Below are 72,089 nucleotides of genomic sequence, written 5' to 3' on the forward strand. Positions count from 1 at the left end.
AAATGACTGAAAAACAAGGGAAAAAATGAAAGTAGAAACTGACCCCAAAGTGATTCAGATAATAATACAGTTATCAGACAGCATTGTTAAAATAATTATGTCTATTTGGGAAAATTGGAGGAAATTGGAAAATTTAAACAGAGATTTGAAATCTCTAACGGAAAGAATCACACTGAATATTGGCATTAAAAAATCAGTGTCTGAAATTTAGAATTTGTTAGATTGTTTCCATGGATAGACAAAGCAAACCAGGATTCATGAGCAGGAAGACTGGACAATAGAAAATGACCATACTGATGCAAAGAAGAAAAATGGAAAATACGGAAAAAGTGTGAAGAGCCATATGAAACTGAATAAACTCTGAACAAGAATTTTCAAGACTATGCAAAGTCTTCAAAAAACAGTTTCAAGATCCTTCATGAATTCCAAACAGGAGGATTTATACTGAGGCCAAACTATCCTGAGGCACCTAATAATCAAATTAATAAAAGATTATAAGAATCTAAAAAGACAGAAAGGAAACAGTAGAGTAAAAAAGTTATTTTAAAAGGAGCAACCATAATACTGATGGATCCCTTTTCAACAGATATGATGGCAGTTAGATGATAGCAGGTAATACTTTAAATTGGTTAAAGAAATTATGTGCCAGTCGTGAATTTGGTACTTTGTAAAAATATTCTTCAAATAGGAGAGCAGACTGAAAACTCTTCCACTGAGATGAAAGTTGAGAATTTTTCACCATCACAAATGCATCATAAAAATTCTCTTTTTCTTTTATCAAGAAGGGTGTTGAAGATATCTTCCCCAGGAGGAAGGACAGAAATGCAGAAAGAAAAGTAAACTATCAAATAATGAAACAATAAATGATATAAGTAATAGAAATCCTTGGTTAATTCAAAAGAAACCAAGAAGTGCAAATAATGGAATAATAGACAAATATATATTTTTTATTATTTTTAGAGGTAGGGTAGGGGCAGAGGGAGAGAGACTCTGAAGCAGGCTCCACGCCCAGTGCCGAGCCCAACATGTGACTTAGTCTCACAACCCTGAGATCATGACCTGAGCTGATATCAAGAGTTGGACACTAAGCCACACAGGCACCCCAGTAATAGGCAAATATAAACAAATGACAAAAATGATAGATTTAAACCAAATGTATTAGCAATTAAAAGTAACTGGATTTAATTCTGCATTGATAAGACAAAATTTATCAGACTAGGATAAAACAATAAAACTTGATATATACATATATACATACATATATACCATGTACATGGAAAATTTAATCCTATTTTAGTCTTTTTTTTTTTAAGTCTTGAGGCTCTCTTAAATCATGTGCTCTATTTTCCAAAATGAAATCACTCAGAAAAAAGTCACTCATTGAGTAAGTATAAATATCTAATCATATTAAATAGATACAGTGCTTTTGTTATGCTTTTAACTCTAATGAAATTCCTATTACTGAAGCAAAATCAGGTCAAACCAGGGCTTTTTTGATTTTGTTAAAGCTAATTATGAAATACACATCATTATTTCATTTTATAGCTGTATTTTTATTTTCCCATAAATAGGCCAAATTATCAGTCAACATTGGTGCTATAAGAAAAAAGAAATTCCTTGACAGACACTAGTTCCGAGAGCTCTCATTCCATTCTTTTCTATACCCTCGGCTTCATCTCCTGGGATGTTCTTCCCTTTCTCCCACCTTCTTTGGCCATATCTGCAGGAAACGCTAGAGAATATGTCCTCTTGGGTATGGAGCAGATTCATCAGTGTAAGAGCTCATGGGAAATTCTGGGGCCACAAAAGTTGTTTTAATCTTTTTTCTTAATCCAATTTGGTGTTACCTCTGCCAGACAATCTGTCAAACTTTTACTGGCTTCCAAACAGCTTCCAGAATTTTTTTCTTTTTTGAGACATACTTTCTGTAGATTTTTGAGTTTATTGTCTTCTAGGTGACCCACACATATATTCTCTGTATTCTGAGCATTTTTGTCTTAACTAAAAGATTTTCTATGGGCTATCTTAAAACACCTCCCATGTTTAAGCAAGTTGGTGATGACCATACCCAAGACTGGAGAAATACAAGAGATATACCTTGAGATATACAAGGTACTGTTGCTCAAGTATTTGTCAGTATTTTCTTTTACTAGCTATAGATGAAAAAAATAATTTCATCTTTCAACTCTGTAAGAACTGGAGTTTCTGGATTCTCTATAGCCTCTATAGTTTCTTCCAACTTCTTTTGAGGTCCTTTTTCATGTTACTACCTTGTCAATGTCAACTAATAATAAAATCCAGGCACCCTAGCAAAAATCTTTGCTTTGCAATCTCTTTGCCTGAAGCCACGAGTTTAATGGATTGTTGAGCTGACTTCTATGCTATCACAGAAGATATTTTAAATCAATACCAAGCTACAAGTATTCCTCATACTTGAATAATATTTTTCTCACGATCTACCCACCTGGCTCCAAGACCAGTAACTCATACTTTATAGTTAAGTCATCACTGGACTTCTGGTACCAATTTGTCTGGTCCAGATTTTTATATTTTTTGTTTTTGCTTCAATAGCAATGACCCTATGATCTCATTAATTTAGAATAACAAACGTTCATTTCTTGGTCTCATTACATTTTGTCAGCTGGCAGATCCGTAGCCACCGGTCTGCTCTGCATGTCTTCACATTCTGACATGCATATGGAGGGAACAACCTGTATATTTTCTGTCTCCATTTCAGCTCTGTTATATACATTCTTTCTACACTTCTTATGATGGGGAGAAAGAACAACAGGGCTTTCAGAAGCAGCCAATGTGTCTTCCAGCTTTTGCTTATATGTAGCTATACATTTTGTCATCTCTTGTACCTTTGGCCAAAGCCAGTCACCTGGAGAAGTCTTATAATGGTACAGGGAAATGTAACCCATGTACAGGGCACTGCAGTTTTTATAGTAATGGATGGGGATGTAATGTTCTTTTATAATGAAGAATGGAGCAAATAATAAAGGGCAAAATATACCAAAGACACAAAGGCCAATTGTTTTTAAGAAGCTTGACCAATCTGGTGGAATAATTTTCTGAGATGTCCATATGCCTGTATTTCCTGCCAGACAGACTACCTAGAAGACTAGAATCCTTGTTAAAATAAGAAGAGGCATGCCACACACTTTGGAAAACAGTGTGGAGATTCCTCAAGAAATTAAAAATAGAGCTCCCCTATGACCCTGCAATTGCACTACTTGGTATTTACCCCAAAGATACAGATGTAGTGAAAAGAAGGGCCATCTGTACCCCAATGCTTATAGTAGCAATGGCCACAGTCACCAAACTGTGGAAAGAACCAAGATGCCCTTCAGCGGACGAACGGATAAGGAAGATGTGGTCCATATACACTATGGAGTATTATGCCTCCATCAGAAAGGATGAATACCCAACTTTTGTAGCAACATGGATGGGACTGGAAGAGATTATGCTGAGTGAAATAAGTCAAGCAGAGAGAGTCAGTTATCATATGGTTTCACTTATTTGTGGAGCATAACAAATAGCATGGAGGACAAGGGGAGATGGAGAGGAGAAGGGAGTTGAGGGAAATTGGAAGGGGAGGTGACCCATGAGAGACTATGGGCTCTGAAAAACAATCTGAGGGGTTTGAAGGGGTGTGGGGGGTGGGAGGTTGGGGGAGCCAGGTGGTGGGTATTAGAGAGGGCACGGATTGCATGGAGCACTGGATGCGGTGCAAAAACAATGAATACCGTTACACTGAAAAATAAAAAATAAAAAAAATTAGAACTATTAAAAAAAAAAGAGGCATGCCACAGAGCCTTCTTCCTTGGAAGGCAGTTAAATTATCATGATATGCATTGTTAGAGTCTTTACCATGGTGTTAGTTCTATTTACATTTTATATTTATTAAGCACCTACCATGTGCCAAGCACCTTGGTAACCCTTTTCCTGACTTTACTTATTTAAACCTCATAGAAGCCCTGAGATGTAACTATTTCTCTTCCAGTTTATAAATGGGAATATTAAAGGACGTAATAGTTCAATTTTCTAAGGTCACAGATGCTGGCTCTTACCCAGTATATTTTCTGTCTCATGTAATGCAGAAATTCTGTGTACATTATCATCCATCCTCTCCTTGAACATTGCAGGAAAGGCAACTGAACCACTTCCTGAAGCACTCCATTCTAATGTAGGAGAGCTCAAATTACTAGAAAAAAATATTAATGGATCTTTAATCGGTGTCTTCTAATATTTTTTTTATTCCGGTTGGTCCCACTTTCAACTCATTGGCCTCTACATACAGGAAATAATCCAGCGATTCTTCCTTTAAGGAGTAGAAACATCTTTTAAGTTGTATCTATTCTGTTCTAAAAGTAGTTTCTTGAGCAATTCCTTATATGACATGGAGTACAGATTTTTACCATCATGGTTAGCTTTCTCTTGGACTGTCAAAATCTTTTAAGGGTGGCGAAATAGGAACTGGTAAGAATATAACATATACGAACATTTATGTTAAATTTGCAAGCATTGGTGCCTTCTTATCAACTGACATATCTGAGAACATGAAAGAATACTTGATATCTCAGAAACTCTGGCTCCTGTCTCCTTCTCTGGCCTGAACTGCTGTAATAATGAATCACTATATTCTGCTGAAGGACCCATTCTGTTGCTTTTATGGGGGAATCAGTGTCCATTCCCAATACTCTTGCAGCATCCTGGCCTCTGTCATCACCAAACCTTAAAAAAGGATTGAAGGTGAGCGATGGGTCGCGTTGGGTTGCTTCGGCAAATTTCTGTGCTCACATAGAACATTAATTGTTTTGGTTTAACTTCACGGGCCAAGACAAATAACTGCCTATTTGCATCTGTATTTGTCAAATCCCACAGCCAGTGTAAACCCTCAAGAAACCAACTTCTTGCCATCTCCTCCTAATAACACACACAGCAAACCTGTTCACTCTGATTATACTCAGAAATGTCCGCTCACTTACTCTTGTACTCGGGCAGTTAGCCGAAGGGCCTCTCACTCAAAAACCCTGAGCCTGGAAATGAATGTTCAATACCTGTTGTACCATTTCGTCAGTCTCTTCCTAGTTGGTCTTGTGAGTTAAAGAATTTGCCGTCTGAAAAGCCCCTTGTCTGCCCTCTTCTATGTAACAGGTAGGTCAGTAGGCAGACCTATTACCATGACTTTGCTGATGTTACTCTTCATTTGGAATTGGGTAAATGTCGGGGTCCCTGGGTGGCTCACTGGGTTAAGCCTCTGCCTTCACTCAGGTCATGATCTCAGGGTCCTGGGATCAAGCCCCACGTCAGGCTCTCTGCTCAGCAGGGAGCCTGCTTCCTCCTCTCTCTGTGCCTGTCTCTCTGTCTATCTATGATCTCTGTCTGTCAAATAAATAAATAAATAAATATTTTTAAAAAATTGGGTAAATGTCAATGGGTTAATCACGTTAGGAAAATGGAAGTTTTCCTCTCTATTTCCTGAAATTCTTGAGATTCTGGTGCAGTTTTCAACTCAGTTTTGCAGACTTTTGAATAAGGGAAATAAAAACCAGAGAATCCAGAACTGCATTCTGCCATTTTGTCTTACTTAATTGTGTATTTTGTTGTTGGGTTTCAGGAGTCTGTCTTGAACTTCTTTGGAGAATCAAAGAGCTCTTAAATGCTAAAACCTACCTGGAAATCTTGTGAGAGCACAGCTTGCTGGGCCCCCACTCTCAGACTTTCTGATGCAGAAGATTTGGGTTGGGACCCATGAATTTGCATTTCTAGTAAGTTCTCAGGTGATCTGATTTTCCTATTCAGGGGACCCCACCTTTAGAACCACTGGTGTAGGAAAATTTTTTTAGAGCCGGTGGGGAGAGAGTGCATTGTAGGGAAGGAGGAGAGGGAGAGAGAAACTCAAGCAGACTCCACGTTGAGTGGAGAGCCCATTTGGGACTTCATCTCATAACCCTGAGATCATGACCTGATCTAAATGCAAGTGTCAGACGCTTAACCAACTGTACCACCCAGATGCCCTGAGAACATTTTATTTTATTTTTTAAAATATTTTACTTGTAAGTTTTCTCTACTCCCACCGTGGGGCTGACTCTTAACCCTAAGATCAAGAGTCAGATGCTCTACCGACTGAGCTAGCCAAGGACCCTGAGAATATTTTAAATGGATCTGTCTCCTTAAGGAATTAAGTCCTCCTCCAGGTACTTGACAGTGGAAATCTTGACCTACTGATTATTGGTCTCCTTGGAGTGTTGTCCCTCAAAGCCAGAACCCTGATTCAGTACAAAACCAACATAATAAATCCCATCAACAATGAGGTTAGTAGCGTGAGGGTGATACTAGAGTGAGAATTATTCAGTTGGTCATATGTGGGGCAAAGTAGAACAAGGGACTATTTAGGTAAATAAAGTCATTCTTTATTTAGCCTTTTAAAAATGTATTTTGGGGGTGCCTGGGTGGCTCAGTGGGTTAAGCCTCTGCTTTCGGCTCGGGTCATGATCACAGGATCCTGGGATTGAACCCCGCATCGGGCTCTCTGCTCTGCAGGGAACCTGCTTCCCTTCCTCTCTCTGCCTGCCTCTCTGCCTACTTGTGATCTCTGTCTGTCAAATAAATAAATAAAATTTTTTAAAAAAATGTATTTTGATATTTCAATGTCTCTAAGTATCCATCTTCTACAGGATGTATGGAAGAGTGCCATTTGGGCACAGGTTTATTCAGAATCTTCCCAGAAGAGTGAATCAGATTTTGAAAATGCCCACGGTGATTATTTTTCTGAGTAAAGGAGGCATTTTATGGCATTTCCTAATAACCAGGAAACAGATGCAAGGGCCTGAGTTAAGGTTAATACCTCATTAGCAGCATTAATAATTTGACACCTGTATTGGTAATTAAGAATCTTAAGGCAATACATAGTGCTATGACACCTTAATTCAGGGAACCTTTATTCATCTGAGTGCTGGATATTTTTTGATATATTTATTAAATTTTAAATGTCTGGTGTTAAATTATTCAAATTTTATTTGGTTAGGATTCCTAGTGTTCTTTTCTTTTTAATATGTATGCATGTATGATTGTGTAGCTTTTGAAATGGAATTGGTTCTTAAAAATCTGGTGTGAAAAATCCCTCTTTCAATAAGGAAATATACTTTATAGGTAGTACTACTACATTTGATCTTTCTTCTGCCATCTTATTTTGTGTTTTCTGTTTACCTCCTATTTTGTGGGTTTTTTCTTTTTTCGCTTTTTTTCTGACATTCATTTTTGCCTATTATTCAAAAATCGAGGTTTTTTTAAATTGCCCCCCCCCCCATTATGTCAGTTTAGAAGTTCTTCATTCTCTTTAACTTCTTATAGTGGGCATCTTAAATGTGCATTCCTAACAACATATACACTTAATATAAATTTTTATCTATAGAAGGATCTTCTTTCAAATTTTTATTTAAACTCTAGTTAATACACAGTGTGATATTGGTTTCAGGAGTAGATTTCGTCAGTCATCACCTCCGTGTAACACCCAATGGCTCTCCTTCGTGCCTATCACCCAGTGTTCCCTGCCCCACTCACCTCGTCCACTTAACCTCTAGCAACCCTCAGTTTGTTCCCTAGAGTTAAGAGTCTTTTATGGTTTGCCTCACTCTCTCTTTTTAATCTTATTTTTCCTTCCCTTTCCCTATGTTCCTCGGTTTGTTTTTTAAATTCCACAGATGAGTGAAATCATATGGTATTTGTCTTTCGCTAAGTGATCTTAAGGCACTTTAACTCATTACTACCCCTTTCTTTTTTTTGGTAAATCCAGTCTACTTTTTACTCTTCTTTGTGTTTACCTCTTAAAATTGATCCTTATTAGTAATATTCTTCCTTCTTTTAAGATTTTTTTTTTTAATTTATTTGAGAGAGAGAGAGCAGAAGCAGGCACAGAGGCAGAGGGAGAAAGAGAAGCAGACTCCCCACAGAGCTGGGATCTGGACATGGGGCTCGATCGCAGAACCTGGGAATCATGACCTGATCTGAAGGCAGATGCTAAACCATCTGAGCCACCCAGGTGCCCCACGATTTTTTTTTTTTTTTTTTTTTTTTTTTTTTTTGAGTAATCTCTACACCCATTGTGGGGCTTGAACTCATGACCCTGAGATCAAGAGTTGTGTGTTCCACCAACTGAGCCAGTGGGCACCCTAGTAATATTACTCTTGTTTATACTAAATGCTTGTTTAGATTTATCCTGGATTTTACTGTTATCTTTACTCTTTAAACTGCCAGACCTTGACAAGGCCTGAGATTCTGCCCTTCCTACCAGCTAACAAAATAACCTTGGGTTTTGCCTGTGTCTCCTGGGTCCAAGACACACAACTTTATGACTCATGGCCGTAGAATAGTAGCCACAGTCCTTCAGTATTTTTTCAGTATTTTTTCTGATGGTTCCCTTTCTTCTCCTACAGAGACAACTCCCGGATCCCTTGCTGTGTTTTAGGTGTGGGCTGTGGATGGTTTTATTTGTCCTTCTTACTGAACCATGTGATTATTTCATAGTATGTGAGAATAGTGAAATTTAAGAAGTTGCTATTACGTTAAGGGAACTGAAAATATTTTTTTTTCATATTTTAAGGGAATTTTTGGGTATCTACTTCATCAAAGCTCTCATCATTAGATTTTATCCTCCTTATTATTAATCAAGTGGTGGAAAGTGTGGTGGATATTACTTACGGAAAGCCCTGAAGCAAAATTTTGGAAAATGATCTTAAAAAATTGCTGAGCATGTCATTCCATGTACACTAGAAATGCCTAATAGGAACTTTTGTTTTGCACTTTCATATGTCATGATGGAGTTGAACAAACAGTAGATCAACATCTGAATACCAATTTTAAAATATAGTTTTATCTCCTTTTAGGTGACTGTGGATCCTTTGGTCTTGTTTATCTCACCATGAAATGATTTTCTTCTCCTTCTTGCCATCACTGCTGATTCAACATTTAAAGCATTGCCAAGCAGAATTGTGATCCCCTGAAGGTGTCTTATCCTAATCCCAGAACCTGTGAGTATGTGAACTAACCTGGGGAAAGGGTCTTTGCTGAGGAGACTTAAGCATTTGAAGGGAGGGAGAGTATCTTGGGAGAATATCCAGCTAGGGTCTGGGCAGTGTAATCACAAAGACCCTTATGACTTCAAGAGGGAGTCAGGAGATGTGATAACAGAAGTAGTTCAGAATTATGTAGTGGAGAAAGACTTGTTTGTATGTTGCTTCCTGGATTTGTAGATGGAAGAGATAGCCAAGGAACACAGGTAGTCTACGGAAGCCTGGAAAATAGGAGAGAAATAAATTGTCCTTAAAAGCCTCCACAAGGAATGAAGTCCTGCTAACAACTTTTTGTATGTGTCTGGATGTATTTTCAGTTGAAGTATCCTTGACATATAATATAGCCAAGTAAGACCTGTTTTGTACCACTGATCTCCATAAGTATAATAAACTTGTGTTCTAAGCCATTGCATTTATTATAATTTGTTACAGCAGCAATAGGAAACTCATACGCTACTTTAAGAGATTACTGGGATGATTTTAAAAAGGTAATTGATAATGAGAAAGTGCTTTGTAAACTGAAGTATTATAAACGTTAATTATTATTAATAAAATTAAAGTGTGTTCTAACAACTCTAATTAGAAGGATGAGGTCTGTTGCAAACAAACTCTAGATTAGAAATGGGCTAGTGGGTCTTTGCCATTTTCATCAACTTTAATAGGGTTTCTCTCAAAGTGAATTAACAGAACCATTAAAAGCAATCCCTCTGGGACCAATCTGAAATTAATTTTTGAGCTTGATCTCCACAACATTCTTGAAACCATAAATTAAAAGGAAGCAATAATTCTTCTCTGAGTCGTGCATCTGCTTCAGTAAGAGGCCCACTGGTGCAGGGCACAACTGGCCTGGGAATAAAACAACCTTGTCGGGTTGAAAATGCTTAAGTCAGAGAAAAGTCTGTTATATATGTTGTAGCCCATTGTAGTGTAATCCTAATGATCAACTAATTATTTAAAAAAATTTGTAGTCTGCAAATATATTGATGAAACTTTTCTAGCAATACAAGCTCACGAAAGAACTCATTTTCTCCTGTCTCTCTTACCTGCCTCCTCCCTTCCCTTAACCTCACCCTCTGGTTGTTACCACGAATCAGCCCTCATGAGAAAATATAATGACACCTTTACTGGCAACAAACTATAAAATAATCTAATTTGTACAAATCACTCGAAATTACCCCTTTTTAGCTAGTGGTTTCCTCCTTTGTGCCCTTGGAAATTACTTTATATTCAGGAACAATGATATTAGAAATTCAAGACAATCTATGTGTTTGCTTTAAACTATTCATGTATATAGCATTATGTAGAAAAATTATAAATTAAGTAACTAAGATCTACACTATTACTCCATATTTCTGTCAGATTAAAAAAACAAAACAAAACTGCTTCTTTATCCTCAAAATTACTAATTTGTCCTTGCAGTGATTTTCAAAAGCATTACAATTATTGAAATTAAAACAGATCTGTTGATCATAGACATGACCTTGGTTTCAAACAGACATCAGGAAAGATATGCCTCGGCTGTAGGACACTGTTGGGACACCCACTCTATATTCCACTTTGGATCTTGAAAGAGAAAATGTTCATTTTGAGTCGATTCCTGCACAAAATGATATTACTCTTGCAGTCAAACAACAAAAACCTCCCAGAGAACTTGAGCCACAAGACTTGTGGGAATCATCGTCTTCTACAAAAATAGCAAAGCCAAAGTGGTGCTATAGGATGAACAGAAGGTTCTGCCTCCAGGAGTTAAAGAATGCCAGGGCAATATGGGTCTTATTTGGAAGGAATTCTCTTCGGGCTCAAACTTAAGATGGTTGTGTGTGGCGCGCCTTTCAGGAGCACAGATTTGAACAGAACAGAAAACCAACAGAATTTGGGTTTGCTTTGGTGTGTCAGTATTTAGTTTCTTGGACTCTGTTCGAGAGAGCTAAATATGAATTGTCATCCTACCCTTGAAATCCTCGTCCTAAACTGCACCAACTGTTGCAAAATGTAGACTGACACCTGCTAGTTCTAGGTGTTTGACTTACCTATATTCAAGTCCTTCTTTCCAAACTGGGAAAGATTTTTGCATGTTAAAATCATAAATTTTCTCAATCAGGCATGTGAAGTAGGGTATTTTGATTTGTAAGTGCTTTAAAAAATTTTTAAGGGGATTTAATTACGTTTTTAAACGAGATTGGTTATTTTGAGAGGAATTTAGTTTATGTAACTTGAGTATATCAAACGCTAATCAAAGTTTCCTCCAAAAGTTGGTCTATTTTATATAACACTTATTATATTTATAAATAGATGAGAGGATTTGCACATTGAATTTAAAGCAAAGTCTGTCTCAAGTTTTTGTTTTTGTTTTTGTTTTTGTTTTTACTTTAATACGCAAAAATGAAATTTAAAACACAACTTGAAATAGCTCTTTTTGTATAAATAGGCGCCCTTGGGTAAAATGACTTTGACACCGCTGGCAATTCTCCCAGCTGTGGCATATGTCTTTGAAAATGCCTAATTCCTTCTGTATTGCCAAGGCTTCTCTTTGGATCATTGTTCTGCCTCCAGTGGACATCTTGAGAGTACTTTCTACCATACTTAGGGCACCCAGCTCTCTCCTGCTTGGGTGGTCCTTTTGTAATAGACTTCTGAGGCTTTTTACACAGTCGCCCCCTACTGGTCTGTCTGGAAGCTTTCCCAGGTGAACTAAGTCCCTCTTCACTCCCTCCCTGTCCCACCTCTTCTGTCTTCTTAGTTTCCAAAGACCCCTCTGGCTTTGAAACTCTACTCTTGCTTCTTACTCCCACCACACCCCAGGCATCAACCTACTTTCTTTAGTTTTCTGTCCTTTGGTCTGATTTCATTTCCATCTGTTTTTTTGTTTTGGAGATAGCAGGGGATTTAGATCCACTGGGAGTAGAGAATGAGATTAAGGAAAGCAAAACAACTACAGAACAAGAAGAATTTAAATCCTTTATTAAGCTAAAAAAACTCTTTTCTGTGAATTGAATTGCATTACAAATAATTCCCTTCTTAGCTGGATATTGACCTAGCTTACAAATAAGGGAGCATAAGTACAGAACCCTCCAAATAAAAGGGGTGGGGAATGCCATCCTGGAGCATCTAGATAGAGCACTCCTGCCTGGTGTTGTAATAGGGTAAATATTAAGTTTTCTTTAGATTTTACTTCATGTGTCATTTCCTCTGTTGTCCAACCCATCCTCCCTCTCAAGATGGTCTCTTGACTAGGCCTGTTTTGTTTTGTTTGTTTGCTTAAATCTTACTGTGGCAAGACACTTCACATGAGATCTACCCTCTTAACGGATTTTTAAGTGTGTAATATACTGTTGACTGTAGACTAGCCTTTTTCTTTTTTTAATTGGAGCAGTTTTAGGTTCATAGCAAATTTGAGGAGATGGTACAGAATTTTTCCTTATGGTTCAGCATCTGACTATTTCAGCTCAGGTCATGATCTCAGGATTGTGAGATTGAGCCCCACCTTGGGTGCCATGCTGGGCATGGAAGCTACTTGAGAGACTCCCTGCTCTCCTTGCCTTAAAAAAAAAAAAAAAAAAAAACTTAGAGTATTTCCTTATATCCCACAGTTGTTGACTTGTTACAATTGGTGAACCTATTCTGATGTAGCATAATCATCCAAAATCCATAGTTTTCATTATTGTTCATTGGTGGTAGTGTATGTTCTGTGGGTTTGGATACATGTATAATGACATGTATCTACCTCTATAGTATACGGAGTAATTTCACCCATCTAAAAACTCCCTAGTACTTACCTAGTCATCCCTCCCTCATCCAGTCCCTGCCGATCACTGATATTTTTAGTGTCTCCATACATTTATTGCTTTTTCCAAAATATCCCATTATTGGAACCATATAATATGTATGTTTCTTTTTCCGATTGGCTTCTTTTCACTTACTATTATACATTAAAGTTCCCTCCATGTCTTTTTATGGTTTTTTAAAGCTTAATAGGATTCTCTTCTTACCAGGTGATTGAGTTCTGAAACCAGCATGCCCTCTTGTACCCGATATAACCCTATGCCTAAATTCTTTAGGCTCCACTTAACTTTTTAGTTTCCTGGTTTGCCTTTCAATTTCTTCCTGGATCTGGAGTCCTGTCTTGGACCTTGAAATAAGTAGCAGCTTATTTTGGAAAGCTACCTCTTGAGTTGATGGACCATGTATTGGAAAACCCAATAACTGTGTACTCCACATCTGCCTCTAATAAATTAACCTACTAGGACTGAAAATACATTATCTGCCTGTATGGTTAGGACATAGATTTCTGGTCTTATCCCACCACCTGGACAGTACCTCCTGGATGTAAGTATCAGCCCTGACTGAAACCCAGGATATCTTATCTCCTTGAACTTTATGATTTCAATTCCTGACAAGTCATGTCACCTGGTTATTTTCCCCCATCGGTAGACCCTACTTTTCCCTAAGGTCATTACTCTTTCTGGCTGCCCTGCTTGTGCTCCCATTGTGCACAGAGCCCACGTGAGTTATGGCCTTGCACATCCGCAGTTGAATTGTAATTGATGTTCTTAGGCCTGTCCCTAAGTCACTATAGGAGCTAAAGGTGCCTTCTAAATCATCAAGGAAAGAATAAATTATGTTCAGTAAAATTTTTATTGTTCCCATAATTTAGTCGTTGAAATCTGGCAATCCACATAGGAAATATGGTTAGCTCTATATTAATCAGCTTCATCAACTGTCCACTTTTGAATAGCTTCAAATTTACTGCCTTAGGAAAGATATAGATGATTGAATCTCATTCCATATCTGGATATTTGGCGTCATGTGTACAGATTTCAGACAGAGGTTGGTGTAACAGGGAGATCATTTCTAGCACATGAACCCTCTGTAGCTTGGCTATTCATGCCAACAGGCTTGTCTCCCTGCTGGTTCTTTTGTTTCAGTCATTGGCCATCATACCTTCTGGGTCAATAATTCCTTTTATTCTTTGAAGAGTTGGGTCCCTGGTTCACCACCTCTCTCTCAAACATTGCTTCCTTGATAATTCTTAATAATGACACATCCACATTTTGGCATCCAGAAGTTCTCTGTCAGTAGCCCACCTTTTACCATGCACTTGGTGCAGTTAAGTGGAGCTGTGGAGCTGGTGAGGGGAGAGTCATTGCCTGAGCTGGTGCCCTGAAGAGCCCATGAGCCATCTCCGTTTTACTTATTCGCCTTTGGTAGGAAAGCAAAGATCCTTTCAGTGATTAAAGATACCGCATGTTGAGATGCAGAGCCAAAAATGGAATGTTGTCTGCTTTATGTCCCTCAATGGAGATAGCAGAGTTGGAGAGTCTTGAGTCCCATGTTGTGAGATTAGAAATTTGGGAGTATGGAGCGCCTGGGTGGCTCAGTGGGTTAAGCCTCTGCCTTCGGCTCAGGTCGCGATCTCAGGGTGGTGGGATCAAGTCCCTCATCGGGCTCTCTGCTCGGCAGGGAGCCTGCTTCCTCCCCCCTCTCTCTCTCTTTCTCTCTCTCTGCCTGCCTCTCTGCCTACTTGTGATCTCTCTCTGCCAAGTAAGTAAATAAAATCTTTAAAAAAGAAAAAAGAAAGAAAGAAATTTGGGAGTATGTTTGCTACCCCTGAAACATGGGGATTATTTGTTACTGTAGTGTAGCATTCCCTGTCCAGGTAGGTAATCCTTTCAATATCCCAAACTCAAGTCTTTGACCTCTTTTCATCCTACAGCCTTTACATTCATCTTACCTCAGCCACGTATATCCTGGCCTACATGGTGCTTACCGCCAATAACCGAACGTTTTGCATAGATTAAATCTTGAGTATCCTGATCTTCGAATATGATCACCTGTGTTTCCAGCTTGCTTTTGCTGATGTCCCAACTCCATGAATTCTTCCCAACCTTAGTATTTGTTACTCCCTAATCCACCTTATATTCTTTTCTTCCTTACCCAGTTTTCATTGCTTAGTCCATCAATTTGACCATTCCTGTGCACATAACTATATCTACTTTGCCCTCTCTCCTTTCATGGCATAACCTCAACCTAGGTTAAATATGACTTAAAAAAAATTAATTTCAGTTTTATGTTAAATTCAGGTGTGCACTCTAATGATTCAGTAATTCTACACATTACTCTGTGCTCATCATGATAGGTACACTCCTAATCCCCTTCATCTAGTTCACCCATACCATCAGTTTATTCTCTATAGTTAAGAGTCTAGTTTTTTTTGTCTCTCTTTTCTTTTTAAATTCCACATACAGGTGAAATCATATGGTATTTCTCTGACTTATCTAACTCAATATTATACTCTCTAGATCCATCCATGTTGTTGCAAATGGCAAGATGACATTTTTTTTTTTTTGGCTGAGTAAAAGTCCATTGTGTATTTTTATCAATTCTTCTTTATCCATTCATCTATCAGTGGAAACTTGGGCTGCTTCCATAGTTTGACTATCGTAAATAATGCTGCAATAAAACATAGGGCTACACATATTCCTTCAAGTTAATGTTTCATATTTTTTGGGGAAAATACCTAGTCATGTGATTACTATATCATAGGTTATTTCTATTTTTACCTTTTGAGGAACCTCCATACTGTTTTTCAGAGTGGTTGCACCACTCTTGAATTCCCACCGATAATGCAAGAGGCTACCTTTTTCTCCACATCCTCACCAACTGTTGTTTCCTATGTTTGTGGTTTCAGCCATTCTGACAGATGTGAGGAAAGGTCTCATTGTAGTTTCCATTTGTATTGCCCTGGTGAGGAGTAATGATGAGTAATATTGATCAACTTTTCATGTGTCTTTAGCCCATCTGGAAATTGTCATTGGAGAAATTTCATGTCTTCACTCCTTTTTAAATTGGATTATTTGTTTTTTGGGTGGCGATTTATATAATTTCTTTATATATTCTGGATACTAACCCTTTAGCAGATACGCCATTTGCAAATATCTTCTCCCATTCTGTAGGCTGCCTTTCGGTTTTGTTGATTGCTTTCTTTGCTATACACAAGCATTTTGTTTTGATATAGTTTCAGTTGTTTATTTTTGCTTTTATTTCCCTTGCCTCAGGGGACATATCTAGAAAGAAGTTTCTGTGGCCAATGTCAAAGAGGTTACTGCCTATGTTCTCTCTAAGACTTTTATAGTTTCAAGTCTCACATTTAGGTCCTTAATCCATTTTGAATTTACTACATGGTAACTGAACTCTAAGGTAGTGGTCCAGTTTCGTATTTTACATGCAGCTGTCCAGTTTTCTCAGCAGTATTTGTTGAAAAGACATTTTTCCATTGCATATTCTTTCCTGCTTTAAGATCAATTGACCCAATCATTCTGTGTTCACTTCTGGGCGCTCTCTTCTGTTCCATTGATCTATGTCTATTTTTGAGCCAGTACCATACTGTTTTGATTATTTCAGCTTTGTAGTATATCTTGAAATCTGAGATTGTGACACCTCTAGCTTTGTTCTTCTTTTTCTAAATTGCTTTTGCTCTTTCTGGTCATTTGCGTTTTCATACAGATTTTAAGATGATTTGTTTTAGCTCTATGAAAAATGGTGTTGGCATTTTGATAGGGATTGTATTAAGTCTGTAGATTCCTTTGGGTGTTTATTCTTTTATTCCCAAATTCCTTTGGGTTTCAAAAATGTTCTTCCAACTTATGAGCATGGAATTTATTTCCATTTTGTTTATGTTGTCTTCAATTTCTTTCATCAGTGTTTTTTATTTTTCAGAGGACAGGTCTCTCACCTCTTTGGTTATGTTTCTTCCTACGTATTTTATTCCTTTTGGTGTAATTGTAATTGGGATTGTTTTCTTAATTTCTCTTTCTGCTACCTCATTATTAGTGTATAGAAATGCATTGGATTTCTGTATATTTATTTTGTATTCTGCAAACTTCCTGAATTATCAATATTAGTAGTTTCTTGTTGGGGCCTTCGAGTTTTCTATCTATAGTATCTTGTCAACTGCAAATAGTGAAAGTTTTACCACTTCCTTAGCAATCTGGATACCTTTTATTTCTTTTTCTTGTCTGACTATTGTGGGTAGGACTATATTAAATAGAAGTGGGAAGAGTAGGCATCCTTATCTTACTCCTGATCTTAGAGGAAAAACTCTTGTTTTTCCATTGAGGATGATGTTATCTGCGGCTTTTTCATAGAAGACCTTTATTATGTCAATGTTCTCGGAACTAAACTTACCTTGTTGAATGTTTTTATCATGAATGGATGTTATGCTTTGTCTGATGCTTTTTTTGGCATCTATTGATATGATCATATGGTTTTTATCCTTTCTCTTGTTGATGTGATATATCACATTGATTAATTTGCCAATATTGAACCACTCCTGCATCTCAGGAATAAATCCCATTTGATTGTGGTGAATATTTTTTTAATGCATTGTTGGATTCAGTTTGTTAATATTTTGTTCAAGTTTTGCATCTGTGTTCATCAGAGATATTGGCCTGTAGTTCACTTTTTTTTTTTTTTTTTGTAGTGTCTTTATCTGGTTTTAGTATCAGGATACTCCTGGCTTCTTAGAATGAATTTGGAAGCTATCCTTTCTCTTTTATTTTTTTGAATGGTTTGAGAAGAGTGGTACCAATCTACCTGCTCTGTCCTTCTATTCTGCTCTTCTACCTGCTACTTCAGAAGAACTGTCTTTGCTCCGAAGGATATTCCCATTCATTGTGCACTGGATCCCTTTCTTTATGCTTAGTCAGAGTTATTCATCTGCAATTCTCTTTCTTTTTTTCCTGTTTTATAAATTTCCCTTTCTTTACTAAATCCTCCCATCAGCCTTAAAACATACTCTGATATCACTTAGCCTGATTTAAAGACAGAAAAACTTTATATAACCGTACACATTCCTGCGACTCCCTCACCACTCCTCTGCTGTTTTTGAGAGCTCATCTCTTGGTGGGTGGTCTCCATGTCTTCTCCTCCCATTTCATCCTAAACTCCCTCCAATTAATCTTTTGTAGATATCATTGCAATGTATTAGTTCTTATCAAGATCTCCTCCAGCCTTCACATGACTAAGTGAGATCCAATTCTCCGTTTTCATCATATACTATCATTTGACATAATTGACCACTTCATCCACATTGAAATGATCTCTTCACTTGGATTCCATGACCTCATTCTCTCACTTCCTTTTACCTCACTGTCATTTCCTTCTCCTTTTCTCTTTTCATCATCTTGATCCTGTGTCATATTGGCTTGACATGAGGCTCAATTTTCATGCCTTTTATCTTCTTTTATCTTCCTTGACTTCCCCCATCTCTTTTGATTCTATAGTTTTAATTAATATTTATCTCTCCTCCAGACTTGTTATTCAAACTCCAGAGAAGGTGCATGATTATGGAAAAACTCAATGTTTTTGAGTTTTTCCATAGCCAAGAGAACACCAAGTTCTGCTGGATTTTATTTTTGATTTCGATTTTAAAAGCTGACATGCAGGGAGACAAGTTTTACCATGTAAGCTATAAAATGAATTCCTGAAATATTTTACTAATTCTATTTGAGTTTTTAAATCATTTGAATATTCTGACAGATGAGGAGAAGCCAATTATACTCATAATTAATTCCAACAGCCTTAAGATTGAACTTAGGTGAATTTGTTTCATTGCTTCCATGAGAGAGTAACATCAAGTTAACTTTTTCTGGTAGTACTTTATATGCTAGCTGACTTTTCATTTTTCTGTCTGAATGGAGATATGGTCTTCACTCTTCTTTCTCTTTCTTACCAAACTTTCCTCACAGCTCTAGGGGAATGTACACAAAGAGTGTAAAATACATGAGTCGGTAGCTTTGAGACAGATTACAATGAGGTAATTAAATTGCTATTTATGAAATAAAGGCAATATACAGTACATTGGGTTTAAAACTTGGTTTCCTGAATATAAATGTTGATCCTTTTATGTTTGCTCCTACTCTCCAATGATATTTTAAACTTTATGTATTGGCTCCTCATGGAAAAATTTGTGTAAACAGAGAAAAATCTTTCAAAATTATAACAACCCTGAAAATGAGGAGTTCTGGCCAATAGTTACCCAGGATCTTGGTGATATTTGTACCAACCACGTTTGAATAGGGCTTTTGTAACAGGCATAATAGGAAGAACATTAGACTGGAAATCATGGTACCTCCCACCAAGTAGTGGTTTTCCATGAATCACTTCTCTCTGGGTTTAGTTGCCTCACCTGAAAAATAATGAGATTGGACTTAGTGGTTTATTAAAGTTCATTTAGGGACTTACATTTGATGACCTATTTGGTTTTTGTATTTTCTGTTGTTGGTGGTTTTTTCCCCCATATCTTTAGGAAGATTGAAGAGATTGAAGGGAGCCTTTCTTTGTGTGTGTGTGTGTGTGTGAGAGAGAGAGAGAGAGAGAGAGAGAAAGAGAGAGGGAAATTTTGCAGGCTCTTACATGTGATTTCCTCTACTTCTGGTAAAAAACAAATCCCATTTTAATGTTCCTTGAAGGGGAGCCCATGTTTTCTCTGTCTAGTATCCTTTTCATTTTACAAAGGCGTGCAACCCTTTCTTTTGAAAATTGCTCATTCTCCTTCTCCAGCCATGCGGTTCTTTTGATTCTTCCATGTTCTTGAAAAATTCCTTTCCTCTTTCATGATTATGAAATCAACCTGCTCCAGCCCTAGACAACTTTTCTCCTGATCATGCCTGACTGGTTGCAGAATCAGGCATGTGACTAAACTGCGGCACCAAAATTTTTCCTATAATTGTTCAAGCTAGAGATGAAGGACAAAAAGGCATTTCCTCATATGTGATGAAGCTGGGAAATAGGAAGCAGGTGGCTTCACATTCTATTGTTCCCTGCTATGGAGAGAAAGTTGATCTCAGAGCACAATGTAATACAATGAGAAGCCAGGGCAGGGATGAGAATGCTGGCCTTAGGTGGTATTTGAGTCTGTGGCCAGCTGAATTACTCTACTTCCTGCAGTTATGTGAGCCTTCCAAACACTCTACTTTTTGCTTAAGTTAGAGTTTAAGGTGCTGTCTGTTGCAACCAAGATTTATTACTGACTTTTAATTTCATAGCCAGGCTGATGTGGAAATTTGTGATAGAAGAAATAGTCATTGTTTCCTTCTTTCTTTTCTCTACCCTCCCACACACCTTTTTAAGCTGTCAAAATAATTGAGGACATATGGGAGGATTCTGCTATAAATTAGTATCAATCACATTCAAACATGGCTTACTATTGTTCTTGTCCATTCTCCGCCTTTCTCTCTTCTTCTGGTAATAGACCCTGGCCCCAGGAATGAGGATTTGACTCAAGATGCTATAATTACATTTTTTATGGCACAGTGATTAGTCCAAGATGTGAGCACATAACCCATGCCAGAGCAATGAGTTCCTTTCCCTGGATTTTTTCAAATTAGATCAGAAGGCCTCTTAGATTCCTGGGCCACAGAAGTACTATCCGATGGGTCTGATATGTTCATGGCTGGGTTGTCCACACACGGACTAGAAAACTGTATCTGTAGTGGGAGAGAATTAAGCTGATTTGCAAAAAAAGACAAAAATTTTGGAAAGAAAGCGTCTGAATGCTTCAGGTTCCAGTTTCCACCAGCTAGAGGCCCACTGTCACAGTTGTGTTCTTGAGAAGCAGATACCGAGGTGGGGTTTGGCGTGCTGGATGTTTTTAGGAATTAGGGCCCAAAGATTGTACACAGGGAAGAGTATCTTGCAGGGGAGAGGTCTCAGCGTTTTCTTCAGTGGAGGGAAGAACGCCAGCTCTTATCAGGGATGTGTGGGTTGCTTCCACAAGTTCCAACGTTTCAGAACACTCTGGAGTTTAAAATTTTGAAGGACTTTTGCCCACATGATCTCATCCCACGTGTCAGTGTCCCAACCGGGTCTTAATCTTCATCTAACACTGCTGTGGATATTTTCCCCGTCTGGAGATTGGTCATTCTGTCTATTAAGCCAGGATCGAATCCAGTTGTTGTCATTTTTGTTTGTATTTCCTTATGTTGTAGGAAATGAAGTCTCTTGGTGAGGGACGAGAGAGGCTTTTCTGGCTTTTACACTTTGGTTTTCATTCATCACCTGCATTTCATTAAGTTTTCCCGGAAAGACCATTTCAGAGTTCTTAGGACCAGAAGCACGAGCATCACCTTGGACCTTGTTAAAAATTTAAATTCTTTGGCACCACCTTAGACCTTCTAACTTAGAAAAATTATATCAGGGCCCAGAAATCTGTGTTTTACCAAACACTCCAAGTTATTTTGATTCACAGTAAGGTTTCGGATCCATGGTATTGTCAATATCTCTTAGCATTAGCCATTGGTATAATGTTGTTCTCTTAGCTGTGCAGTCAAAGCCCCTGTCAAATACCCGATACATCGTACCAGCTTGTGCATTCCCTTCTACTCGTAGGCTGTTCCCATTCAACACTGCATTTGTAATAACAACTGGAACTCCACCTAGTGCCAGGAACTGTCTAGAATCTACCTACCCAATGACTGAGTCCTTTCTCGCTAAGGCTAGTTTAAGGTAGGATTCTACCACTTACCACTGAATGAATCCTGACTAACACACCGGAAACACTTGAGTGTATATGGGAAATATATCTCTCTACTAGCATTATTAATACTAATCATTTAGGACCACATACTCATATTGTGCATTGCCGCTTACCGCATGCTTTCGTATGTTACTTCATGTGGTCCTAACTGTGAGATGGGCAGAGCCGATTCTGCCATAGATGCATACGGCTCTCTCTATCTGTGGATCATCTTGAGTTTTTCTTTTATTATGATATGAAACATAATGTGAAACAAGGTAGAAGCTTCTGGTTGTTCACAGCCGTGCAAGAGGCTCTCATTCTTTTATTGCCTTTAATTGAAACTTGTTCCTATAATCTCAGGAGGACCGAAAAGATAAAGACCTGTCCTCTGACTTCCTCAGAGGCCTCTTCTGCAGGATTTGCTGTCACTAGGATGACACAATCTATCCACAAAGCATATGACAGTGTTCAATGACAATATTCCTCACATGCTCTCTGGGTGTATATGCAGTTTCCAAATGACACACTTGATCCTATCATTTTGGCAGTGCTCACATTCAATACAAATCACTGCTCTCCGCTAACTGTGATTTACATTTGCTGTTGAGACAGACGAGCTGGTTTTCCCATTGCACTGCTTCTGTATTTTCCATCTATATTCTTGGTCTCTCGGTCTTGAAAACAAATTAGTAAGCTTTCCTCTTGCAGATATTTGGTTGCTGATATTTCGACCAATCACCCAGAAAACATTAGTTTTAACACCTAACGGTTGGGTGGTATGAAGTTTGAAATTGTGGCAGAGAATAGAAAATACCTAAGTCTAAAAAGTACTCTCTGCTTAGGTGAGTCTGTTAGGTTGGTTCCATGGATCCCAGGTCCAAGGTCGGCTCCTGCAAGAGAGTAATTGAGGTGATATTTTTAGAAAACCCTTGAAGGGGGTGAGAGAAAACAGGGGAAGGAGCCAGAGAAATAAATGTGTGGTTTGAGAAAACATCTAGCCTCAGATTGTTCTCGCTGCAGGATCCAGAGAGCGAATCATATGGCAGAGTATGTCCTACTCAGAGAAGAGGGACTGGGCTGTTTGACCTATTCCACTGGTCAATCACTGGCTATGAGTTGCCTCCAGGGAAAGTTGGTGCCACATCCCAGACACCTTCAGGAGAGGCAGCTCCCATCAGCTAAGGACAGTTTCCTGGAGAAGGTTGTGGGCAGGACACTTTCGTAGGCAACACCTGCAGTAGCTGAGCGAGGGGGAATCAGGGAAGCAACAGATTCTCATATAGGAAAAATAATTACCTGTAATTCTAATAATAATGATAGCGGTGTTAATGATAGGAAGGAATTATAATGTTTCATATATGTGATGCCTCGTTTTGAGTGCTTTGTGGCTATTGACTCATTTAATACTCAAAACACTCATATGTGGGTAGGTAGTATTATTATTTCCATTTTACAGGTGAGGAAACTATGAATGGCCATGGAGATAACATAGGAATCAAGGGAAAACAGAACCCAGGCATCGTGGAAAATGTAATTCACGCACTATGTCTATGGGAAAAATAAGGTAGACCTGGTGTTTGAAAGATGACTATCTAGATGGATGTGGTTCTAGATAAGAACAGGTAAGAATTGAGAGGTACATGGGGGCACCTGGGTGGCTCAGTGGGTTAAGCCTCTGCCTCCGGCTCAGGTCGTGATCTCAGGGTCCTGGGATCGAGCCCCACGTCGGGCTCTCTCTTCAGCGGGGAGCCTGCTTCTCCCTCTCTTTCTGCCTACTTGTGATCTCTCTCTCTGTCATATAAGTAAATAAAATCTTTAAAAAAAAAAAAGAATTGAGAGCTACATGGATAATAATGAGGATATTGGCAATAACACTCTACTATTCATAAAATGTGCTTACCAACAATATATTTAGATTTCTACAATAACCTGGTAAGATAGGACTTGGATTTTATTTTATTTTATTTTTAAAAATAAAAATATTTAAAATATTTTTAAATGTTTTTTTAAAAATATTTTATTTTATTTAAAAAAATATTTTATTTACTTATTTCACAGACAGAAATCACAAGTAGGCAGAGGCAGGCAGAGAGAGAGGGGGAGCCAGGCTCCCCACCGAGCCGAGAGCCCAATGCGGGGCTCAATCCAGGACCCTGGGATTATGACTTGAGCCGAAGGCAGAGGCTTTAACTCACTGAGCCACCCAGGCGCCCCAGGACTTGGATTTTAAAGAAGACAAATAGTCACAGTGTTTGTGATCAACTTCATGGCGCTCAGGAGAGGTATCTGAGCTAGGTTTCTAGATCAGTTCTGTACTGTCCAAATGGGAATATTTTCAACAGATACAACTAAAAGAATAGAATAAATGTTTGAAGAGTGTTGTAGTCTGAATTGTGTGTGCACAAAATTCAGGTGTCGAAATCTTAACCCTCCATGTGACTGTATTTAGCGTTAGGACCTTTAGGGAGGTAATTAAGGGTAAATGATGTTCTAAGCTTGGCCTTAATCCAGTATGTCTGGTGTCCTTATAAGAGGAGGAAGAGACCTCAGTGATGTTCACACAAAGAAAAAGGCCTACCTGACTAACACAAAGATCAATGTCAATGACAACTACTGACAGAAACAGTCATCACTAAGTGTATGGAACACACCCTTGGACTTCAGGATGCAGCAGCTCGACACACGTAGTCCAACCCAATACATTAACTCTTACTGGTTTGCTAGAGTTGTCGAGACAAAACACCAGATTAGGTGGCTTTGGTAGAAGATTTTAATTTTCTCACAATTCAGAGATTAGCAGTTGAATGTCAAAGTTTTTGGCAGGGTTGGTTTCTCCGGAGGCCTCTCTCCTGGACTTATGGGCGACATCTCCCTGTGTCTTCATGTGGTCATCTCTCTGTGTCCTCATCTCTTCTTATAAGGACCCCACTCCTGTTGGATGAGGACCTACCCTAATGACCTCATTTTAATTTAATTACCTCTTTAAAAACCCTATTTCCAAACACAGTCACATTCTGAGGTACTGGGGGTTCAGACTTCAACATATTGGAATTTTGGGAGGACACCATTCAGCCCATACCGCTGACCATTTCTGGGAAAAAAAAAAAAACAACATACAAAAAAACTAAAAATCCTCCAAGTGCCTTGTACGCATGGTATGTCACTACTGAGAAAATTAGCTGCAGATGTTTCCTTTTGTATGCGTTGTTTTGCTTTGTACTGAATGACTTCACTAAGACATCTGCAGCTGATTGGATCCGTGGCTGAATGGGAGGTGGTTGGGAAGAGGGCTGGCCTGTTGCGAGAATTCTCCTTAATATCGCTACTTTGCTGTGAGCAGGGAGAGTCAACCCAAACCTACCCTTTGTATTGATGGCTTTGAATTCATAGCCTACAAAGGGAAGTCAGAAACAGAAGGTAAAAGAGCAACAGAAAGATGAGTCAGGAATGGTGGGGTGCTGGGCGTGGGAGCAACAGATGCCTTCTGTACTGCCATGGGTCTCTTTGTTCTTAGATCCATTTCTTATGCTGCATGTGCGTGGGTCTGTGTCGCTAGCTACTGGTTTTCTTAAGCCAATGGAGGAACTGGTAAGACATGTGCCTTCAGGAGGAAGGGAAAGCCCACTGTACTGTCCCCTCCCTTCCAGTCTTAGTTGACATTGCCTCCTGTATTCTGTATTACCTCGTGATTCCAGCTCTGTCAGAAGCACCGTCTTCGATGGTCTCAGCTTCCATTAGTCTGGCTTTCCTTCCGCGATTCCATTTTCCTCCAGGTAGCATCTGGTAACACTGGACGTCCCTTTGTCTCTTCAGCCCTCCGAAGGAGAGCAGATTTTAGCTGTTTTTAATGAGCTCTTCATCCTCCAATAGGCTTCTTTCTCTTCTCTTTCATCATTTGTGAAACCAATTCCTCTGTTAAATTCCTCATACTTGAAATACCTAGAATAATTTCTGCTTTCCTGACTGGACCACAGTTCCATCATTTTCAGAGGAGATGAATTCAAGAATCGTCAAGGCAACACCTATTCCACACTTAAAACATATGAATAGCATGGGTAGCATTCTGTTTCCAGTCTTTGGTGTGAATTGCATGGACCCTTTTTGGAGTTTCTTCTCTGTCTCATAGGGTCATATATCCATCATCTGAGATACCTGAAGCCCATCTCTGAGTTTTGCAACCAAAGCAATGACCTATAAGGAAACAGCACTTTTATCAAAAAGGCAAATTATTTCTTTGCCCGGTCATAGAAATGGTAAAGCAGGACAGAGCCTAATAGCAATCTTCTTACTTACATGGATGTTTATCCCATTTACCCAATTACCCCTGGAATTCTTAGACTGGGATCCAGTAGGTAAGGCATATGTGGTTAGAAGGTGGACCAATGTCACAGGCATTGTAATATTTCTTGAGGATTCTACCCCCTTTAAATTATTCAAACAGTGGAGATGGTTATCTTTTTACTATGCACATTCCTTTAAAAGCCTCAGAGGTGACCTTATAATACTGTTGCAGCAGAATCATGAAAAAATCTTGAATATCGGTCTGATCTATTAGGAAGGGGCACATGCAACCTGGGGCCAACACGGTTATAAATTTTTTTTAAAAAAGCCCCGTAGATGGTTCTGATACACAGCCAATGCCAAGAAACTCTGGTATAGATTGGTAGAATGATGCAATGTCTTTCAACATTTTTTCCTCCAGTAATCATCAGTTAGCTGTGTGGTTGATTTTCATGCTCTAAGTTGACACATGTTATTGAAAGCATATTTGGAAAAATAAATATTATTTGGCATTATTTCAAATTAAATGCATGGCAAGGACTTTGGGGTGTTCTATGAGATTCCCGTGGGGATAGAGCAAGAAGCTCAAATCCCAATCCCAAGAGAAAGGTGTCTGTGTAACAACAACCCCAGAGATGTTAGTCTGGAGTTTCCTAGCCAGTTGCAGCAGTGCCACCTCGAAAACCTCCTCATTAAATCAAACGATGTGGGTTTCCGTGTAAGCATCTGGAGTATCACTCACCAACAGACTATAAATTAATGCTTCTTGTAGCACAGCTCTGCTGACGGGGGCTGGGACAACACAAGGGGCACATCATGGGGAATGGGGTGACCAAAATCCAGTAGAACAGAACTACCTTCAAGGCAGCCAAAGCTGCCTGGCAGGAGAAGATGGATGAGTAAGAGAAATGAACCGATTATCGTAGGCATGGGTAGACAAGAAGAGCATGGCCACCGAAAAGGAGCCGTGGGTCTGAGTGTCCTTGCTGGGGGAGAACAGTCTGAGCTCGTCTGCTCTCAGATCAGAGTCAGAAAGGGGTGGAAATAGCCTTGTAGGGAAAGAATGGCAGTCCTGAATACCATTTTACTTGTCCTCCCTCCTTCCTGGAAAGCACACATTCGAAGGGAGTGAGAAAATCAGGAGTCAGAAGGCACAAAGCCTTTCCCTCTGGACTGTCACTCTGTGGCAATGGCTGTGGGTTCAGTTTTCCCATTAAGCCAGATTGCAGCGGATTTAGGGGAAAGGAACAGCCGTGGGATATGGTACAGCTGGAGTTTCCAAATGGGCAGGAGAGGGAACGGCACCAGGAATGTGAGCCTGTGAGTGTTCACGGACTCTGGGACCCACCTGTTTTTCTTAGTGTGGTCAGTTTTGTGTACATGCTGGTTTTTAAAGGGATGCTTCTTTTTTACACAAGGAAAAAATGCAAAACTGTGAAGTATGTCAGTGTATTTTTATTTCAATGATAACAGATTCAAATGATCTGTGCGATGTTATTCAATATTAAGGACATCACAGTGGTGAGATAGATAATTTACCACCCACTTATTTGGAATAGTTATTTCCACATTTACTTTGTTAACGTTTTCTATTTACGGTTTAAGGTTAGGAAGATAAATCATTTTGTGTTGATGGGGGAAATAAGGGAAGGACTCTGTAGTTGTTGTTTTTTTTTTTTCCTTGAACTTGAATGCTTTCAGTGAAAGAACCTCAAGGCATATGCTTCTTTGAGATAAAATGCATTTTGCCTCACTGTCCTCCCCCTCATATCATGGGCCTCTGCTTCACCCTGTCGGATGTTGGCTCTGAGACATGTCTTATCTCTTCCTAACATGCATCCTGCCATGTTATATTTCTTAAATGAATGGAAACCTTGTTTAAACAGGGGAGGAATATAATGATCATCTCACCTGTTTAAATGACTGTATGAGTGTGCTTTGGTCATCATCATTAAAAATGTGTTTACTTGGCAAGTTCTGCTGTATGAATTACTCCAGAAGAACTCCCCACAATAGTTATCCGGAGATGGAAATACAGTTAAGTGACTACTTCCATATGTATTTTAAAATTAAAGGTGGCAGTTTCATAAAGTGACAAAGGAATGGGTTTTGGAGTTCGAGCTTAATTCTCATTGTATGTTTTCCATTTACTTCTAATGTAAACTTGGGCAAGATATATGACCTTGTTATGACCTCTGAGGCCACCTATAAAAATGAGAATAAAATCCACTTTATTCAGTTTTATCCGAAAAGGGAAGCCACATGAAAGCACCTTGCAGATTTGGCACAAACAGAAACATGATTTTTTTGCTTCTTTTAGTGTCTTCATTTTCCTATTTTTTATTCTTCTTTGAGAATTCATTGGTAAAACTGTATGTTGTTACATAGAGGTTTGCAACTGACTTTGTTCATATCTTCCAAGAGAGTGAAATTTGCATTTTCTTAAGATAACAGACCAGCAGAGAAACTTCTGTGAGTGTACAGCTTTGGAGCTGGTGGGTCAGAGGACATCATCTTAGCTCTGGTGATTTTTCTCTTGCCTTTTTGATCACTTAGCATCATCCTTCTATTTTAATTTAAAATTTTCTGAATGTTATCAAAATGGGCATGTTCTAGTTCCATAGAAAGACGTTCCGAATGCATATTCTAGAAAAGACTAAATGGCTGCCCACGTTCTGAATACCTGTCAAAATGGTTTGACAAGTTCAGTTTAAAGAGAAAAGGACTGGGTGCCCGGGTGGCTCAGTGGGTTAAGCCTCTGCCTTCAGCTCAGGCCATGATCTCAGGGTCCTGGGATCGAGCCCCACATCGTGCTCTCTGCTCAGCGGGGAGCCTGCTTCCTCCTCCCTCTCTCTCTGCCTGCCTCTCTCTCTACTTGTGATCTCTACCTGTCAAATAAATAAATAAAATCTTAAAAAAAAAATAAAGAGAAAAGGATATAAGTAATGGGCGTCAAACAATAAACAACCTTTAAGGGCATAAATTCAGGCTGCTTGATTTTTTCAGAATGACTAGTTTCCAGTGTTAAAGGACCCACATAAAGAGCTCTTTCTATAGAGGACACTAACATTATGATATCACCTCAGCTGTCAAGGGCAGCTGGGACATTGGCTAGGTAACAGAAAACATGTTGCTGGGCTTCATTTCTTTCTAAACAAGGGCATTTTCCATATTTTGAATGGAAGACCTATCATTTCATACACCTAAAAAGAAACCAGGTGATGTAGTAAAAGGTTATGAGTTTTGAAGTCGAATAACTCAACTGAGGCCACATCCCAGCTGGACCCATTTGACGAAGTCCTTTTTCCATCGGTACCTCAGTGTCTGAAAAATGGGGCAGTGCCATCCAATGTGCTGGCTGGTCGTGAGGATTTAAATGAGATACTGCATGTGCAAATGCCTGGCATATCCTAGATTCTCAATAAGGGTCACTGTTGGCTTGTTTGTTTGTCGCCAGTGATATTCTTGTTTATAACCATAACGGTTAAACCCCGAAGGCCTAGGCCACTTGGGAAATCTCACAGAGCTCCCATGGAGAAACCTTTTAAGGACTCCTGTGAAGTAATATCATGAACATATGGAGTGGATTTCCAACTTGGACGCCCTCTGGCCTCGGGATTAAGATTAAAATTATTGACTTTTACCCACCCCGGAAAGTCTGACAGGAATTCAACACATTTTGACCCCTCACAAACCTGACTGAGTTTGGAAACACCAAGGAGCAAGGAAATGTTAGGTGAAGTAATCTGTCTGCCTCCAAGCCTACAGAGTGCATCTGACTGAAAGCTCGGGGTTATACATACAGGTGACCTATTGTGAGATGGACTGTGGTGACTTTTTAATACCATGGCCATTTTTTTCCTTCTCTCCTCCATTTGCATTTTTGTGGCAACTCTTCAAAATTGAATCCCTAGCTCCACCAGAGCATTTTCCTCAGCCTTACTTGTTAGCTCATTCCCAGAGTTATGCTACAGTTGGATGAGGTTCAGTTGCTTCTGAGAGGCTGTTGTTTGACGTTTGGATTCCATTCACATGACTTCATCCTTCACAACTCACAGATGATCATGAATAATAAATGCTGTCATGAGTATGTTATGTGAAAAGTAGTATTTAAGAGGCTGAATTTCTGAGGCAAGACCTGTGAGGCTGTAGGGGGACATCGAGGTTATAAGGAAACTTTCCGCCTCTCGGAACTAGACTCTTAATTATGTCCAGTCTCTTCCTCAGTCTTTCTGATGAAACTCCTAATCCTGATGTGGTTGTAGAATAGAATTAGAGACTGAGGAAATGTTAAAACCAAGAGTTCATTTGTCCAGCTTGCTAATTCTACTGGTGAGATAACGGATAAAAATATTTTCCTTGGAAGGTGATGTTCAAAACATTGTATTGCATTAAGGATAACAAGACTATGAATTAATTTATGAGTATTAAGATATGAAGTATTATATAAGTATCAGTATATGAAAGGTTACGTGAGGCCAAAGCCAAATTTAAGAATAGGGATCTATGGTGCTAGCTGTTCATTGAATGTTAGACAATAGAGGAAAGTATGAGTGAGTGGAAAACATTTTGTATTAAAAAAAAAAATATATATATATATATATATATAAAAATAATTCGACTTGTGTTTTTACTAGTCATGTTACCTGTACACATGACTTTGTACTTAAGTGTACAAAGCCCTGCAGTCCCTTTATCTTATAAATGAAAATAAGGATATTACCATGTAGGAATGTTATAAGTATTATAATATATATGCAATAATTTAAAGCAAACCTAAAATGCAGTATGTCCTCAATAAGTACTATGAACACTCCTAATAACCAAAAATATATTGTGGGTCGGAAGCACCGTGATTCACAAAAACTGTACTCTTTGAGAGACAGAGAGAGTAGATAATTCTAAATGCCCTACCGCTAGTCCAAGGTTACAGAGTGACCATAGCCAATTGGAACGGTAGCGGGTCTTGGTTTGCTCCGTGTAACAGAGATGATGTTAGATAACACCGAGCAGTCGGGGTCACGAAGTGGTAGACTCGACTGGTGGAATTTGGGAGCTAGGTGCTAGGGGACCTGGGTTTGCACCCTGGGGCATCTGCTTCCTATTTGCATAACCTTGAGTAAATCAGTGAATCACTTAAAGCTTCCATTTCCACATCTATGAAATGCTGATAATAATAGTGTCTCTCAGGGTTGTTGTGAGGATTATGTGCAGAAACTCAAGCAAAATGCTTATCTAGTGCTAAGCCCAAAACTCTGTCCCTTCCCCCACTCCACCGTGTGTGTGTGTGTGTGTGTGTGTGTGTGTGTGTGTGTGTGTGTGTGGTGTCAAAGTGCACACAACGTAACATTTATTGTCTTTACATCTTTTTTCCCTTCTTGACTATTTTCAAGTGCAAATTCAGTGGCATTAAATACATTGACTGTGTTTCGTAACTACCACCACCATCCATGTCCCTAAAGACTTAGGGCCTGTTCCTGTGGTCTGGAGGGAGCACATTCAGTCTTCCATCCATTGGGAGCCTATATTCAGAAATAGAATCGCTGGATCCTGTGCTCATTCTGTCTTTAAATATTGGAGGCACTACCATGCTTTGTTTGCTGTAGTGGCCGCACCATTTCTTGGGAGCACCAGTGGTGCACAAGGGTTCCCAGGGCTACCCGTTCTCATCAGTGCTTCCTACTTTTCTGTTTTGTTTTACAGTAGCCAACATCATGGGAGTGATGTGGGTAAATCTATTTTTTTTTTTAATACCGGGTTCATATTATTATGGGTCTCATGGCTCTGGACTATGGTGCATGATTCCCACTGTCCACCATCCTGGCCAGTGATTAATCTTGGGATGGTAGCTAAGTTAGGCATGGACTAGGGAATGGAGCTTCTCCAACAACAATGATGTGCCTGGAGGGGAGGAGGCTAAGAAGTCTCAAGCATGGGGTAGGTGAAACAAGTCGAGAAAGACAAATGTATGGTTTCATTTGTGTGTGGAATTTAAAAAATTTAAAAAAACAGAATCTTAAATACAGAGAGCAAACTGCTGGTTGCCAGAGGGGAGATGGGTGGGGGAGGCTGGGTGAAGCAGGTGAAGGGGATTCAGAGGCGGAAACTTCTGGTCGTAATACCAATAGGTCATGGAGATGAAAAGTACATCATCGGGAATGTAGTGACTAACATCGTAATAACACTGTGTGGTGACTACACTTACCATACCAAACGGTGAGACTCGTCCCATCACTATGTTGTAGCCTGGAAACTCCTGTAACATTCCATATCAACTATATTCTAATAAGGAGTTTAAAAAGAATCGAAAACTCCAAGGCATGGGGAAGATGAAGGAGGAAATGCATCTCTTCAGGAGGAGAGAAATGATCTTCTCCTGGCCATACTAGCCCAAGCTGGATAAAACTCCACATCTTCATGTACTTAAGATTTTTTTGGTTGTAGGTTGTGGAACTTTGAGTTTTGGAGCTGAGCATCTGAGGGGCCCCACCCGTAGAGGGTGAGAGAGTGGCCATGACAAAGAGGTTGCTTCACAGGTTGCAGTGAGACCTTGCTGGAGACCGCCAAGGCAGCGATCCTACTTTCTGGAAGTCCATGGTTTCTCAGGTGGGGTTGAAAAATGCCTCTGAGCTTTTACCCACCCTGGGCAAGGCAACAAGGAAGTCTCCAAGAGGATCAGCTTCTGTAACCCTAGGAATCCTAAAGTGTAGTGGGGGGGTGGTGCACTAGAAAAAGGATAAGATGCTCTCAGTGGTACCCTGGGCAAGTAGAGGCTCAGAGACCTCGCAGACTCTGAGCACTTGAAATGTGATCTGGCAGTAGAATGGAAGCTAGGAGAGTATGTGCAAAGTAGGGAGGTCTATTAAGGCACCATGCATGCGGATTCATCCAGAAGCTGATGTTTTGGGAGTGTTGTAGCACCAAATGTGGCAGATCAGCCTTGCCTTTGATTTTCTGTGACCACATTCTATGTCCATGCAAACAGCAGGGAGCTTCTGCATACAAGGCTCATTAAAACTGTGCTCCTCATATTTAATGATCACTTGATTGTATTAGGGGTAAAGTGTGAACATAGGTGTTACATTCCAAAGGTTGAGGAGTGGATCAAGCTCTTCAGAGAACAAGGTGATTCGGATAGAATTCTCCAGAAATCTTGGTCCCCAATCCAGACTCCATGACTTCATTTATTGGATAGGTGATCTCTGTCACATTACCTCTCTGTCACATTACCTCACCTTTCTGACCCTCAGTCCTCAGCTGTAAAAGGATGGGACCTAACAGCACGGACTAAAGGCCACAGATACAATGACAGCTGCATGTGTTTAGTACCACATTAAGAATACTGAGTGTTGTAGATAAATTGGAGGCAAGTGTGGCCGATTGCATTTTCTAAAGAAAGAGCAACAATGTCATCTATCATGGTTACTCATCTGTGGTGTGACCTTGATGCCAGTGTGACCTTGCTTTAAAAGGCTGACATCTGTGCTTCTCCCTCCTGGAGGCTAGATTGGCTTGTGACTGGTGGTGGTGTGAGTCTTGAGGCGAGGCTGTGGAGGGGCATCGTGGCTTCTGCCTTGCTTGCTGGAACTTCTCCCCTTGAAGTCTTCAGCTGCTGTGGAAAAGGTCCATCTGTCCCAAGGCATGCGGGCTATGAGGAAGCTCAAACTAGCTCAAGTCGATAGACCAGACTGAGAGCTCTCATGACTTTATGGGTAGCTTGAGAGATGTCTGGCCAGTCCCTAATGGTTGTGTCCCTGCTGCTTTTCTAGCAGTAGCCACCTTCTGACCAACTGTGGGAAGGTTCTTGAGCCAGCACTACCCAGCTGAACCGTTCTTGAACCCCTCGGCCAAATAAATATAATGCCATAAGGCATTATTATATTTGAGGTGTTTTATTGTACAGCGAAAGATATCAGAATGGTAGTATCCCTGTCCTAGAGGCTTCCTCAGAGAAATAACATCAAAAATGCGACCTTGAGGGTAAGTGAAGTTAAGGGGTTGGGTGTGGTAGTGGTACTCCAGTCAAAGACCCAAAGTGAGGGAGGGTGTCCATGGTAGGAAGCCCATGGAACATTCAAGGGTGGTTAGGTGTAGTTTGAACTTCGTGTGCTATTCAGGAAAGAGGGTGGCAGAGATTTCCTGACTGTGTAAAGCGCTTGGACTTTATCCTAAGGGTAATTAGAAACCATTGATGGCTTGTAGGGAAGCTAGAGTCAAGCCAGCTTGGTTATTTTCTTTTTGTTTGGTTTGTTTTAAAGATAATTTTGACCCCAATGGGAAATGCAGTTTGGAGGAAGATGAGATGGACAAGAGTGGCACCTAGGGAGACTGTAGTAGTAATTTGGGTGAGAGGGGAGGGTGGGATGAATTAGGGGTGAGGAGGGATGCATAGACAAACAAAAGGAAGAAACCACTGGAATCGTGTTCAAGAATGAAGTTCTGGATTGTACCTTGCGTAAAGTGATACCACTTGATGCTGTAGGCTTCAAAGGAAAAGGAACAGATTTCTGGAGTGGCACATGGGAAATAAGCTTAATTTGGGGCCCTACTGATTAGGAGGTTCAAGTGTCCCACTGTTCATGTGTACATAATGTGTGACTCAGTGGAGAGGTCTATGTGTGGGACTAATGGGAGTGTACATGGTCGCTGAAGGACATGGGAGGGGTGAGGTCATCCGGGGAAAAACTTGAAGGGCAAGGGAGTAGAGCCTTTGAGACAGGACTGAGGAACAAAGGCATTTATGTGGTGGGCAGAGCCAGCAAAGTCTATGAAGGAGACCCAAGGGCAGGGCAGTCAGAGGTCAGGAAAAAGCCCAAGTATGGGCTCTGATAAGAAATGAAGGAGACTCTTTTTAATAGTTGTCCTTGGTACCTGATTGCTACAGACTAGTCAAGACAGTGAAGATTCAGGACACATGTCTGCTCTTGAGTTGCACATGGGGTTGATGAGGTTGGAGGGGACAGCTTCGGTGCAGGAGTGGGGACGAGTCAGACTGCTGTGAGTTGAGGTATGGAGAGGGGTAAGAGGGTAATGTCAGCACAGAACTTGCCAGTGTCATTTGGCTAAAGAGAGAGGAGGAATGGAAAGAAGGCAAAATCTGGCAACAGAACTTACGCAATGAGGGAGAGGTTCTAAGGGCGCACTCTTCTCTGCGGTCATCCTGAGTCACTGGAGTTGTGGTCAGTGCTCCTGAGGAATGGAGTGTTAGATTTTATTTAATTGTAATTGACTTAATTGAAGTAAGTACACGTGAGAAAAGGGTAACCAGAGAAGACAAAGCAAAGAGTACAGAATCTGTAGAAAGAGAAAGAGATTTTGGGGGTGGGGGTGGAGAGTTGTGTTGTTGTTGAGCTGCTAGACACTTGCATGCTTTTAAGTGGGTATTAGGCAGCAAGGGGGAGCCTTTGAAGTTGCAGCAGAGGATCCGGGAAGGAATCAATAAAGGCTCTGAGGAGAAGGTGGCAAGTTGATGGGATCTAAAGCAGAGATGGTTGCATCGGCCTTTCAGAATGCAGGGGAAGGTGAGAGGCTGTGGGAGGGAAGAGAGAGTGTGATGGGTCTGGATGGCATCGGGTGTGTAGGCTGGTGGCAGGCAGCTGAGTGGGTTTCCAGCTGATGGATTCCATTTTCTCTGCAGGATGGGAATTGAGGTCATTTACTGCAAGCGAGGAGAAGCATGGAGAGTTAGAGGTTTCAAGAGAGTTGAGATTTAAAACAGCTTTGCATAGGAGACTGAAGGTTGCTCCATCTCTGCTGAAAGCGGAGTCTTTCTGATTCCTGGCACCTTGAGTCTTTCTGATTCCGCAGCCATGGTTATGAATGCTGCCCGGAAATTGGCCACCAATGCCTGCCTCCCAGCACCTCGCCTTTGAGATTTTTCACCTCCATCTTTTATCACGTTTATTCGTGTGAAGGCTTTGTTTTTGTTGGCCAATTCCAGGTGGGCAGGACCCATCGTCTAATTCATCCTTGTAGCCCTGTCCCGCAGAGTGCAATCAGTAAATATTTGTTGAGTGAGGGAGTGGGGGACTGAATAAGGACAAGACGCATGTGGCTGAGGCACATCCCTTCTGGGACTTGGGTTCACCTTCCTCATTCATATGCAAGACTGGCTCTATTTCTACTTGACCAAGGGGAAGCCCCTCCCCATGAGATGATTCAGAGAGGCATCAGTTACAATCAAGTGAAGTGACGCTCAATGGAAAAGAAAGGCTGTTAATTTTTGAGAATTTTTTTCTTTTTTTAAAAGTTCTTCTTTTTGTGGACTCCAGACAGGGCCTAAAAACGGACCCTTAGAAGGTTCCCTTTCCCGCAATATACCTGACCCCCCAGAGTTCCCGCTCTTATCTTTCATTCTCCAGGACAGAAACAAACATTGGGATTGGCCAGAGCCCTGACCTCTGGGCGGATGAAGGCCCCCTGTGGTTAAATTCTAACCAAGATCTTTCCCCTGGGTCTCAAATTCTATCGTTTTGGGCCGTATTTACCAATGATGTTACATTTTTATCTTTATCATAGCAAATATTGAACTTGTTGAGAGAAAACATGTCATGAATGCATTACTCATACGTTTCCATATTTCCCGAAGATTTTGGCAAGTGGTGGAGATGAAACTTCTGGGGTCCTATTCAGACAGTTGAGACAAAGCCGAGTGCCAAATTTTAGTGAATTCAAAGGGGGTAGAAGTGGGTGTTGTAGAGCGGCTGATAGAGTTATGTACTAAGTGATTTCACGCGGCCGGTTGATCAGTTATCAGCCTTTCCTTCGCAATGTTCTTCTTAGCTTGGAAATCAGATGATTTAATAAACAGGCATCTAAGAATGAAGAAAATGTGCTGTATGCACTAAAAATATGGGGAGCTCACCTCTTTCTCTCCCCCCTCCCCCACCCAATCCCATACTCCTCTGAGCAATGAACTGTATGGCTGCCAATGGGTAGGCCCAAGGATTGCCTGAAATTTTTCATTATCTAATTTTTGTGCCAGGGTGTGAACCTCTGAACCGGAACATCTTTGGGAGAATAAAATACCTCTCGACATGGATGGTTTTGAGACTACTGAAAGCCATAGTGTTTTAGAAAACCCAAATAGGCTGTTTAAAGAAGAATTTTTATTGATAAGCACCCTTAAAAACTCATTATTTGTACTGCAAGCTGAAATCGGACCATAGAAGCTCTTCTCTTGATTTCCCAAGCGACCTCATAAAAGGTTTGAGCTGACATTCTCTAATTCCAAAATCCAAAGAAAATAAATTTTATCCAGATGTTGGGCTCAGGGATGCGTGTTGCATTCCCAACAAAACGAATATTTGTTTTTTTGGGAAAATCTTACTACTGTATAGGATTTGAAGTAAGGGTTATATCTGTTTCCTCTTTCTTGTCCAGTTTCTTGTTTCCAGCCTCCCTCGGAATGCCCCTTTCCCACTTCTGAGTCTCTGGCCTCTCTATGTTTATCGACAGTGCACATGATTAAAATGATATTTTCATATTTCAGTGTAGTTGGAGCTCCTTAAAGCAGAGGGTTGTAAGTGCAAGGGGGAAAAAAAAAGATAGGCAGTTCCCTAATGGCTTATTATCATCACATTTGCAATTCAGATCAGCTCTAAATTGACTGAAATTTTTAGACACATAGCAGGCAGTTTAAACTAATGATTGTCTGGAGGTTCACATCTGACATGAACTAAGCTTCTGTTCAAAACAAATTGCAAATAATTCCTCCCTTAGAGTCAAAATGTCACTTTTTAAAACTCCATGTTATTGCTAGATTTTTGTCAGTTACACACAAAAAAAGAAATCCGCTTTTATCGTAAGTATTCTCCCTTTGAACGAACAGAGTGACACCATTTTCCCATTAAAAAAAATATAACACAACAACGCATATCTATACATGTGGCTCTACATCAGTTTCACTAGGAATCGCCGCCCCCCCCTTCCCCCTCTTCCCCTTCAAAAATCCTAATTGTAAAGTAAAACACCCTTGGGGCAGTGGTAGACCCGTGTTGCCTAGCAACCCTCAGCAGGTAGCTGGGATTCAGCGGCAGCTGTCCTGATTCTTTCCTAAAGAACCTTCTTATTACTGTTTGTGTTAATCTTTAACCAGGCTTTTAAACCACAGTCCTGCTCTCTCAGGCCCTGTTGTTAGGCTGTGGGTACACACCCCTCCCCCCCCAACCCCCCCCCCCAGTGTTGTCCCAGAGGTAATGGTATTAAGGGTGGCTATTGAATGTTTGAAGAGTGATAAGCCCCGAAAGGAATTAGAATTGCATGTTCCAGCTCACTTTATTTTACATTCTTAAAAAATATCATCGGAATTGAACCCTAATAGGAACAATGGTCGTGTTGACACACAGCTCTGACCCCGCTTTTGCGCCGGCTTGTCAATAAAGTGTGTTCCTTTTAAAAAATGCCTACGAAGACCACTTACAGAATTCATTTAGGATCTGGAGATAGCAGTTAGAGCGACTCCTGAGTCTCTTGATTTAATTATAGGAGAGCTAGGTGTGGACGGGTGGGTATAAAAACAGATTTACTAGGGCAGAAGCGTCTCCCTCTTTAAGGCAGTGTTTCTGTTCCTGTTGGGGGCTTCCTGGGACTGGAAGTTGATCATTTCAAGGAAAAAAATCTGTGTGATGGGACAAGCGAGGCCCATTTCACTTTAATTAGCGTAGAGCTCTGTTCCTTTCCTCAGTTAGGAAGTTTGGATGAATTTCAGAGACTGCCCACAACTGTTATTAACCAATGGGGGTAAGCTCATAAAGCATTTTAAAATGAGCTATTTCCATACTCCCGTTATGCAACGTAAGAGGAAGAGAAGAAGGCACAGCTTCTCTGAGGTCTGTTCATTCCCTTTCTCTCAGTAGTCACTAGTCTAAAAGAAAAAAAAAAAAATTCACAGATGATTCACTCTCAGGACCTTCATTCTGTGTCATTTTAAAGGAATTTAGGCCTTTTTCCATCATAGCATGTGGTTGTAGACCTGGTCCTATTATGCAACATAATATGTGCTTAATAATACTGATTAACTGGCTTGGAAATTGGAGAAAGGTCCGAGTATAGAAATGAGATAACCTTTTCCTGTTTTCCAGACCTTATCAAAGTTCATCTATATCGATACAATCTTCAAACTCGGGATTACACACCATGTGCACACACACTATGTGATTACTGTCCAGATTTCTGAATTCCGTTGATATTCTCCTTTTTGTCGGAGGCCGTTCTGAAAATATTTTGATCTTACGTGAAAAACCAAAAAGTATAGCTTCTTACAAATTCAAGATTTGATCGTGTTTATGATCTACCAGGGTAGAGACGGACAAGTTCATTTTTATTCCTCTGATGACACCGAACATCCAACACAGGAGATGTACCTTATATTTCTGTCGGAGCAACTGAGACACGGAGCTTGTTATCTAGATTTTAGGCTGAAGTGTTTGGATGCCTTCCAAGTTCCACGATATCAGAAAAGAGCGGGCACATTCAGGGCGGTAAGGCGGTCGACCAGAAGTCCCATGATACCCGATAAATGTCCCCGTGTGTAAGGTGGCATTGAGGTTTCCACTGAGATCAGTTCTGCACTTAGAATACTAGCTCATTTTCTCTTTCGAGAAATGTTACCCATTCCATTTAGAAGGGATAAACCCTCTCTGTAATTTTGATTTGTCTCCTTTTTAAACTCCAACCTCTGTCTTTTATCTTTCTCTTGCCCTGAGATAAATTATTTTGTTATGTGAATGATTGCCCAAGTGGGTCAATTAAATTCTTAATACAGCTGGTGTTGATTACAATTTTGCTAATGAAAATATCTTTGTGGAATCTTCAAGGCAACTTATAAAAATAAACTCCTTGATGAATCTAAAGGAAAATTCCGAGGAAAAAAAAATTTATTGGCAAACATGTTGGTCGATTTCATTCTATCAATCAAAACTTGGTTTGTGAAATGATCATTTGTCAAATGCCCGTGGAGGAGAATGTCAGTTAGGAAATGGCAGTTTGAGAGAGTGTGCTTCTGCCTGGATTGGGGAGTCATTTTCACGGGGTTTGTCCTTTGTCTCTGCAGGTGGGGGGAGCCTAGGCCCCACATCTGTGATCCGCAGGCACTGGGGTCCTGTTCTAGCCAGGCAGCTGTCCGTGTCTGTCTGCTCGGGGCAGACAGCGCTGTGGACCTCATGCCTGCCTGCTCCTTATCTATGCCCAGGATCTGTGCCTCCAAACCATCCATACGCCAGAACGATAGCCCCAGCCCTGAGGGGTCTGTCAGGTTGGGATGACCCATGGGGGACTCCAGAGCTCCCACTGTGGTTCATTATTTAGGTTTGAACAAATATTTTCAATGTTTCCAGTCCTACCCCCCACCTCCACCATTTTTTATTTCCTCTCTCCCTCCCTTCTAACCTTCCCCCCTTCTTTCCTCTGACTTCTGAACCTAGGTATGGATAAAACACAATATATTTTATTCCTCAAGAGAATATGTTTACAATAAGTGGAGAAGATCCATAGATTTGTTTCATCCAGAGTTTTTCAACCTTGGCACTACCGGTGTTTCGGCCATTATTGACTTTTTTTTTTTTTTTTTTTTTTAGATTTTTTATGTATTTATTTGACAGAGAGAGATCACAGTAGACAGAGAGGCAGGCAGAGAGAGAGAGAGGGAAGCAGGCTCCCTGCTGAGCAGAGAACCCGATGCGGGGCTCGCTGCCAGGACCCTGGGATCATGACCTGAGCCGAAGGCAGTGGCTTAACCCACTGAGCCACCTAGGCGCCCCCATTATTGACATTTTAAGCAATAATAATTCTTTGTGGCTGGGACTGTCCTGGGCCTTGTAGACTGTCCAGCAGCCTTCTTGCCTCTGCCCATGAGATGTCAGCAGCACCTTCCCCCGGGTGTGACATCCAGAAACCTCTCGGGGAATTGCCAAATTGCCCCTGGGGGCCCCAAATCCCTCCCCGTTGAGCGCCACTGGATTAGTCCCTTCCCCGCTGTGTGGTGTATAGGACAGCCCATCAACATCGCCCATAAACGTGTTAGAGACACAAGATCTCGAGACCCACCCCGGACCCACGGAATCCAAATCTGTGTTTTGGCAAGATCCCCAGATGACTTCATACGGATATGAATGGGTGGGAAGTACCGACTTTAGTGCATCATCTTAAACAGAAATTTGGGCATGTTTCCTTCTCAGGGGGAGGGAGTGCAGTTCCAAGGGTTGAGAAGTACTGGTCGCAGAATCCTCCGTCTGCGTGTTGCTGTACATATCGGTGAGTGTATTTCAAGCAAGCACCGCTGAAATATTTAAGAAAAATAAAGAGCATCGAGTAAAAATTTTTCTCCCGAGTTACTACCGTACTGTCTTAGATCTCAATCCACTTTGTACCATATGATTATGAACTAAGGATACTTTGGAAATATTTTCCTATCTCCCAGGCTGGCCCATAAGGAACACTAGTAATACGGCATGCTCTAATTTCTCAGGTTCATTATGCACTAAGTGTTCTAGTACGTGCCTTAATCCTGAACACAACTCTGTGAGGTATTAACCTCATTTGACAGATGAAGAAGCTGAGGCTTTGCGAAATTGTAAGCACCTTTGTCCCGATCACGGGTTTCTATAAAGTGAGAGACACAGCGGTCAGGCCCACGTTCTTCTGCCTCTCCTTCGAAGGGGAGGAAAAAAAAAAACCCACAATGAACATTTTCTCCAGCTAATTATGCACCAACAACATCCCCACAGATTCTCAGCCCCAGGAATGAGCAGGGGGAAAGAATCATTATTTTTTTCCTTTAAAGCCCTCTTTTGTTCTACCTTCTTAGGCAGTGGTCTCATTATACCTTGAGAATGTCTGGGGGTAGCCAACAGCTCGGGGTGAAGAAGTCGGCTCACCCAGGTCCGTCCCTGGGTCCCGCCGGAATTGGCGCTCCGCGACAACAAAGCCATCTGGTACGTTGTAAGGAGCATCCTTGGGAAAGACCATTCGTCTCTTGTGTTTGAGATGTGCCCACCAATGGCTGAGAAGGTGGACGATGGACTGCTTAGCTAGCCTGAGGTTTAAGAAGCAGACGCAAACTGCGAGGGAAAACTAAATGTGGCGTTTACATGGTTTAATTGGAAACTAATACCTCTGTGATGCCTCATTTTTTTCCTTCATTAGAGGCACCCTCTGCACTTCTGATCCTTTCTTTAGCACAGCTTCTCCTACTGTATCTCCAACCTATTTTTTATTCAACCTCTATTCCATCCGACGGTACGCCAGCTTCCTTGTATCACCATGGTGACACCATGGGCTTATGCCTTTATTAAAAATTTATCTTAAATAGATCTTCTAGGAACTAGTCTTTGAGGCAATGACAGTTTTTCAGTTTCAAATCCACCATAATGTCCAGATACTGGGAATTTGTGTGCAAATATTACTCCGCTATTACTATAAAGGGAAATAAAGCAAAATGTTTAAAATTAGCTGCTATTCCTGCTAGCTACTTATGCATGGAAAAGACATTTTATATGCATTCCAGTCTTACTTTCCAAGTGCACTTGGCACACATTCCTTTTAAAGAAGAACTTTATGTGGGCTTGAATTAGCTCCTATGATCATGTACTATTGGTAAATTTTGAGCCTTTAAAAAATGCCGTCCGGAAATATAGCCAAAGGAAAAAAAAATCAGAAATGTGAATAAGTAACATGCACGTAATTGGCCTCATTTAAGCTTAAAAAGTACATTTTTGTCGACCTATGAAAGATTAAATATTAAATACAGCGATATGGTTGAACAATGTATGTTTCTCAATGATATTACAAATAATTTTAGTGGTGGGAAAAGGATTATATGTTCATTGAAAAAAGATACAAAATTTATATGTGATGACCTGTATCTATAGCTTTTTAGTTAAATACCTTTGGTTACATGTGTATCTATCTACTTAGACAATTGAGTAAATGCCAAATATTAAAAATGGCTATAGTTAGTTTATCAGTTTATGGATAGTTTTTAGCTTTCTAAAGCTTTTCTCTGTTTTCTATAGTTTCTTTAGTGAGCATAAAATGCTTTTGAAATCAGAAAAAAAAAATGAATATTTAAGTATAAAATTCTACCTGGATTGCACTAATATGATTAAGAGGTCCCTGGGATTTTTGCATATTTTTCTCATATTTAAAGAGTTCATTGTTATAGAAACTACTCTTAACCTGGTGCTTTTGTTTTAAAAGAGGGTTTCAAAACAGTTATTCTAGATGAAGGACAGAGACTATTGTCTTTGCCACGGATAATGAAAAATGAGTTAGAAGGAGATAGGAACCAAATCAGGGGAAATTGTCCCGAGTGTGTATAAATTAAATAGCTAATTTTCCAAAAGGTCAAATCGGGAGTCTGCAGATGGGTTTGACAATAGAAAAGATTGCAGGGATATTTTTCATTATGATTAAACAAAAATGTACTTAAATAAAGCAAAATGTAAGAAGGTGCTTTTCTATATGGATATGATTAATGGGTATTTTGGGGGGAAAATTCTCAAAGGATGATGCTCGGGTGGTAAGAAAAAGACACAGGATTTGGTCACAAGAATCCTGGGATCCTAGATTTGACTCTGCCATTACCAAGACTTGGCACGGTTCATTTGATCTCTCTGGATGTCCGAGTCTTCACTTAGAGTTTAAAGGGTTTGATTAGATGCTATCTAAACTCTCTTACAGTTGGAGCACCTGGGTAGCTGAGTGGTTAAGCCTCAGCCTTCGGCTCAGGTCATGATCCCAGGGTCCTGGGATCGAGTCCCGCATTGTGCTCCCTGCTCAGCGGGGAGCCTGCTTCTCCCTTTCCCTCCCCCTGCTCATTCTCTTTCTCTCACTTGTTCTCTCTCAAATATATAAATAAAATCTTTAAAAAATAATAACACATGAAATCCCTTACGGTTGAGAGTCTGATTTAGTCTACTATTTCGTAAGTTCTCCTAGTACAGATCAAATTATGGGAGTTTACTTATCTGCAGCTGGGGTCGAGGTCCCAGCTGATCGTCAGTGAGAACAACTGTGGAGGCTTCGTGGGGATGAGAGATTTCTTTGGTGGCTCGTCAGCTCTGTTATTCTTTCCAACTAAATGAAGCCAAGCAACATGGAAAGTAGACCCAAGCACACAAAATCCCTTCTTGATTTCCACCGAACAGCGCTTTTCTACTTGGAACACTATTTGCACGTGTGGAAGTATTTCATCTTTTATAAAGTTTAGTATAAACTTTGGACGAGAAGCCGTGAATGGTGACAATAGCAGTTCTGATTTATGAAGACAAGTGCCTGTTAAACATATCTGATAGGCACACCTATATGTGAATGTATGTGTTAAAAAGACATTTAATTATTAAGCATAGATAAATGTATTAGCTTTTAAAGCAGCTTTATTGAATGCAGTATAATTGATTTCAATAAACTGTACATATTTTAAGTATATGATTTGGTATATGGATATACACATAATCCCTCACCAAAACAAAATTAATAACCATAACACCACCCCAAAATATTGAGTTGTTTCCCATGGTAATTCCTCTGCAAACTTGAATGTGCTATTACGAGTGGCTCAAAGTTCCTTTTTATTCTTTGTAGTGTGAATATCTGATCATTCCAGTACTTATTTGTCAAAATATTGTACTTTCTCTCCCTTAAAACTTTGTTAAAAAGCATTTGACCACATGTGTGTAGGTTTCCTTCTGAATTAACCTACTCTGCATCATTGATGTGGTTCTCTCTCTGTATGTGGATTCCACATTGACTCCATTCCTGTAGTTTTATAATAAGTGTTAAAGTTAGGCAGTATAGATCCTCTGAACTTGTTCTTTTATTTTTTCCAAAGTAGCTTTGCATATTTTAGATACTCTGAATTTTCATAGAAATTTTAGAGTCCGTTTGTCAGTTTCTACAAGAAATCCTGCTGAGATTTTTGTGGGGAGTGCACTGAATCTCTAAATCAGTTTGAGGAGATTTGGCAACCTGAAGATACTGAGTTTTCTGATCTGCAAGCTCATTGCATCTCTGCATTTGTTTAGGTGTTCTTCACTTTTTCTCTGTGAACTTCTGTATTTCTCAGTGTAGAGGTCTTGCATATCTTTGTCATATTGATATTTAAGTATTTCCTGTTTTTGACACTTGTCTAAATGGCATTGCTTCTTTCGATTCTAACTTTTGAATATTTATCATCAGTCCATAAAATTATACTACTTTTGTGTGTGTGTGGTTTGTTGTTGCTGTTGTTTTTAGTTAATCTCGGATCTCATGAACTTGGTAAGCCCAATTTTTAGTTCTGCGTGTCTGGGGGTAAATTTCACAGGATTTTCTACAGAGATGATCTTGTCATTTGGGATTAGTGGTAGTTTAATGTCTTCCTTTTTAATCTGGATGACTTTTATTTATTTTTTCTTATCTTATTCCACTGGCTTAAACTCCAGTAAAATGATGAGTTGATGTGGTGAAAGCAGATGCCATTTCTTTGTTCAGATTTTGGGAGAAGAGCACTCAATATTTAATATTCAATATGTTAGCTGTACATTTTTTTGTAGCTGTCAATTATCATGTTGAAGAAGTTTCCTTCTGGTGTCACTTTCCTGAAAGCTTTGTGGGTTTTTTATGTTTGTTTGTTTTTTGTTTAAACCAGGAGTGGATTTGGGTTTTGCAAAATGATTTTTTCTACATCTCTTGAAATTGAATGTATGTGTCTTTATCAGTTAATACAGTGAATGGACTTGATTTTTCGTATTAATCCAGACTGGTATTCTGGGATAGACTCTAGTTATGATGCATTATATTTAAAATATGTTTATGTCTATCTATCTATAGATTGATCAGTCTATCTATACACACACACACAGTTGGATTTGATTTACTACAATGTTAAAAACTTGTTGCATCTATGTTCATGGGACCTACTGCTCTGTAGTTATCTTTTTCTGTAATGTATTTGATTTTGGATTCCATATAATGCTATTATCACAAAATGAGTTGGGAAGTATTTATTTCTCCCTTCAGTGTCTGCAAGAACTGGCCAATAAAGCCATTAGATATGGAATTTTCTTTGTGGAAAGATTTCAAATTACAAATGAAATTTCTTAATTGATACAGTGCTCTACAGACTGTTACCTCCTGTGTGACCTTTAGTAATTTGTGTCTTTTAAGGAATTTGTCCGTCTCATCTTGTTCTCAAGCTCACAGATATAAAGTTTATATATTTTTATTGGGTGTTCCAGTTGCCAATTTATTACCTCTCAGCTCAAAATCAACTCTTCTTTACCTGTTCTGTGAGAATGGAGCTTTAAACATTTCTCCTTTGCAGCAGGCGTGATAATAAGCTTTGTCAAAGGCAGGCACTGGAGGACACTACAGAGGAGTGAATTTTCTTCCTGGTTCCTGTTGGGAGTCAATGCTCTGTGTCTATTTTCACATTTTTGCAGTGAGGGCTTTTGAGCAAAGAATTCTGGCACCTGAGCTAAAGGATGATTGAATAGAACTATAAAGATAGAGATATCCGGGGAGAGAGAACGATTTATCTCCCCAGAGCCATTTTGTTTACATTTGTTTATATTCTAGTGGTTATATAGAGGGGAGAGTTGGGGATTTCCAGAGAGGATTTGTTTATATTCTGGAGCAAAGGTCTCTCTAACAGGGAGGAAGGCTGGTGTGCCAGCAGCGCCGTATATGCTTTGCGTTTCACAATTTCAGAGTTCCTCTCCCGCGGTGCAAAGCTCATTTTTACGCACAGGGTACATGGGCCACCCTGCATCGTCCCGCATTTTCATTTGGAACAATTTCCACATGTGGAAATAGAGCATGTGATGCCCCACCGGGTCGCCGTATGGAAGAATTGAATCATGAGGAAGGGACACCCACTGCTCTGGATATAAAAGGTCTATTCCCCGAACAAGAGATCCCACGCGCTCACATGCACAGCCCCACTTATTTCTGAATCTGGACACATGCACACACACAGACCTCCACGGTAGGCTGACTTGCTAGCCTGCAGATCTGGTAACGTGTCCGTGCTTTCACAGTTACAGACTCAACAGTCCAATCTGCTGCTGTGCTGTCCCTTTGCTCCTGCTACGTGGCTGTCAGCATCTCACGGCCACGGCAACATACATGGAAGACTCAGTTCCTCCAAAAGCTCCCTGCCCCGGCCACCACCCTTACTCTGGCTCTGCTGACGTGGACACCATGTTCTCTAGGGGTTGCTGAGGCCTTTTGGGACATAGAGTTCCAACATGCCAACCTCCAACATGCCAACTGCACAGCACCCCACCAGCCTCTTCCCGCGGTACCCCATGGGGTCATTCTCCACAGCCCTCCTGACAAGACATGGCATACCACCTGCTGCACAGCTCCCCCTTAGGGAGTGTGCCCCCAGCTTCTTCTGTATAAGTGCTGTGCGCCAACCGATGGCGCCACTGGAGCTCCATCCCGACTCCTTTATCTGGCTATTTAATTTATTATTTTTTATCATGTCCAATTAGCCATCATTAGTTTTTGATGTAGTGTTCAGTGATTCATTAGTTGCATATAACACCCAGTGCTCGTCACCACGTGTGCCCTCCTTAATGCCCGTCACCCCGTTACCCCATTCCTCCACCCCCCTCCCTTCTGTAACCCTCGTTTGATTCCCGGAGTCCAGAGTCTCATGGTTTGTCTCCCCCTCTGATTTGTTCCCACTCCGTTTTCCCTTCCTTTCCCTCGGTCCTCCATGCTATTCCTTGTGTTCCAGAATGAGGGAAGCCATATGATAATTGTCTTTCTCTGACTGACTTGTTTCACTCAGCGAAATGCCCTCCAGTCCCATCCGTGTCAGTGCAGATGGTGGGTAGTCATCCTTTCTGATGGCTGAGGAATGTTCCATTGTACGTACAAACCACATCTTCTTTGTTGAAGAGGATCTCGGCTCCTTCCATAGTTTGGCTATCATGGACAGTGTTGCTATGAACATTGGGGTGTTTGTGCCCCTTCTTTTCACTACATCTGTATCATTGGGGTAAATACCCAATAGTACAATTTCTGGGTCGTAGAGTAGCTCTATTTTTAACAACTTGAGGAACCTCCACACTGTTTTCCAGAGTGGCTGCACCAGCTTGCATCCCCACCAACAGTGCAGTAGGGTTCCCCTTTCAATCCATGACGCCTTTCATGCTCTCATGCACCAGCATTGTTTCACCTGCAACTGGGAGAGGGTGATTGTCATTCATTCATTCACTCATTCATTCATTCATCCATTCCTACTGTTTATCACCCACGGACCATCTCTGCTTTAGGCAATGCAGCTCACTTCGCTGCCATGCCGTGGGCGGTAAAACAGACTTTTTCCAGTCTGGTCTCCATTCAGCCTTGAAGAGGGCACCACTTCCAAGTTTGATCCTCTTTAAATATTCTCCTTCAAACTTACTCTTTTTAAAAAATTTTCCTTACATCTTTATCATTGCCCGTCATTATAGTTAATTATTCTTTTTCAGAGTTATGCCAACTTTATGTAAGAAAGACTCCTAGATTAGTCATCCCATGCCATGCATTCAGCTAGAATCCAGGAACCCTGTGGGCTTACCGGGGAAAGAGCTCACGACACTTAATTTTTCTTTATATCAAAACTTCTCTGTTCAAAAAAAAAAAAAAAAAAAAAAAACTTCTCTGTTCAAGTGACTGAGTGTTTTCTGAACCCTGATTCGATTTGGAGTGATACATTGCTTATAAAAACCAATTTGGGACACCTGGGTGGCTCAGTTGTTGAAGCATCTGCCTTGGGCTCAGAACACGATCCCAGGGACCTGGGATCCAGCCCGGCACGGGGCTCCCTGCTCAGCGGGGAGCCTGCTTCTCCCTCTGTCCCTCTTCCCACTCATGCTTGCACGCTCTCTCTCTGAAATCAGTAAATAAAATCTTAACAAGAAAACCAAATTTATAAACAACATACAATAAGGTGAGACTATTTGAGGCATATAATTTGATACATTTTGACATATGCATATATATGCTCCTAATATACAATCAAGATAATCAATCTATTTATTAGCTCCAAACATTAATGTCAAATGATATTTTTTAGGGATCACATAAAGAGAAGCTGAGTCAGGGATATGCTTAGAGTTCATTAGTATCTGTTTATGTGATTCATAGTTGCTTTCAAGTATCATTAAATCAGTTCTCGTCATCTTGTTTAGGAATGACTTCTGGGATTACTTCTGCTGCCTACTGTTGTCACCTGCTTCTTGATGGGAAATACCAAAGCCATGGGGACATGTGCTATGGCATTGAGAGTGGACTTGTGTAGCTATTGGAGGAAAACTATGGTTTACAATATATAAAGCTTTTTTATATAGACCCAGGTCCTTGTCTGCACAAAAATGTTCTAAATTCTATGCTCATGTATATGAAGATGTGACAAAAGTTTTCCCAAGTTACCAACAAACCTTTCCATTCCTGATAATGCAAAAATTAAAGAAGTAAATTACTGATAATGCATCAAAAAGTAAAGAGTCATTTCTAAACTATTAATAAAAAGAAAATAAAATGTTATTAACCACGTTCAAGTAAAGATTAAATTGGGACACCTGGATGGCTCAGTGGGTTAAAGCCTCTGCCTTCGGCTCAGGTCATGATCCCAGGGTCCTGGGATCGAGCCCCGCATCGGGCTCTCTGCTCAGCAGGGAGCCTGCTTCCTCCTCTTTCTCTGCCTACTTGTGCTCTCTGTCTGTCTAATAAATAAATAAAATCTTAAAAAAAAAAAAAGACTAAATTAGCTGTCTAGTATCTCTACAACAGAGGGAATTGTAGAAGTTGAGGCCAAAGCATGTAGGTAAAACTTACCGCAGTGGTCGTCTGATAGGTTATTCATGAAAATGTTTGTTTTCCTTGAGTTTATAATGTATTCGTCAGTCTTAACATTTTGAAACCTGTTGCAGTTGATTTTCATTCATTCAAATATTTATGCTTATGCCTGATTTTTGCATCCACAATTTTGTGTTTTTTCTCTTGAAGTGGGACCCCTAGATGTATCAGCTTCCAGTCCCACGCGAATGGTATCTGTCCCTGCCTCAAACATTGTTTTACTTGAACATGTCCTAGCAGGTGACTTACCCAGGGTATGATAATTATTTATGATAGTAGGGACTACCAAGGGATTTTGAATATAAATACTGACGAAGTTGATGGTACCAGGGTTGGCCATGGTGAATATGACAGCAGTGACAGTAATGAGTGACTGTTTTTTTCATTCACAGATCAAGCTAAATCTATTACCACCCTTGGTAGATTTTTCTGACATATCAAAAATTGCTTCTTGTTTGCTCAAAATTGCACCTAGTGCAATTTAAACTTACTTTCCCTTGATCTCTCCTCACTGCACAGTGAGAACCTCTGGTCAGCATTTACTGTATATTTCCTGATGTGGTCGAGGTCCATGATAACTATATTTTATCAACCCCAAATCAGAACACACGGCTTTTCCCTGGTTTATACATACAGGGTATTATACAGTATGGTATTTCAAGCTTTATAAAAGTATCTGGTTAATTTATATTTGCTTATGTACTTCAAAAATTGCCCTTATTATAGAAAGTGCGTGAGAGTTGAGTATGTATTTTGAGTACGTACTTCAGACACATATGAAAGTACATGAAAATTATAGTGGAAAATTGGGGACACTGTTATTCAGAGTAGTATTTGTCTAGTCCTCAATAATTATGTTTTCAGGTGCGTTTTTTCATTTAAGGGTAAACATTGAAATGTGTAGCTTCAGACCTATTTTAGGCTCGAGACAAAGGTTAGAAATTCTCTTGTATATTATGCCTTGAGAATCATCCAACACAGCGTAAGTCAACTCATACGTGTGCTTTCATCATATTTTATTTATGGCAATGTATTGTTTTCGGATGTCTATATTTTGCTTTTATTCTCCGAGTCTACCTTCCTAGTTTGAATAGATTCCTTCTTTCTTCCTCTGTCAGGGTTTTTCGGTTGGATTGCTCAATGCCAAGACAAAGAGCTCTTTGATCATGGGCTAGAAAAAAGGGTTAAAGGATGGTTGAGAAAGAATTCAGGAATGAACGATCCTGTTCCCGCTTGGAGGAGGACAGAGGAGCTGAAACCAATGGGGCTGTGGAGCCTGGGGAGGAAATTGTGAGTACTTACTCTTGATTGAGTGTCATTATCCTCCTGTTGTCTAGGAGGATGATTGTTATAATTAGCGGCAAATGTCATGGGCAACTATAATTTACCTTTCCCTGTAACAACTGATAGTTTACCTTCCTCAGTGCCTCCTTCTACCTAGACACCATGTCACTCTCCTCCCCCCCGTCCGCATAACAATAAAATATAAAACACAATATATTTGTCTTATGGTATTGTATCTCGATGTACATTTATTATAGCAATCATGTGACTCAATCTTTTAGAAGTCACTCACCCAAATTTTAGGCTCTTGTAGAGTTAAAATTCCTACAAGGAGAAAGGAGACGCTGTGGGTTTACATAATAGGCACACAGAAGGCGTTGGTAGAGATATTTGGGGACTCTTTTTCATTAATTTTCTTTCTTTTTTTTTTTTTTTAAGATTTATTGATTTATTTAAGAGAGAAAAAGACCGAGATGAGGGTGGTAGGAGGCAGAGGGAGAGGGAGAAGCAGGCTGTTCACTGAGCAGGGAGCCCTCTGCGGGCTCGATCCCAGGACCCTGGGATCATGACCTGAGCTGAAGGCAGAGGCTCAACTGATTGAACCACCCAGGCACTCCACATTAATTTTATTTCCGAGAGCAAGAGAAAGGGATATGAGTTATGGTGTTGCACAGTACGTTTTATATTATATATTTTTAAAAAGATTGTTTATTTATTTATTTGACAGAGAGAGAGAGACATCACAAGTAGCTAGAGAGGCAGGCAGAGAGAGAGAGGTGGAAACAGGTTTCCTACTGAGCAGGGAGCCCAATGCAGGGCTCGATCCCAGGACTCTGAGATCATGACCTGAGCCGAAGGCAGAGGCTTTAACCCACTGAGCCACCCAGGCACCCTACCCTGCACAGTGCCATTAAAATAGAATTTTAATATCGTTTGGATTTTATTTAGTGATTTTTTTTTCAATTTCATTTTGAATTTATTATGACAATCCAGTAGAATGATGTGCAACTCTTGAGTGAGATTTTAAAAACAGCACAAAGTACAGTAGTTCATAAAGCATTGTGTAATTGAGATGAGTATTGAACTAGTGTGTACCTGTGCTATGTATTTTCTACTTGAGATCCACAGTTATTGAATTGCCTTTAAATAAGTGTAGCTCAAGGGCTCTTTCAAAATGTGTCACTATCTGGTACTTCATACTATTTCTAGGTGAATAAGTCCCAGTGCATATTTTTAAGTAACGCAGATTGTTATATTTAGAATAGTCATGAAATGAAAAGTCACTGAATAAATAAATAGCCGATTAACCTAGGGCAGAGAGAAATGTGCCCCAAACTGAGGAGGGCTATGAATCATGTCTCATGGTGACCTGTTTTCATCGGAGTGTAGCTTCTGCCCCAGCATTTTGCACTCGTCCCATTACGTGCCAATTTGCTTTCTGCTGTTTCAGTTACTGGTGGTCAGCCATGATCCAGAAGCAGATGAGCCGCCTCCTCACTTCCTGTCCGAAGGCTGATAACAACCTAATGCTAGTTCACAGTGTGTACATCATTCACCTCATTTTATCTCCTCATGTAGGCATTTTATCATCTCCCATCATCCCAAGGAGAGAGTACCATACTGTAGCTATTCTGAGAGAGAAATCCCATTCACTTAGCTTTATTACAGCATACTGTTATCATTGTCCTATTTGATTAGTTATCACTATTTCTTATCACTAATAGTGATAATATTTTAAAATATTATCCAACTAATAACTAATAGTTATTAGTTATTAGATAACTAATAGTTATCACTATTTCTGCCATATAAATGAAACTCTATCATAGGTATGTATGTATGGATGGAAAAAACAGTGTCTGTAGGGTTCAGTACTTTCTGCGGTTTCAGGCATCCCCTGGGGATCTTGGAACATATGGGGGTGTGGGGACGACTGTCCTTGCTTTACTGCCACAATTCTAGGATGAATAGTCAACATCTTACGTCTACGTGTCTACTTTACATCCTTATGATCTGAACTCATTCTGTATGTTTTCACTGAGACTGTTCCAGAGTATTATTAATATATTGTTTTAATCGTATATAGTGACCTTTGCTCAGTGTCCGTTCTTCATAGCATCTCTGTTGATGTCAAATTTTTTTTTAAAATTTTATTTATTGATTCTTCTTCTACCCACTTAAGCCCCCATGTTGCATCACCACTTCCTCATATCAGGGAGATCATATGATAGTTGTCTTTCTCTGCTTGACTTATTTCGCTAAGAATCAATGAAACAAGATGGAATTGGGAGGGAGACAAACCATAAGTGACTCTTAATCTCACAAAACAAACTGAGGGTTGCTGGGGGGAGGGGGGTTGGGAGAAGGGGGTGGGATTATGGACATTGGGGAGGGTATGTGCTTTGGTGAGTGCTGTGAAGTGTGTAAATCTGGCGATTCACAGACCTGTACCCCTGGGATAAAAATATATGTTTATAAAAAAATAAAAATTAAAAAAAAAAGAAAAAAAAAGAAATAATTGGATTCATATATTACTTGGCAAATAAATTATTAATAATTCAAGAAGAAAAAAAAAAGATTTTATTTACTTATTTGACAGAGAGAGAGAGAGAGAGAGAGATAGATACCACAAGTAGGCAGAGAAGCAGGCAGAGAGCCCGGTGCGGGGCTCGATCCCAGAACCCTGATATCATGACCTGAGCCGAAGGCAGCGGCTTTAACCCACTGAGCCACCCAGGTGCCCCTGATGTCAACATTTTTGACCATTCCCTGCCTCTTAAAACAGTTCGCTCTTGTGGCCTTGATTCTGGGCAGTCGTCTCTTATCTGGATTGTTCCTTATCTTGCTAATTTCCCCCCCACCTTTCTAAATGTACACCTTCTGTTATTCCTATTTCCAGAACATCTGCTCTTTTCCTCCTTCTTTGGGAAGGCTTCTGCTTTTTGAATTTGAAGAACAGTTCCACAAAAAAAGCTTTTCTTCCTTTTTAAGTCATTTTCTGAACTGGAAATGTCTATGTATCTACATATGGCCTTCACCATGTATGGAACCTGATTTCGATGGCAAAGAAAAACTTTAGGTGGAAGTTAGAAACATCGTAAAGTGATATTGAGGGTACTATCTAACTTGACAAAATCATGAATGGCATGTACTCTATGTTATAAAAGCATTAAACTAGAAAATTGATGTTAGAGTAAACACTTTGAAAAAATTGCCATATTAGAAATTTTGAGATGGAAGTTTAAAGAAGTTACTTGAATATTTTTATTTGATCTGTTCCTTTTAAGCTTATTTAAATACTTATATTCCAAGTGTGAGTAAATTGGAGAACTGCGTTACCAAATATTGGAAGACTTAAAAAATATCACCATATTCATATCACTGTTAAGTGTATTCTATATTCTAGTGGCTGCCAAAACATATAGTAGTATTATGATAAATTTATTGAGGGTAATTTGGGGATATAGTAGTTGAAGAAAATGATTTCTGTGTGACGTAAGACAAAAAATTAAGATAGTAAGACTAATACTTTCACAAAGGATTCAAATTCTATAACAAATGAATAGTTGTGTTTCATGTGTATAAAAATTTTGAATCCAGTTTTATTTCACAGTTAAGACTTTCCCTGATAGTTTTAGGTAAAACGACAATAAACAATTCCATCCCTAACACATACCCAAAAAGCCAGCACATTAAAGGAAATCAATTTAAATTAATTTTTCAAACTTATGGATATTTAGGAGGTATGCTGTCTTCAGTTCTGTTTCAAAGTAATAAAAATGTAAGTCCACAATGTATTTATTTTCTTGCCCTCCAGATATCCACTTATTAGATTATCAGTTATCCGATTTAAAAAGTACACCAGATTTTGTGTTTTTTTTTTTTTTCTAAGTTTTACTTAAGTCATCTCTATATCCAATATGGGCCTTGAACTCATGACCCTAAGATCAAGAGTTACATGATCTCTAAGTCAGCCAGGCACCCCTTATTGTTTGTTTGTTTGTTTGTTTCTTTCTTTCTTTCTTTTTTGATAAAGCAGACTACTTAATCCCATATTGTATATAAAGAGTAAACAGACTAACAAGTCCATACCACTATTGTAGATTTAAAGCAGACTTAAAACACACCAAGAAAATATAGCAAAATATCACTAAAAGTAATTAAATTAAAAGCAATTTAAACTTTAAAAGATAAACTGACAAAAATACTAAATGCATATTATACAAACCTACACACTTGCTACCAATAGACCAAAAAGTCAGCACTAAACTTTTTAACAATGAACTGAAAAACTGTAACATGTACAATTCCATAGTTCACCGAGTTTAGGTTAGAAATAGACCAGTTGTTCAAGAGATACAGTTACTTTGTGTACTCATCCCAGGAAGGAATTTTTTCACAAGGTTCCTCATTAAGAGAATAAGATAAATAACAGAATCCTCCGTGAGATTCCTACAGAAGAGTTTAGGGGGTCTGTTTCGAAAAAGTATATATGAAATATTTAAGAATTACTATATATATATTTATGTGGATTTATATATGAGCACAGAAATTAAACATCAATATTAAATATTAAACGGCATATTGTTTTCCTAGAGTCTTACAACAAAGCAGAGAATAGAGAGGTACACTGACTTTCTTCGGACGGGCGTGGTCTAAGAATTATGAGCCAGCAATGTCTTGAATACACATCTGGCCACATGGCCACATCATTTTTTTTTTTAAGATTTTGTTTATTTATTTGAGAGAAAGAATGCAGGAGCATGAGCAGGGAAGGGACAGACGGAGAAACAGACTCCCCACTGAACGGGGTCCCGATGGCAGAGCTCATGACCTAAGCAGAAGGCAGATGCTTAACTGGCTGAGCCACCCACGTACCCCTGCCCACCTCATTTCTTGCTAAGCAGAGGGGCTCATGTGTACCCACTCTAAAACAAAACTCATCATTTTTTTTAAAACTATCCAAATCAGGGGCATCTGGGTGGCTCAGTGGTTGGGACCTCTGCCTTCGGCTCAGGTCATGATCTTGGGGTCCTGGAATCGAGCCCCACATTGGGCTCTCTGCTCAGCGGGGAGTCTGCTTCTCACCCCCACCACCCCGCCCACCTCTGCCTGCTGTTCTGCCTACTTGTGATCGCTGTCTGTCAAATAAATAAATAAAATATTTTATTAGAAAGAAACTATCCAAATCAAACAACTGGCTTACATTTTTTTTTTTTTAAGACTTTATTTACTTAACAGACAGAGATCACAAGTAGGCAGAGAGGCAGGCAGAGAGAGAGGAGGAAGCAGGCTCCCTGCTGACCAGAGAGCCCGATGCGGGGCTCCATCCCAGGATCCTGGGATCATGACCCGAGCTGAAGGCAGAGGCCCAACCCACTGAGCCACCCAGGCGCCCCGACTTGTAAAGATTTTGTAAAGATTTTATTTTTCATTTGTCTCTACACCAAACACAGTGCTCAAACGGAAAACCCCGAGATCAGGAGTTGAACGCTCTACCGAGTGACCCAGCCATGCACGCCTTATAATTTTTGAGCTTATGCAGTATATAAATTTATTTAGTTCTCTGGGTAAATATTTTCCAGGCAACTCTCCTGTACTATACAGAGAATGGCCTGTTACTTGAGACGAACCATTTCTGAGGTGCTTTCCTGAGATTTAAAAGAAAAAAATAAAAAAGCTAAAAGACATGCATAATTGGGGTTTGCCAATGTATAATTTTCAGGTTAATTTGTTTCAACCATGTACCTCCTGCTGGCGAAATTTGGGGAGCTGTGGATCCTTTCATCTGTATTTCCAAAACTGCATCCCGGGGCAGCTTCTTGCTTTTTCCCTTAGGAACTGAGATATTCACTGTATGGCGTGTTGGGCCGACACCTCAGCTTTCCTATAAGAATGAGAACCCATCCCAGTTTAAACCTGTTGTTCTGAGCCGATGTACAACGCAGGATAGTCGCGCTCCCCGAAACTCTCAGGGAACGCAGCCTTAGGGACCCTGCCGCTCTCTTCTGTGGAAAGCTCCCTTGAACAAAAGATATTTATAAACTCATGAATGCCCTCACACACCCCCTCACTCCCAGACACACACCCCAGCAGAAGTATCTGTGGTCCGGCCGGAACATTAATTGACCGCTCCCTACTGTTGGCCCCCCAAATCGTTGTTTTGATCAAATTGCTTCCTGAGTACCATGCCCCAGCCTCCAGTGAGTGATTTTACATGGAACAGGCTTACAAAACATGTTGATGCACTTCGTGTAAAGGTGCTGCTGGGTTTTTTTCACTGCTCAGTGTCCTCTTTATGGGGACCCACGGGAGGAACATTCTCTTAGATTTGAAAGCATTGCTTGTCTCGGGCCACATTGTCCATGCATGCCATTCATGATGCACCTGACTGGGCTTCGTCTGAATCCCAGACTTCCTGGTTCTGTCTCCCCAGGCCCTCCTCCCACTGGATACTGGAAAAGATAGGGTCAGTATGGGATCTAGCAAGGGTCTAGGGGTCCAAGCTCTGAAGGCTGCTTGTGTATTCACTTCAGTCCTCGCCTCAGTGAATCTCTTGGGTTGTCATTTTCCCTTGATGCCATTTTTTTTTTATCCTCTTTGTTTTTATGTTTTCTCCGTATTTCGTATGGATTTTTAAAGCCACCTTAAATAATTGATGGAAGTAAGCATGAGAATTTGAGGACCATGAAAGACTTGACCTTTCTCCGTCGCGTGCCCTTCCCGTCTAGGGCACCCCGTGTTCTTTGTTTTGTTTTCTTTTTTAAAGATTTATTCATTTGATAGAGAAAGAGAGAGAGCACGAGCTGGGGAGAGGCAGGGGGAGAAGCAGTCTCCCCACTGAGCAGGGATCCAGACGCGGGGCTCGCCTCCATCCCAGGACCCTGGAGTCATGACCTGAGCCAAAGGCAGATGCTTAACCTACTGAGCCACCCAGGTTCACTCTCCCTGTGTTCCTTAAGCCACTTCCAAAAGCTGATTGTGCTCAAGACCTGCTCACAGTCCCCTTTTTCTGTAGCGATAAAATGATATTTTACCACCTTCCCCAGAGAGGACATGAAAACCTGGTTGCCGTTGTTTCTGTCACCTTCACATCACTTGTGCTGTGGCTCTTTAAGCATAGACAATTTAATGTAAAATTTAAGACTTCTTGGAAGTGTTAGATTCTGTGGGCTTACTGTTTTTGATGACTCATATTGTCACTCAGTTTCTTGGGTGATTTAGCGAAAGATCTGAACTCCTCTCTGAAATGAACACACTCACTTAATAAAAAAGTGAGATGTTTACATAATTATTTTGATAGGAGCTGACAGTAAAGCGGGGATTCTGAGAAACGTGGGTACTAAATATTGCCAGTAAACTCAATTCTCCTTTGTCTGAAGATCTTACTTAAATGGCACCATCAAGATTCATTGCATCCTGGAGTACCTTTAGCATTCCTCCTTTCGAATAACTAGGATGAATATAGGAAAGTCGTTTTTATTAGCTAATCATTCATTCCCTCGTCCTTTTTTCCTGTAGTTAATTAGCGTAACGACTTTGTCCTCACTGCTGGTCTAGCTCCTGGAGATAGAGGGATGACAAATCAAAATCCTTGCCCTTGTAGAACTTCTCTCCTACTTTCAGGAGATACTCAATGAATGAATGAATAAGCAATGAGATCATTTTAGATGGTTGTAAATACAGGGAAAAAAGAAGTGGTTCTGTATCCTGATGACTTTCGTTAGGGGGATCAGGGTGGGCCAATGAGCTTTGCTGTAAGACCCAGATGAGAAAGGAAACCAACCATGGGAAGGGCCCTCCAAGCAAAGAGAGCAACCAGTGCCAAGAATCTGAGACAGGAACACGTTTCTATCCTCGGGGTCCAGATACAAGTCCAGGGGGCTTGAGTGCGGAGATTTCAAAAGAGGTAGAGGCGGGGACGACAGTAGGCAGAGGGCAGATCACTTGATGTCTTTGGCTGTGCATGTGTATCTGTTTGAGCCTTGAGAAAGTGGTCTAACAGGTCTTGGCCTCAGTTTCTCTTTCTTTAGAATGAAGAGGACTAAAGCTAGCTCATAGGCTTGTTTGTGAATATTTTGTGTGTCCATTGATGTTATGTGCTTGGAAGAGAGTCTGGCCCTCAGTAAAAACTCTGGGTGTTCTGTGTTACTAGTATGTCTATGTGCGTGGTCCAGATTTCTTCCAGCTAATCATTTTAATTTACTACCCTTATAGGCTTTTAGAGCTAGCAGAGGTCTTGGCAATCACATCTAATCTTGACGTTTCACAGACGAGGCTTTAGCTCAGAGAGGTCAAATGGCCTACATAAGTTCCCACAAGTGGTAAGTAAATGTTTAGACTAGAATTTTAGTTTCTTGAGTCTCAGGCCAAGAGCTTTCTACTGTTGGATGGTGTTGGCCTGTAGTTAACCTAATGGCCTGGAATTACTTTCCTTAATATTTGCCTTCTAGGATTATATTTAGAATAGCATTATTGAACCTGAATGCTTTTGTAAAGACAGAGATGGTCACCACGTTGGTAGTAAATTGCCTGGCTAATGATTTACTGACAATTGAAAGATGGTTGAAAGTAATTAGAATTGAGATTTTCCTAACAGATAAACCACAGGTTCGGATATCCCCTTACTAGCTTTAGCATTTATATTTTTTTTAATAAGATGGATATAGGAAAATCATTTTTTTATATGATTCCTTCCTTCCCTCAACAACTCCTCTGTGTCTTGTACTATTCGAGGCACTGGAGATCCAGTGGTAAGTGATTGGAAGACCCTGCGCCTCGTGGAATTTACACTCTTGTCAGCGGAAGCAGATAATAAACCCTCGACTCACTTGACAACTAAGTAAAAGAAGGCAATTTCAGGGCAGTCCCAGAGATACTTTAAAATCTGGAACTCAGGTGGTCAGTGATTTGATTGTCATTATGATGGATAAGGAGGTTATCACTAAAATTGGAAGAGCTAATCACACTTGAAATGATTAACTCACTTAGACAGTTTATTTTTCAAACCTCAGTTCTCTGGCCTCCCTGCCTACTGATAAACAAAGAGTCAGGTTTCATAGCTTCAAATTCAGTCACACACAGGGATGGTATTCATTGAATGATAGCTTTTAATATACGGCATAAAGACTTTGTTAAGGCATCCCTATCTAAGACTAAAATTAATTTACCCAAGATGTAGGATTCGGTGGCTTGGGGAAATTTTAAATTTTAACTTGTCTCTTTCTACAGACTTTATGGGTTTTCCTCGACCTATCAGAATTGCTTCCTGGGATCATCTTTTATTTTTTTTTTTTCCCCTCCATTTGCCTCTTTATAGGAAATCTCTTACCTGGGAAAGGTTTTGTTCCAAAAGTTCATTTGTAAGCCATTTTGAACTCCTTTGCCATAGAAGCCGTGTTTCACAGGGCAGTTAAGTTCAAGTGCTGGTTCATAGAAGTTCCTTTCTTTGTTCTTGAAGCTGAAAGGTTGCACTGAATGGTGTTCCCTTGAATTTTGGCCTGTTTGGTTTGGAAGGAGTAAACAGAGCAGGTGCGTCTTTCTTTTTCTCTGGGCTCAGAACCAGATCCAGTCCATTTTGGGAAACGGGTGAAACACCCCTTTTACGCCCTGCTGTCTTCCTTTCTGCACGCTTCCCCCCTCTAGACACTTCTTTTTAGGCCTTCATGGTGCCCCCGCAACCTCCTCTACCCCCGCCGGTAGAAGTTACATGTCCCTTATTCTCTGTTTTCTGTCTTATTGGAATGACACCAGAGTTGATAAATGTGTGCACAGGATGGATGTTTGAGTTTTCAAGATGCCCTACAGTATTCCACACTGTCAGAAAAATGTCTTTTAACTTCCACTCAAATACCTGTTTTTTGGGGGCCTATCACCTATTTCTGAGTTGCCTCCCTTTGCTCCCTTAAAAACACCCTCTGTTCAGTCAGAGCTGTGGCTGACAGGCCTCCCCCACCCCATACCCCGTGTTCATGGAATGTTCTGGCTTCTCACTTTGGGATGGTCAACAGGATTTTGAAAACCTACAGATTTTACTCAGAGCAAACTTAGTCCTGTAAGAGGAAAAAAAAAAAGTCTGAAAAATTATAGCAATATTACCCGATTAGTTTGGGTTCACCCTGCTCTTGGCATCTGCTTTATTCTCTATATTGTCTTGGTGCACTTTGCTGTCACATTAGAGAAATATACTCCGTGAACTCCGAGCCTAAGCAGAAAGCCCACGGAACCAGCGAGTGTGTCCCCTGCCATCGTGTGGACCATAGATCGCTTGCTGCCTGCCAGAAATAGAGGTAGTTTATCGTTTGTTCAACTCCGTTGCTCAGTTTTTTTTCATTTCCTGTTCGCAGCTGAATAAATGGGAGAAAAGAGAAAAAAATAACTACCATAAAAAGTACATTTTCCCCTCTCTGTTCATTTATGGAAGGACATCTATAAACACAGGCATAAAGCCCAAAGGAAAGTAGAGATTTCCTAAATGTTGTCTGATAGTCACGGTAGCGTCCAAATAAAAATTGTTTAAAAATACAGTTCGGACATATAAGCAGAGATATTGACATATGGCATGTGATATTTGGCGGAGTTTGTGGATGACATATGGGCCTGCCTGGAAGGAGCTTCGATGATGATTGTATAAGCCAGGAAGAGTCTGGTCGTCAGAAACATGGACATTTAGGGATCTGTGGAAACTTAATGGTCGAGCAGAAGCTTATTTGATAATCAATGCAAAGGAATGTAGCTGACATGTTAATGAGAGTTACTAGAAATAACTGAATTATTCAGTTTTTGCTTTGGTAATTTCCAAAAAAATACTCTTTGCTGGGCCCCTCATGACCATGACCTTTGTCAATGTTTGTAGATGACTTCTTGCTTCTGGGCTGCTTATGGGATGACATTTGTCTCTCAAAACGTTACTTCTGAAATGTATCCCTTATACGTTTATAGCATGTACAAATATATAACGACACAGAGATTTAGGGAAAAAAGCTAGATTTGCAGCAGTATGTGCTCAAAGCTGTGCTTCCTTGAAAAGTAGAGTTTTCAAGAGATAGCATGGTTTATGAGAAATTCCATCGGGTTGAAATTAGAAAATTTAGTTTCTATTTCTACTTTTGTCATCTAATTTTAGGAGTTTAGATAAATGACATAATCATTCATGGATTTATTTATACAACTCTAAAATGGAAGGATTGTCTAGTTGATTTTCAAAATTCCTTCATTTTCTAGATATCTGGTGAATCCCACTGGGTAATTATTAGGATATGAACCCCCCCCCCTTTTTTTAAGATTTTATTTATTTATTTGACAGACAGAAATCACAAGTAGGCAGAGAGGCAGGCAGAGAGAGAGGAGGAAGCAGGCTCCCTGCTGAGCAGAGATCCTGATGCAAGGCTCCATCCCAGGACGCCGAGACCATGACCTGAGCGGAAGGCAGAGGCTTCAACCCACTGAGCCACCCAGGCACCCCATGAAAACCCTGTTTTATGTCAAGACTATTGGCTGAAATACCCACAAAATAATATAAAAAGTAAAGAAAAGGTATCTGAATAGTTTTTTTGCTTTTTTTTTAATTTGGTTTTTATTTAAAAATTTCTCTTAGCTATTTGCTGATCCCTCAACCTCTGTTTTTTTTTTTTTTTTTTTATTGGAAACAAAATGAATTTCCTGTTGGGGATCTGACACATTTTCAGTATTTAATCACCCCATCCATGCACAATGCTATATACAACCATTTAGGAAGGACCTCTTTATGTCTTTTTATTTAAAAATATATGTATTAGGGGCGCCTGGGTGGCTCAGTGGGTTAAGCCGCTGCCTTTGGCTCAGGTCATGATCCCAGGGTCCTGGGATCGAGTCCCGCATCCGTCTCTCTGCTCAGCAGGGGGCCTGCTTCCCTTCCTCTCTCTCTGCCTGCCTCTCTGCCTATTTGTGATAAAATATTTAAAAATAAATAAATAAATAAATAAATAAATAAAAATATATGTATTAGATTTAATTGAAGTATAATAAGCATACAGTGTGATGTTAATCTCCGGTGTACAGTACAGTGATTCAGTACCCCTGCACATTGCTCACTGTCCATCATGAGAAGTCTGGTCTTACCCCCTTTTGCCTATTTCACCTGTCCGCCGAACCACCTCCCCTCTGGTAACTACCAGTTCTCTGTATTTAAGAGTCTGTGTTGTTTGTCTCTTCCTTTTATTCTTTGTTCTTGTTTCTTACATTCTACATACGAGTGACATCATAGGTATTTATCTTTTTCTGACTTACTTCACTTAGCTTTTACCAGCTGCATCCATCCATGTTATTGCAAATAGCAAGATCTCATCATTTTATGTCGCTAAAGTAATAGTCGATTGTGCATATACACACACATACCTTAATGCTTTCGTCTGTTGATGGACACGTGGGTTGCTTCCATGTCTTGGCTATTCTAGATAATGTTGGAATAAACATGGGGGGTGTATATATCTTTTCTAATTAGTGTTTTCATTTCCTTTGGGTAAATATCCAAAAGCAGAATTAGTGGGTCATACGGTAATTCTGTTTTTAAATTTTTGAAGCATTTCCACAGTTTTCCACAGTGGCTGCCTCAGTCTGCATTCCCACCAACTGTACACAAGTTTGCCTTTTTCTCCACATCCTTGACAACACTTGTCATATCTTGACATTTTGATTCTAGCCATTCTGACAGGTGTAAGGTCATGGCATTGTGGTTTTGATTTGCATTTCCCAGCTGATTAGGTGATCCTGAGCATGTGTTCGTGGATCTGTTGGCCATTCGTATGTCTTTGGAAAAATGTCTTTTCAGGTCCTCTGCCCATTTTTTAATTGGATTGTTTGGGTTTTGTTGTTGTTGTTGTTGAGTTGTATAAGGTCTTTATATATTGTGGATATTAACCACTTATTGGATACATCCTTTGCAAATATCTTATCCCATTCAGTTAGGCTGCCTTTTTGTTTTGATCTTGGTTTCCTTCACTGTGCAAAAGCCTTTTATTTTGGTGTGGTCCCCCTAGTTTAATTTTGCTTTTGTTTCCCTTGCCTTAGGAAAAATATCTGGAAAAATGTTTCTGCAGCCAATGTCAAATAAATTACTACCTATGTTTCTTCTAGGAGTTTTATGGTTTTGGTTCTCACATTTACATTTTTTAATCCATTTTGAGTTTAATTTTTATGTGGCGTAAGAAAGCAGTCCAGTTTCATTCTTCAGCATGTAGCTGTCCAGTTTTCAAAGCCATTTGTTGAAGAGACTGTTTCTTCCCCATTGTATATTCTTGCCTACATTGTTGTAGATTAATTGACCATATAAGTGTGGTTCATTTCTCGGCTCTCTACTCTGTTCTCTTGATCTGTGTTTCTGTTTTTGTGCCAATACCATACTGTTTTGATTACTACAGCTTTGGAGTATGGCTTGAAGTCTGGGGTTGTGATGACTCCAGCTTCACTGTTCCTTGTCAAGATTGTCTTGGTTGCTTGGAGTCTTTTGTGGTTCTATATAGATTTTAGGATTATTTGTTCTAGTTTTGTGAAAAATGGCAATGGTATTTTGATAGAGATTGCATTAAATCTGTAGATTTCTTATTTTGGGGGTGTGTTTTGTTTTGTTTGCATTTTACTTAGGGAATAAGTTCTATGATTTCAATACTTTTAAAGTTGTTGAGCTTTGTTTCACGGCTCAAGATATGGTCTATCTTAATGGTCCATGGGCACTTGGAAAAAATATTTATTTTATTATTGCCGAGTGTCCTAAGTGTGTCATTTAGGTCCTTGGTGACTTTCTGTCCCACCGTTGTATTCAGTTTCTGAGAAGGAGCTAATAGAGTCGAAACCATAATTGTGGATTTATTCATTTCTCCTTTCTGCTTTACCAGTTTCTGCTTCATGAATTTTTTAGACTCTGTTATTAGGTGTGTACATATTTGAGATGATTATGTCTTCCTGCTGGATTGATCCTGTCGCCTTATATAATGTCCTTGTATTTTTCTTTGTCCCTAGGAATTTTCTTTACCTAGAAGTCTGTTTTATCAGATATTTATATAGTCATTCCTTCCTTTTTAAATTAATGTTTGCATGGTATATCTTTTTTTTATCCTTTTATTTTCAATATATTTGTGACATTACATTTGAAGTGAGTTTCTTTGAATCAACATGCAAGTGTCTTGTTTCTTTTATTCACTCGGCGGGTCTTTTTCTCTAGACTGGTCTGTTTAGACCATGTGTATTTCAGGTAATTAACGATATGTCGGTTCTTACGTCTGCCATTTTATTGTTTGCTTTCTTTAGTTCTTCTGGTTCTTGTTTATCTTTCTCTTTTTTTTTTACTTTCTCGACTTGGGCATAGAAGATTACATATTAATTTATTTCCAGTGCTTTTGATTGTCTCTGTTTCCTGGGTCAATCTGTCTGTTTGCCTGCCTATTTATCTATCTATCTATGAATGAATGACTTATGTTAGCCTATTAGTAGGTGTGTACATATGGTACATACATATAGGTGTGTACCTACCTCGGTAAAGTATAGAAACCTTATTTCCATTTGCAGTCTTCCCCACCTTTAAATAGTACTCTCGTGAGTATCAAATGGGATTCTCATTTTTGTTTCAATCAATAAATGTGATATATAAAACTCATGAGTTTGAGATTGGTCTGTTGTAAATACTCAGTTTTTTCCATCTTTCTTTCTTTTATCCTGATGCTCTAAAATTGTATTGCTACTTCCTTTCTAATTGTAGAATTTCTTTAGCCAGTCTTTAAGACTAGATCTGCTAGTGACATATTCTTTTAGTTTTCTTCTTCATCTGTGAATGCTTTTATTTTCCCTGCATTCCTGAAGGATAGTTCAGCCACATATGGAATTTGTGATAGTTCTTTCCATGTGTATGGCTTATTTCCTCGTATCCATCATAGTTTTCTTAGATAAATCAACTGACCTATGACTTAGTGCTTCCCTATAAGTAATGCATCATTTCTTCTTGATTAGTGTCTAGATTCTTTTTTTCTTTGTCCTGCATTTTCTAAAATTTAATTATAATGTGTCTTGGTGTGGATTTCTTTGGATTTATCCTTTTTTGGGGATGCTGCACATTATGAATCTGCAGGTTTGTGTCCCTTTCCACATTTAAGAAGCTTTCAGACACTATTTCTTTGATTAGTCTTTCAGCTCCATTCTGTTTCTACCTTTTTTCTGAATATGTTGAGAAGAATGTTAGATTTCTAATGGATGTCCTACAGGCCCCTGGAGCTCTGTTCATTTCTGCTTTAGTTAATTTTCCCTCTGTTGTCCAAATTGTATGAATTTCACTGAGTTGTCCTAAGTTCACTGATTCTTATCTTCTGTCATTCATACTCTGTGACTATTTTGTTGTTGCTGTTATTGTATGTTTCATGTATACAATTTCCATGTGGTTCTTTTTTATAACTTCAACTTCTTTGATAAGTTTTTTTTTTTTTCCATAGGTTCCTAGAGAATTTGTAATTTATCTTGAAATCTTTTTAGGATGGCTGATTTAAGACCTCTGTCCAATAATCCTATCTGATTAGTTCCAGTGTTGGCATGGGTTGGTTGTCTTTATTCATGCAAGGTTTTATTGTCTTGGTTCTCGGCATGACAAGTCATTTTTATTTGTTGCTTGAGCATTTTTATCTTAGGCTAGAGGACTTTAAGATCTTATTTCAGTCATTTGTTTCTGCAGAAGGGCAACCTGTTTGTATTTAGCAGGCAGTTTCAGGCTGACTTTGTGGGCTGTGTTTCCACTGACTTAAAACTTCAAAGCCTTTGCCATGTGATTTTGACTTATCTGATGCATCTTGGGCTCCTGCTGGCCCCAGATGTGCTCTCTGAGGAAGCAAAATGGACCATTGGTTGTCTTGAAATAAGACCAAAAAAACTCAACAAAACAAACAAACAAAGAAAAAAAAAATGAACCAACCAAATCAACCACAGGACCTATGGGAATAAAAAGGCTTCCTGAGCTAGAACTTACTATGGCATGATCCACGTAAAGGGCCTCCTAGAGGCTCCAATGTCTCTGGATAGAGGGTGGGATATTTTGCCTTTTAGAGTCAAAGAGACTTTCCAGGCCTTGCTGCCTGTGTGCTCAGGTCTCTTCTGGTGGTCCTGCCCACCTACTCCAATGTGAAGAAGGGTTGCAAGCTTGCGGAGGCTTCTCTGGCCCGGTGCTTGTCTGACAAGATCTTTTCCTCTGAGAGGGACAGAGAGTGTTCCCAGGCTGGGCTGCTTCTTGTGCCAGAATTCCTTTACAGGTGCCCTCTGGAGGAGAGATACAGGAACCTAGGGACAAAGAGACTTCCAGAATCAGACTGCTTATGTGGTGTCTCTTGCTTGTGCTGTGTGATAGCCTCAGAGTCTCCACCACACCAGACTGGAGTGGTCCTTCCAATCTATCCCCCTCGCTGCTCTGGCTTAACTCACCTGGTATTCATTTGGGTTCCATGTGGGGGAGGAATAGCCCTTCCCCAGCTGTCTTCTGGTGCTGGTTGGGGGTCAGGAAATGTGGAGCATGGGTCCCCTTCTCCATTGGGTGCTGCGATGTTGCTCCTCCAGTATTCAGATCCCAAACCAGTTCCCCATCTTCTTACCAACTATTAGAAATCTCTTTTAGTGGCCTCTTGTTATTTCTAGGGCAAAGAGTGGGCACAAATAGATCTATATTTTCTTGTCTTGTTCAGCAGTACAGGTTCTATCTTATAGTTTTATAGGATCTTAGGGGAGACTTTTTAATGAAGCCGGTTGTGGAAGAAAGTAGAACACTTCATTGCAGGCAAAAGGAAATGGAAGAGCCCTCTTTCTTTGGAAGCGGTGGGAAGTTGAGTAGGTAAGTAAGTTCTAGATGAATTGCACATCCGTTTCCGAGTGAGTGAGCTTTCTGTTTCATCCAATTTTAAGTCTTGTATTTTTTCATTACTTCTGTATACAGGTAGACATGTGTAATGATAAACATACTACATGTTGTTTCTTCTTATAGGCCATTGCTCTGCTTTTAGCCGTGCCTTGAGACTTAAATCCTTATGGAAATGAATTGTGTTGTACAATCTGCACTATTATTTAGCACCAGATGAACTGATGGAATAATAAAAGGGGCTAATGGTGATTACTTAATTGAGCTTACAAAATTTTATATATGCATATGAAGAGAGATATTCACATGTAATGGTATTCCTAGCCCCTTGTGGCACTCTGAGTGCTTTGATTTAAATTGCATGTAAAAGAATTATTTTATTACGATGGTTAAACTGTAGTATAATTACATGTGTGCATACAGAATCTATTAGTCCAGGGGTCTTAAAAGTAGTGTCCTCATCCCTTTGGGAAGGAAATATCAGCATTTCTATTTATTTTTATCTCATTGTCCTTTAATTTCTATTTTATGCCTATTTTAAAATGCCATAATATGTTAGAATAGCAATAGATGCAGAAAAATTTAAAATTATATAATTTGGGGCCCTGCTAGGGTGCTTGCCTGGATGGTGAAAATAGTTTGGAGGTTAGTGATTTAGGAAACAGACATTGTTTTTAAATTGCCTTCATGAAAACATAGTCAGTCTGGGTGAGTTTACCTTCAAATCTTTCAGTTCAAATAAAGACAGAATGTGTAAAATACTCATGTTTGCATGAGTTCGAAGAGTACACATCAGGCTTAGATCCTCAGAGAAAGAAACATTTTTGAAGTCCTGCAGGAGAGAAGGAAGTCTGAGCACACAGGACAGAACTTGTGTGATTTCACAGGGAGGTCAGCTTTTGCCCTTCCTAGTGGTTCTCACCTATCTTTAAAAATAATTTCTTTTTCTCCACCTGTATTTCCTAAGTTCCTTACCCTACTTTGCTATGTCTTTGTCCATAGCATCAGTCACCTGCTAACATACTCTAATGCACTCAGATTCATGTCTATTCAGATAGGATGTCACTCCATGAGGGAAAGGGTCTGCCTGCTTTGCTCAGTGATATGAAACAGACACGTAACCACAGTGCCCGGGTAACGTGGGAATTAATTAAATATTTGTTAAATGTTCAATAACCAAGTACAGGGCTGGCCTGCAACTTGTAGGATTTAGTGGTTTTTTTTTTTTTTTTTTAATTTTTTTTTTAAGATTTTATTTATTTATTCGACAGAGACAGATTACAAGTAGGCAGAGAGGCAGACAGAGAGAGAGAGGAGGAAGCAGGCTCCCTGCTGAGCAGAGAGCCCGATGCGGGACTCGATCCCAGGACCCTGAGATCATGACCTGAGCCGAAGGCAGCGGCTTAACCCACTGAGCCACCCAGGCGCCCCGGATTTAGTGGTTTTTATAAGCTATTGTCGCTCAGTCATTCTGCAGTTAATGTTACCAGGTGAGGACACTTTTCTTTTCCTCTGTGTAAACATAAACTACATTTGGAGATTGAGTTTTGAGACCCGACATGCTAGCTAGAATACAACATTTACAAATGAAAACAATATTAGTCGGAACGCTGGGTGGCTCAGTGGGTTAAAGCCTCTGGCATTGGCTCAGGCCATGATCCCAGGGTCCTGGGATTGAGCCCCGCATCGGGCTTTCCGCTCAACAAGGAGCCTACTTCCCTTCCTCTCTCTCTGCCTGCCTCTCTCTGCCTACTTGTGATCTCTCTCTGTGTCAAATAAATAAAATCTTTTTAAAAAAAGAAAATATTGGTTGATTTTCTTTCTTTATTCAAAATATAAGTCTAGTCCTTTAAAAGTTTTACTTATTTTTGTTTATTTCTTATGGAGGTGTAATCGATGTGTAACAGTTACATTCGCTTCAGGTGCACAGCATAATGATTTGATGTCTGTGTATTATGAAGTGATCACCGTAATAGGTCTAGTTAACAGCCTTCACCATGCATCGTTACAGGAACTTTTGTGTGTACGATGAGAACTCTTATGATTTACTCTCTTAGCAACTTTCAAATATGCAATGAGCGTATTCCGTTTTTGTGAGTGCACTTAAGTGGGAAGAGTGGCTCTGAGGGCAAGCATCAAGGAATCGTGATTGAACAGTTGAGTTGGCTAAGACGTCTTGTAGCCAGTTCCCACAGAGCCGTCACCGAGGCTGGCCTGGCTCCTGTCATGTTGTATGGCTTGGAAGTGTGGACCTGTTTTTAAAACCCACGTTATCTTTTCCGCGTATTCATGCATCGAGTTCTAAATGTCATTCATTTCTCCGTTTGTCTTTCCTATCTTCGCTGTCCAAATAGGTTACCGTTACTGCAGAAGCTTTCGGCGTGGCAGAGTCAGGTCTGGATGACTCCTGGGCATTTTGAAAAGATGCTGGGGAGCAGCCAACTCACTCTTAGAGCTGTATTTTCAGAGGATTACAGGCTTTCTGGTTTTAAATGTCTTTAAATATGAATATTATCTTCGGAGTGGACACTTTTTAATTATTTGTTTGGTTCATGATGAGCTGACTGTCTGCTGGGCATAAGACGATGAAGGGGTGGTAAACAGGAGTGGATTCAAGAGCAGAGAATGAGAAGCTTTTGGAGAGGGGGACAGATTTTGGGGGGTCAGGCATGACTTTGGTTTAGGTTTCATGTAGGGCTGGCTCTGTAAAGAAGTGGGTCGTTTTCTTTGGATTCTTACGAATTCACTGTGCTTTACCATGTACGTATGTGTCTCCGATGTGAGAGCTGAGAGAGGCAAGGGACCTAGCACTGTTATTTCCGGGTGCTATAAGTACTTCGGTTCTGGTACTTGATATAGTCAAGCCATGGCTCTTGGATGTACTCATTTCTGGGATTTGCTAAAGCCACCCACAATTTTTGATGGTTTCTGGTACAAAGCGGATGAAATACAGGAAAATAAAGTTTGGAATCATTTGGACAAAACCTTAGCTGATCTCCTGTCTTCTCTCTGACTTTCCCATCCTTTATATAAAATCCAGTCTCATGTGCTTGGACGCCTTTTTGACTCTTAACATCTCCCTCCTTTTTGTCAATACCGTCAAGCCCTATTTCTGTGCGTACACCTCTCGCTGTACTTTGCTTCTTTGGGCTTGGCAGCGCCGTCTCTGGTTTTCTTTTCGAGTGTCGTCCTACTCTTCCATCTTGCTTCTGGGCCTCGTTCTTTGCCCTGCCAGTCCCATACTCCCACAGCCCTCCAAACCAGATTAGGGTTTCTATTTTCCAATTCTGGACATCTTGCTCTCTTGAACAAAAATTTCCTGGTTTCCTATTGCCTTGTAGAATAAGTGCAAACTTTCCCGATTGAGGTATACGATCTTCCTGGTGCATAAGCCACCCTTGCATGCTCTCCCCCCTCCCCCAGTACTGTGCACAGCATATCATGTGAGCCTAAGGACGAGAGCTATTACACGTCTGCTAAAAAGTGCACATTTCTTGCATTTTGATCAAACTTGATTATTTACGGACACCTTAAATGCTCTGCATACTAACAGCTCAGTTCCTTTTGTATTAACAGCTCAGAATGCAGGAGATCCTGACATCGTGAAATGATCCCAGATGAATTGACAGATGTCCTGTCTTCCTAGTTGTGCCTTTCAATATCCCATCAACCTTCAGTTGATGCTTCCATCAGTCCAGAACACTCTCTCCTTCTCACATCCAGAGGTCTTCCCCCTCCCCTTTCATTCCCCGCAGTACGTCGGTTCCCATGACTTGCTGTACCGACGTTTCTCTACCATCCAGGGTAGTGATTGGCATGTTGATGTCACTCTCTCCACCACTTGGGAGCAAACTTCCGGGAGATAGAGATTTTCTTTTCTTTTCTTTTCTTTTTTAAGATTTTATTTATTTATTTGACAGACAGAGATTCCAAGTAGACAGAGAGGCAGGCGGGGGGGGGTGGGCAGACTCCCTGCTGAGCAGAGAGCCCGATGCGGGGCTCCATCCCAGGATTCTGAGATCATGACCTGAGCGGAAGGCAGAGGCTTTAACCCACGGAGCCACCCAGGCGCCCCAAGATAGAGATTTTCTAAACCTCTTTTAGTCCTCATGGGGCTCGGGACACACGGTAGGCTCATTGCTCCCATCAGTGCGTTTCAAGGATACTTGTTTGTTTGTTTCTGTTTTGTAACCACTGGTCTTGTTCTTCCTCTAAGAGGCCCTGTTTCCTCACATGTGCT

This window comes from Mustela erminea, chromosome 4, assembly GCF_009829155.1.
Source record: "Mustela erminea isolate mMusErm1 chromosome 4, mMusErm1.Pri, whole genome shotgun sequence".
NCBI classification, from domain to species: Eukaryota; Metazoa; Chordata; class Mammalia; order Carnivora; family Mustelidae; genus Mustela; species Mustela erminea.